We start from the raw sequence: 70556 nt of genomic DNA on the forward strand, positions 1-70556 counted from the left end.
GGTGAAGTGTGTGGCCCACCAGCATACCCAGCCCTGTAAAGATTTTCTGGGAATCTTTCTGGGATTGTAAATGAATTTCTGGGATTAAAAACATAGAGTAAGTGCAAGCGACCGCTCTTAGGAGCAAAGATATGCGTGTCCTGAAAAATGGACTGGAAAAGTGTTGTGGAGGGGAGCAAGACTCAGGGCTTGAGGGCAGACCCATCCCATTTCCCTTCTTGCTGCTACGAGAGTGATTTTCTGTTATCTCTACACACCTTCATTGGTCAAGAGGAGCCTTTTTTTGGGAGCTGACTCAAAGATACATGAACTTAGATGCCTGGACGGCATCTGTTTCTGCTTGCCAGGGAGGAGAGAGCTGAAGGTTTCCCTCCTCCTCCCTCTCTCTAGTTCCCCAGCTTTCTACCCCCTTCTTGCACTGCGGTGGCTCCAGCCTGCGCCCCTGCAAAGGAAGGCAAACGCTGAAGTGACGGAGCCGTGTTGGAGGGCAGGAAGGCGCCTTGCGACGAATGACTTGATGAACAGCGGCAGAGATTTTACTGGGGCGGCTCCTGGTCTCTCTCCTCCTCGCCGGCCCCTTGTTGGGCCTTTTCAGAGCTGAGCATTGGCAGCGCGGGAAGGTCTGAGTGCGCTGCGGGCTGCGGCTCGGCTGGCAGTGATTTCCTCTCAGGCAGTCCGTTATCTGCCGACTGTCAGGACAGGCTTTCCCTCTTCCTCCCCCTCGTACCCCAACTCCTCTCCCCGCCCTCCCGCAGCCTCTCTGTACGCGTGCACACACACACACACACACATGCAGGCACGTTACTGCCAAAAACTGTCCTCCGCCCCCCTTCTCAACTAACTTCCCTTCAGCATTTTTTTGAGCTGGATAATCCTAGGATTTGTAAAACGGGGGAATGGAGCGAGCGAGCGAGCGGGAGTCAGGACAGGAAGCTGGTTTCTCATTCCTCTAACTGTCCGAAGGCAGGAGGAGGGGAAGGGGGGGAGCCAACGAGGAGCCTTGTGCAGAGTCTTCCCCAGTCCCTTTTCATTAGTCCGTTTGAACTTCCAGTCTCCTCCAAAAGCTGAGAGAAGGACGACCAGGCTGGGACGCTTGCTGCTGGAAGTGGTGACAGCGTGGCTGACGAAACCCAGAAGGTGGCTGTGGAGGGTCCCGGGACCACGCTGAGGGAAAGACGTGTGTGTGTCCCCCCCCCACTGCCTGCCCCCAACTTGCCAGCTCCGATGCGGGCACCCGTTCACCACCCACTTCCCTCTGATGAGAACCCTTCCGGGCTCGGGCTATGATCGCTGCTGCTGCTGGCTGGGAAGCCTCCTCTCGCCCTGACCTTCCTCCGCCACAGGAGCAGCCCAGCATCTGGTGGGGATTAATGTTTACTTCTCCGGCTGGACGGTGTACGGGACCCCTGATGTTGCTCCCTGGGAACGGGACACGGGCAGTGGTCTGAGGAGAAGAGCAAGATTTTTGCTGCCCAGCGTGAGGCCGGGGGGAGGGGGGCAAGCAGGAGGGGGGTGAACCTCTTTTGGGACTAACCTCATGAAGAACAAGGGAGCCAAACAGAAACTCAAGAGGAAGGGAGCCGCGAGCGCATTCGGCTGCGACCTGACGGAGTATCTGGAGAGCTCTGGGCAGGATGGTAAATGCCTCTTTATTCTCATTCGGGTTGCGGAGAAGCAGAGCGTGCCCCCCCGGTTTTAAGCCATAGGACTGCCATTGAGACCTTTCACAAGGCTGAGGGAGCTGGGTTACCCCTGGGAAGCGGAGTCACTGCCCGCTTACTCAAGATGAATGAACGATCGGAAGATTGCTTTGGTGATGCATCTGCATGTCCCTTGCATGAGTAGCACTGTGTGTGCACAAAGGGCTGGGCTGTGGCTCTCGGGCTGCCTAAGGTGTGGGCAGAGGCAGTGAGCCGTATGGTGGGATGCCTTCTCCCATCTGCCTGGCCGTGGAAGGGAGCAGCAGGCTTACAGAGAGCTAGGCTGGGAAATCGGAATGGCGCTTAGCGTTGCCTGCTCCCGGACTTCAAAATTGTCCCAAGACTAGAGTGTTGCAGGGCTGTAGGGAGGAACTGGGAACGTCCTGTCTGCCCCTCCTGGACTCCAGTACAGTTCCCGTAATGTCCTTTCCCTGCTGGACGCAGACAGGATTGAGACCAGGGGGTGAGGTGGAGTAGGGATGGGTGTGAGGTGTAGGGGGCAACTGAGCTTATGTTTTCACTCCCCTGCCTGTTACCTTTCTCTCGTTTCCTCCTCCTCCTGACCTCCATGCCCCCAGGTATCAGATGAGAACGTGGTAGCTCAGACAAGAGGTAACTCCAATAAATCAGAGGTGAAATGGTCAGTCCTTGATGAGGGAAGGAGCAGAATGGTTTTTCTTACAGAGGGTTGGCTGATGAGAGAAGCAGTTGTGAGTTTGGCATAAAGACCTGCTGTTTAGCAAGAGGAAAAATAAATATATGCCTGTTACCATCCCTGACGTTAGCATTATCTTCCAGGTTTAGCATTATGTTCCAGCTTGAATTAACTGACTTTTAGCAAGGTCAGGCTACCCTGTGCAAAAAAAAAAAAAAAAAAAAAAAAGCTTCTAGCAGCAATGTCAGCTTTGTACGGGGAGGGCTGTACAATCAGGTCTTTCATTTGCCGATGAGCATGGCTGATGAAGTGCAGGGTGGAACTGCACTGGCAGAGGGATGGACTACATCACAGCACTCCTTTCCGTTGCACAGCGAAGACGGCAGTACATGTATCACCAAGATAAATTGTTATATACGTGCATTTACTTAGGTACGGGGGAAAGCCAGTCATTCAATTTCACTGTGAGTCATCCATAACAATTACTGTATCTTTTAACTTATATAGCCCTTAATGGCAGTTGAGTTGAAATAGCAAAAATAACAGACTTAATGAACTGATAGCACTTTGCCAGCGTGAGGTACAGATAGATAAATTCCATCCAGTGCTAACATGAGCTGCTGTGGTGGAGGAACAATTTACAGCTGTTTACAGGAACACTGAAAAACAACGCAGGGAAGGCAGGCACAGGCAGTATATTCAGCTGAAGCAGCAAGGGGGATTTTAAAGGGAGAAACACAGTTACTGCAGTTGAAATTATGCCAGAAGAGCAAAATTTATTACCTAAAATCTCATCGTTTTTTAAAATAGTTTTTGGGCACAAGAAAGAAGGACATTGCCTCAAGACTCATTTGTGGGATGGTTCACAGTTCCAACCTACTTGTCTCTCCGTGCTGAGGAGCAGTGGGGGAGAATATGAAGTTCCTTTCCCTTTATGCAGTATTGTTGAATAGCACATCCCGTTGCCCAGTGCCGTGGGATCCAGAAATGAAAGACTCAATTGTTATAGGTTTATTGAGAAGGGTGTAAGTCAGACTGGTACAATTCCATTCGTCAGGACAGGGGGAGAAGAAGGGAGAGTGTTACAGATATTCACTTGGTTGCTAGTAGGGCTCTCAGGATTAATAGGAATGTGACCAAGTATGCCAAAGTGACATCTTGGGAAGAAATGAAGGTTCAGATGTCACCAGGACTTCATAAATTTGCTACCTGTAACTATAAAACAAAATTAGAAGAACATTTAGGGTATGAGAGGTGGTTGATTTGGGGATAATTGAATTGTCCTGCTAAGAATTATTTCCAGTGACAAGCCAGTGCTCCTGCAAGGGAGGGCTTTGGTAGAGAATTAAAGTAGTAACTTTGTCTCTGCTTTAGATAGATGCGTTTCACTGGCAGGATGCAGGCTGTGGTTGTTCCCTACTTGGAAGCAATGAAGACTTAAGACTGTGCGCCGTGTGTGGGAGTGATGAGGACCGGGAGAGCACTTTGGCTGCTGTCCAGAAAATGTTTTGTTATGGACCTTTGTGAAAGCAGGTTTTGAAATGCACCCAGAAGGGTTAACTGGGAAAGAAGAAGAGGCTGTGGGACAGGCAGGACACAAGTCAGGTTGGTTGGTCTTTCATGCTGGGGTCTGCTTTATGCCATCCTGCAGTGTTGCTTTGTGTGACTGGTCCTGCACATCTCGCACAGGCGAAGAGAAGCGGAGACCAGCTTTGCTGGGGATGGGGATGGCAAAGGGAGCACGGGGAGGGGGGTGGGTGTGGATGGCCGAGGCTAGTGTAGACAATTCAGTTTAGCTTTTTTCCCTCCGGATTAGTACATGGCCGTTACAGTTAGGGGGTGCTGCACCACTTGTGTGATGCTTTGTGGAGGAGATGCACAATTTGAGTCCCTACATACTTGCGGTTATTGAAGAGCAGCTTGTGATTTCTGCAAGGACCTTAGTCTCCGTGTAGTTGCCAAATTCCAGTGGAGAGAATTTTATTCTGCTTAAGGTATCAGCATTTCCTCCCTGTCATTTAACTGTTTAGTAGCTTGCTATAGCCTGCTTCAGAGATGGCTGCATTTCAGCGAAGGGTGAAAAGATCCCACTGTCTCCCTAATCAGACAGATGTATCTAAGGCTCTGTTACCAAGAGCTTTATGATGATACAATAAAAGCTGCAGCAGAACTACAAAGTATTTAAAAGCAGTGTAGACAGAAAGACTTTGGCAGGTATAGTGAGGCAGCTTGGGAAACTAAAAATGTGATACAAAGCCTTTAGCCTTAAGCTGATTTTTTGGATCTGACCCAGGTCAGTGGCGATGGACAGATGCTGCTGTCTGGTAGCTGGTTGGAAGCTCAGATGTGTTAAATTTACTGTATTTCAGGTCAGTTCCTGTCACTAACGCATTTGACCCTACTTGGCCTTTTCCTGCTGACAGTCTCTACACAGAGGCTGGTCATGCTCCTTATGCGGGCAGACTGCTATCAGTGCTCCCAAGCATTTAAAGTCATGACTCAGGCCACAAAGAACATGAGATAAAATAAAAATCAGTGCTGGGTTTTTTTCTGCTTTCTGTTTTCTGAAACTTCATTGTGCATCTGAGTTACGTTTTCCAGTCCTTCCCCTGGCAAGAAGGTTAGAAACTTGGGAAAAAATTAAGTTTTTCTTCCTTCCCACTAACATTCTCAAACAATGACTCTAATAGCAGTGGATTTGAGGGAAAGCTCACATAAGACATAAAAGAATGGTGGCTGGCGATACCAATGAGTAAAAGTTGTCTGATTTCACACGGTCCCTCTTCTGTTGCTGCCAGCACTGAATCCACACACGGAGCCAAGAGATCTTTGGGAGTGTCAGGGTTTCACTGGAAAGCAGTGCCAGGCTTTTGGGGATGGATAGACAGACATGCAGGAGGCAGTTAGTGCTAATGCTCTCTACTAAACCGTTTTCCTGTGCCAGATTTTACCAAAGTGGTGTGCAGGTGCAATGGAGCTATTAGCTCTGAAGGATTAACATTAGAGCCATGTTTTGGCCTCTTGCTAACCAGCCTGGTTTCCAGAACAAAAAAGCACATGGTGCCTCTGCTGAGGTCAGTGGGGGCTGCACGTCAGCCCCCCAGTTCCTCTAATAACAACAGTATAATTCTCTAGTGACGGATGGGCCAGCAGAGAAGACAAGATGCAGGGCTGGGCACAGACCTTAGCTGGGGCAGGACAGCCTGAACTGCTTAAGAAAAGTCACAAAGAGTGATCTTGCTTCTGGTTATATCACAGAACTGTTGTAAGAGGGGGCTGGAAAAGTGAAAGCTCTTAAAGTGAGGGGGGCTAAGTCAAAATGGAGTTTGATACTCCTGGTACTTCTAACCAAGGGAGATTCAGACTGGAATTTCAGGTACACAGCCAGGTACAACTGCCACTTTTTACAATGAAAATACACATAGCATGTACAAAAATTGGGTCGTGCTGGTAAAAGATAATCCAATTTTTTGCATAGGAGCTGCTACTAGTTCAGATCTACCTTTGCTTACTTGCTTAGAGCCAGGAAGGACTTGGAGAAAGGCTGAATCATTTCCTTTATTTTTAGTATGATGGTCTCTAGATGTGATAGGAGGTGCTACCAGGACTGCAAAAAGCCAAATCTCAGATTAGACGCCTTGTTCTCAGGGTGCAGGTCAGCTCTATGTGTCTGAGCTGCTCCTATCTTCTGGAGAGTTAATTCTGCTGTTGCTGTACCCCTCTGTGGTTTCTTGCACATCTGTTTCCTGCCTTATGTGTCTGGTTGGGATGCAATGAGCTCAGCTTTTCCCCTTAACCCCCTCCCACACTCCCCACAGCTCCCTCAATGGCTCTCATCCTGAGCATGTAGCACCCAAAGCCCTTTCTGTCTCTTTGTCTAGTGCTGCTTATTGGCGGTGTTATTCGCTGTAGAAATAGGGCTGCTTCATCTGAGGAGCTCTGAAGCCACCAAATCCCTCGTGCCCTGCACTTGAGGCTCCTTCTTGCCATGGCAGAGCGCAGGGCTGGCCAGCAGCAGTCTGGAACAGCAGCCAGGCAGGGAAAGGGAGCTGTTGCCTGCAAATGTAAGGGTGAGGAAAACCTTACAAGCCCCTGGATTGTAATATGGGGAAGGAGACAACAAGATGGGTAGGCCATATGATATTCTTCTGAGCCGTGTGGCTGTGCAATGATTGCTTCTGCCTTGTCACAACTGCGTTTGGATGAAAGAGTGAGGAAAAGTCCTCATGTAGTGTTAGTGGTCTCATAAAAACATGGTAGCTCTGGCTTGCACTGGTTCTCCAAGCAGGATCTTAACCGCTTCTGGGAGCTGCAGTGGGTCAAGACTTTGCTGTAGAATAGGCAAGTATTTCTGAGGGAAAATAGTAACAGTAATTTGGCGATCATATGCTTTGTAGAGAGGACAGGTGGCCTTGGATACCCTGGCTGTTTTGGTACAGCCCCTTGGCATGCCATCTTCTGCCTGACTTTGACGCAGTGGGTTTCATTGAGAAGCTGCCTTGTCCACCCCCAGATGGATGAGGAGACCTGTCACTCAGGAAGAAAGCAGTTCGCTTCGAGAACAGGCTCCCTTCGGAGCCAACTGCTAAACCTGCTACCCAGATGTGAAGCAGCTTTTCTGGGTCGTGTGGCTTTCCTTCCTCACACTCGCATGTGCAGCTGCATACGTTTTGGGATAAGAGCATGCAGGGATGTGCGTGAGGGTGTATGCGAGCCCGTAGCACATGTAAGTGTGTACTACACCAAGATGCATTTGTGTCCACTTAGTATATTTATTTTAAGATGCTTTTCCTGTGTTGGTGTTTTGAAGTGAATGCATGCCCAGACTGTTGGGTAGGTGCTTTTGGTTAGCAATGCATGCAGAAAAGCCTAGGAAAATTGCTGAAGGATTGTTAATGGCAATGTGGAGGAAAAGATGAGGCCCTTTTTTTTTTTTTTTTGAAGTCCCCTTGGAAAAATGAAAATGGCAAACACTCATTTAATCTGCTGCAGAAGAATGAAGAGCTGCATTCATCCCACTCTCAAAATTAGAAACTGTGGCACTGGGGATTTCTGTCTTAAGAACTGATGGAGCTGAAAAGAAACCTTTTTCTCTTTCTGTAGCCAAACTGATTTCAATCCAGATCTCTTCCCTGACCTACCTCACTCAGGCTAGGCAAACACTTGTCTCCCTGCAAGGAAGGAAGCAGCAGGGTCTGGGAGGAGAACGGGACAAGAACAGCCTCTTGATCTGGCTTGAAATGCATTGATCCTCTTTTTTTTTTTTTTTTTTTTGTCTGGCATGTTGCTGCAGCCTGCTCTGCATTTTCACACTGCTGATATCCTAAGAAGCTCCCTGACCTGCGCTTTGTGGGGTCTACCCCTGGCTGTAGCTGTGCAGCCTGCGTGGATACCTAAGGCTGCATCCTCTCATCTTTGTGATGGGAGCAAAATGGTCAGCTGAGCTCTGAAGTCTGGGGACAAGAGAAGGGGAACTGTATTATTGTACAGTGGAGGAGAGTGGTGGCAGAGGGGCCCTGAGGGCTGAGTACATGAATTGGCAGGTGGAGGAGCTGGGCTGGGGCTGGGGGGGGAAACCAGCTCCTTGGCCTTTCAGAGTCTGCCAAGGCATGTCCAGCAGACAGGGGAGTGAGAAACATTGCTGCCAAAATGGAGAATGTGGGGGAAATTATTAATAACATAAAGGTTGCTTTTTCTCCACCCACTCTCACAAGTGGAGCATCACATTATGAGTCCCAGATATCAGCCTCTATGGCAACAAAGTGAGAGCAAGAAGACACTGGGAACAACGGGAGCAGGAGCCATCTGTCTGCTTCTGTTGCTCCACTGTTCCTCCTTGTTTTGGATGATGTTCGTGTTACTTCCTCAATCTGTTTCTGGTTCTTGGGAGCTGGATTTTTGTGCCTCTGTGGCACAGTGTTACTGCAGTTAAACACGCATGTTGCGAGCTCAGCTCCTTGTTCTGTGTTAACTTTCCATTGCTGGCGCTGTGTGATTAGCAGAGAGCTCTTCCATGCTGCCTCCTGCTTTACATTTCCCTTACCAAGCGCTGCAGGAGGCACACGTGTCGTTTGCATGCACTAAGCCCCACTTTGATCCTGCATTCTCCCCCACTCCCTGCGAACAGCGTGAATCACATGTCTTGCCTGCAGATTCTAGATTAGAAAACATATTTTGATTTAGCAAATGTTTTCCCTTTGTTGGTAACAGCTGATTTCATCTGAACTTGGGAAACCAAGGAGTAGGGGCTTCTCTGCGTGGTGGTATTTCAGCTCAAGAAGGCTCAAGGGAATCACTGCCATGGATGAAATGCTGGCGCTGCGCAGGGTGGTTGTGCAACATAGGTTGATGTAGGCACGGTGAACCACCAGTCCAGCGTGTTTGGATCCAAAGTTTTGGTGTAGGCCTGGTTCTAAGTTTGGAGAGCTTATGACCCAAACAAAATACTAGAAAGCTTGTGTCTGTAACTCAGGCTTTGCGTATATGGTGCAGTTCTACAGCAGCAACATTTGCTGGCAGTCAGGGCTGTGCCAAAGATTTATGTTCCAGTGTTTCATTTCTCCTTTAACAGTAATAGGGGAAATGAAAACAGCCCGTCAGTAACAGGATACCTGGTCCTTCTCTGAAAGACCTGGGGTGGGGTGGCTTCGACTGAATCTCCGATCTGCATTGGATGCCGTTTTCCTAAGCGTGAAATATAAATGGAGGATGATTAAAGGATGGAGAGCTACTGGCGTCTGCCTCCAGTCCTGAACCACTGACAGGGTGCCAGATGCACTTAGAGCTTTGACATGGAAACCTACAGATACCTTATTACAATACAAAAGCTGCTAATTGGCTCGCACCGCTGGTTGCTTTAAAGGCAACTGGTCTTGCTAGTTGCCTACTAGTGTCTACTTTCCATACGTCCCCAGAGCCTCAAGCCCCAGATGTCCTTTGTTCCTATGCCAAAGCTTTCAGCTTCTCTGCTGATAACTTCAGTGAATGTGTTTTGCATTGTCAACAAAAATAAATAAATAAATCTGCAGCATGTTTACAATGGACACAGACAGAGAACAGTGTAACAGAAATTGAATTTAGTGTCGAATTAAATAATGTGGGGCAACTGCGCTGACTGTATTATTAACTTTCATACTTAATTCAATAATGTAACGCTCTGTTTTCTATATTAATCTGAAACTACAAGCAGACTTTCTGGTCTTCTGCACCAGTGTGATTGCAGATATGAAAGTACTTGCCATGGGCTTAAGACCTAGCTTGTTGTCAAATGTTTATGCCCTTGCAGACAGTGAAATTATAGACACCAATACTAAACTTCACCCTCACTCAAGTGCCAGATCAATGCTACCGTTGTGTGTGAAAGCAACAAGTTCAGTCCCTAATGCTACAAGTCTTTTGCGCACATCACTTAAGTGGACAGGGAGGTCCTAGTCCTCTTCTGTCTCACCCTCCTGCCTTGAACACGACCCTGCAGCTGGATCAGGCTCCCATTTTCAGCCCAGTGGAGACATTTTTGGTCTTAACAGCGCACCGAAAGGGCTAGAGCAAAACCCATGCTTTTTGCACTTGCCTTTGGTTCCTCTGCCTCGGTTGCTATCCTCAAACCAGCCTGTCTCCATCCTCATGCCAGCAGCTGGTGCTGTGTGACAGCCCCAGTTCCAGCCATGCTGGGTTGGCTGGATGGCTTCTTCAGCTTTGGTGATTTAATGTCCATATAGGAAGAGTCACCTTAACAGCAGTAGAAAATGTTACAGAATCCAAAATTACTGAGATGAGCAGGGACTTCTTGAGTTTATCTAGACCAAAACCCTCTGCTCAATCGAGGTCAGCTTGAACCAGTTGTCCGGGGCCGTTTCCAACTGACTTTGGAATACCTCCATGGATGGAGACCCCACAACCTCTGTGAGTAACCTGACCCAGCCTTTGACTACCATCACAATAAAAAAGTATTGTGTTCAGATGGAATCTCATGGGTTTCAATTTGTGCCTCTTGTCCTGTCAGCTGGCACCACTGGGAAGACCCTGCCTGACTCCCTGTTCTTCCCGTCCCCGTCCCCGTCCCCCCCCCCCCGTCAGATATTTGTTCACAACAATAAGATCCCTCCTGATCCTTCTCTTATCTAGGCTTAACAATCCCAGCCTCTCCTCATATGAGAGATGTCCCAGTCCCTTAATCATCTGTGTGGCCCTGAGCTGGGCTTGCTCCAGTAAGTCTTTCTTGTGCTGGGGAGCCCAGAGCTGGACACAGGACTCCAGGTGTGGGTTCACTGGTGCTGAGGACAGGGGAGGGATCACATCCCTTGACCTGCTGGCAATGCTTTTCCTGACTCTTCTGATGTTCCTAGTAACTTACACAGTTTCCATCTGAAACTGGCCTTGGTCTCCCAGCCTAGGCTGGCAATTTCAGTCAATAACTAACATGCGGTTGGGACAGTGAAAAGGATTCTTTCTGCCCTGGTTAATGGTGCAAATGAATTGTTTTTTCATAAAGGGCCCCTGTTCTTTAATGGTTTCTGCAGTCTTGCTGCTGGCTGGCTTGAATTAATGTATGCTTTATATAATATGCTGATACGCTGCATTTTATGAAAGCTGTGTGGAGCCTTGGTTTAAGAGAAAGCCTACAAATAACGCTGTGAAGCAGCACACCTTTCTCAGGTGGTGGTTGTACACCTCCCCAGAGGCACTGTGCACCAAACTGGGGACTTGTGGCCAGATTTGCTTCTTTTGTGGTGGCTATTACATGCCCTTCTCCAGCACGGGGACCAGGCAAGGGGAGGCGAAACGTGCATCCTTGCATCCTTGTGCAGGATTCTCAGCTGTGGCTGCTGCCCTCAGAAATATGCCCTCAGCAGCTGAGCTGGGTTCACAGCCATTTATCTCCAGCTCCTCTCTCTGCCGTCTTCTACACTCAAGGCTCAGCTAACTAAATGCCTTTGGAAATGCTATTATCTCCCGTGCTCTCTGGGACCAGGAGCAGCTTGAAGATTTATCATCTGGAACAGGAGGCTTTGTTTAGTTCTGTAAAGCACAGAACAGTTAAAGAAAGAACAAAAACTAAACCCCAAACCAAATGCAAAGCTCTCTTTACATCTCATGTCCTTTCTTTGCTCTCTCCCATCTGGAAACGTGTGCATTTGGTTTTGTAACGTCATTAGATACCGTCACGTGGTGAAATGGTTACAGGAGCTATACCTGCAGCTCTGAAATAGGGATTGAACATCCAAAGGGCCAGGAGACGTTCCTGCTGTACCTAAGTTGTGTAACTTGTTTCCTAAAGAGTATTAGACAGGAGACCAGGTCAGATTCTCCAGTACAAACTTCATTTAAAGGATACCAGGCTGGTTTTCACCAGACATGGCAGCATTAGTCCTGCCCTTTTTTCTGAAGGGTGCTGACGTGCTCACAAACTTTCTCTACATGTGAGATGCAGGGCTGAGAATCCAGGCTAGATCTGTGCCTGATCTCACCCTCTATATTCACTGCCTCATCAAAAAATGCTGATTTAGCAAACCCAGAACACTGGGAGAAAAGGGCTGGGGATAGGGTGGTGTTTACCTGGATTTGAATATTTCAGCTGGGATATTTTTGATACTGTTAGCGTTCTGTATTTGCCATCTCAGCAGTGAACGTGGCTGTCAGTCCTGTTGCAGACAGGAGGTTTGACAGCGAAACAGGACCAACCAGCATGGGGAAACCCCTTTGCTCCATGTGCAGCTAGTGCTTGTTTTCCTGTTCATCTCACATTATGGTGCTGCTGGTAGGGATGGCAGTCACACCTCGGGAGGTTCAGAGGTGTGATCGGGCAGGGTGACCCTCCTTCTGGATCTCTTGCATCTGTGCTGCAATTGTGTGAAATAAATAAGCTGTCAGCAGGACTGAATTGCTTACTTGCCTTATGCAAAATCCGAGAGGGGAACAGCTTCCCCATTTTGCTCTTTCATCTTCCTAGGGTGCTCCACTTGGTATTGCATTTTCCTTACCCTTGCTCTGGTCAGGTAGTTTCAGATACATGAGAGGCTAAATGAGAACAAACTCTCTTGTGAGATTTATTGCATCTTCTGCTTCTAATCAAGCCAGAAAAATAGAGCAACAGACTTCCTTCTATAATCCTGTTCTTTCCACTCCAGTCCCGGTTGGAAACCCAAAGTACAACAAGGTAGAGGAATGCAGCAAAAAGAAGTTAAAACAAATGCCCTGGAATCTCTAAAAGGAGCTTGGTTTTTTGCCTGAGGCGACAGCTCATAGTTACAGAAGGGTTGTGGGGGATTCTCCTTTTTCTCAAAAGTTTTCAGTTCCTCTTAGGGTGGGGTTTTTTTTTCCTTTTTTTTTTTTTTTTGTTTGTTTGTTTTATTTTGTCGTCGTCCCCCCCCTCCATTTCAATAACTTTATTGCCAGGATGGCAGTACGCACATGTTGCCAAAGTCAATACATCAAGCGCCTGTGCCTAAGGCGGGCTTAGGAGCGGTAAATGGGAAGAGCTGGTTTTGATCTATTGAGCCCATTATTCTACCTTCCTGGCTCGACAGCGAGCACCAGTCACACGCTGCTGCCCAAGGTTTGCTGTGTAAAGCCACAAACGGGGTCTGAGTCAGGAAATCCAGTTCCAAATCCCAATAGCTCCAGTTTGGGGTGCTGGGGTTGGCAGGCAGAGCATGGCGGTGGAGGCAGCCCCCCGGCATTGCTCGCAAACGTGCTTCAGAGGCGCAGATGGAACCAATGTAGTAAATACAAAGAAGGGCTAGGAGTCCTAATTAGTCCTCATTTCTAGCCTGCTAAAACACCCGTCACTCTGCTGCAATAATGAGATTTGAGAAGATTAACTGGATACTGCTTAGGCTCCTCAACATGGCAGCTCAGTAAATGTGCTGCTGTTCAGCCTTAAGCCGCGGTTGCAGCAATTACACCCTAAGCAGGTTTATGTCTGGTTAGCGCTTGCATGGGAGTTGCCCCAAAAAATCTGTGGCAGGAATGGGTAATCTGGATGATTCAGAAGATGGCAAGCGTAGGATCACTTCAGTCAAGTTGCTGCCATGGCATCATTTAGGGAAACATTGCCATTTGGGCACAGGGAAAAGCAAGGGCCCCAACCCTTTAAAAAAGCTCTGGTTTATTTTTTGTTTCTAAGGGATAGGGACTTTTGTACACATGTCCATACTTTTCCTTTCCAGGAGCAATTTCAGCTGGAACCATGATTTGTGTTTTTTTACCCGATGTCCTAAAGTGTCACGTAGCCTTGCTCTGCTCAGCTCAACAGCTGCCACCTCCCAGCCTAGAGGTGGGTGGAGTGAATCTTGTTTTTGCAGTTTGTGAAATATTTCAGGATGTAAGGCACTCATTAAATTATTGATGTTAGCTCTTGGGCATTACAGACAGACATGAACTGCAGCTCTGGATCCTAAGGGCTTTGGAGGCTTATGCCTGCCCTAATAATGGTTCCCTACTTGGGATTTTTCATGCATCTCTTACTACAGATTTGAACTCACTGTGAGATGGTGGGAGGATTTAGCAGGTGGACGAAGGGTGACAGCAAGGCTTTTCTTTGCAACGTTATATACCTATAAAGCCAATTTAAGTGAGGATTGGTAGAAAAATGGGGGAGAGACATGTGTTTTCTTTGGGAGAATGGGGAAAATCAGAATAATGTGTTCCTGCCTCTTGACAGAGACTGTTTGCAGGATATAAAAAGATTTTGCATAGTTGTGATTCAGGGGACAGCGCGGGTGCACCCAACATCAGTTCTTGTGCTTAAGGGAAGATATTTTAGCCTGTAAAGTGCCTTAATTTCCATCCCTTTCCCCACTTCTGCCTCCTTGAAAAGAGGCTGATAGCAATAGCACCACTTGCTTTACCTCTTGGCAATGCCGGTGTAGAGTTTGGGACGTTCAGTGCAGCCTTGTCTCTGCAGTGCTTTCAGCCCTTCGGCTGGGCTGTGGTGGTGAGGAGCAGGACCTCAGTCAATGGGGGACAAGGGACAGAAGGCAGCAAGAGCGGCACTGAGTGCTGCTGAGATCTCTGGGTGGCTTTGGGGGCTGCTCGCAAGTTCACAGGGAGCCGAATGCAAGTGAAAACCGGGATATGGCAGGAAAATCCTCTCCCGTGTCTGATGAGGGGTCTTGTATTTGGGTTTGAATGGGAAGTGTTCAAGAAGCTTCTCCCTTTGCCTCCCCTTCCCCATCCTTCTACCTTCAGGACGTTGTGGTTGTGCACAAACCTCCTGCTTACTATGGGGGTGAGGAAGGGGTGAGGGCCACCTCTGACCCTCTCCTTCCCTTGGCAGTTTTCATGTTAATTAGCTCGTCCCTAGGAGACAAGCCCACAGCCCGACAGTGCGGTGATTCAGTGGCCAAACAATGTCCAATTATCCCGGCCCAGGGAGCAAGAGGCCAGCCCCTGGCACGTGGGCTCCATGCCCCTGGCTTGGTAGCTCCTCGAATGCACTTGGCCAGGCCAGTAACGCTGCTTGGGGCGATTTGACACGTGTCAGCAGTTTTGGTTGAGTGCTTTTCCGAGCTACCAGCAGCACAGTTGTCTGAAATGTTGGGAAGAGCTCCATGCATGCCCTGGGCAGTGCCATCCACTCCGTGCCCTGTGCCAAGGCAGTACCGGTGGCTCGAACAGAGCGTGGATGTTCACATGTGAAATGAGATTTTGTACCTTCAGCATGGTTTCCTTTATCCTGCATCTGGTTTGGTGACCTGGCGGACATGGAAGCAGTTTAAAAGCACACCTTTTGCTTTTCCCTTTACATTCTGGTGTTTGGAAGTGACTCAAGGCTGAGCTTCTCAGACTGGAGTTGGAACTACACAGAGCAAAGGTGGTAGGAGCTACACTGGTGGCATGCTGCAGGCTACGGCAAGCTCTGCTCCTTCCACTGCTTGACTCAGAGATCTTAGGCTACTCCTTCTTCTTCCACATTCTACTTCCCTCAGTGGTTAGATGATGCTGGTATTGTCTTCTTTTCCATACAAAGTTCTCAGTATTATTATTGTTTTTATTATTATTATTAAATGTGGAGGGTCTCAGCTGTTTTCGTCACCCAGTACTGAAAAGTGGGCTCCTGCAGCTGTGGGGAATGCCGCACTGGATGACAGTGGGGGCAGAGAAGGGTGGCACTTGCCCAGCTTGCCTGTCTCAGGCAGCCCCCATACCAAGAGCCTCAGAGGGAGGTGTGAGGAACACCAGGGTGGCATCACAGACCCGGAGAGGAAGGTTGCTAGTGCTTCCTCCTGAGTCAGTGAGGCCTCTGCCCCGATACATGATGATTTAGCTTTGAAGAGAACGTGACAGCCATTTACCCCCTAACCTCTGGGTCTAGGAAGTGGAAAAACAATGCAGCATCTATCTGAAATAGCAGAAGAGATTACCCTAAAGTGGAATTTGGCCAGGATGCTGTCCTTAGTTCTGCTAATCTTTACAAAAAACCACACACGCACACACACACAAAAAAAAAAGACAAAGAAAAAGAAAGAGAAAAAAACACCCCTGCTACAAAGACTTTCTGCAAGAGTGCAAACTTCACTTTATAGTCTCTGATTTGGAAGGGAGAATATGCAATAACACAGCTTTCTCTTTGCACACCATGGGATGTGGTGCGTTACTGGATCGGGGAAAGGACTGTCCCTTACAAGTCACTGGCAGCAATTTCAATTTATTCTGATTTTGGCACCAGACTCAGTCTTAGGTTCATGATAGAAGCTAGTGATAATATCCAAATAAACAGCTGGGAGGGAAGAAGTGTGGCAGAGAAAAGGAAAAGGAGACTACAGGGGCTGAATGGGGAAAGGGAATAAGGGCAAAGGTGGAGTGGAGAAAGCATGTGAGGAAATTCCAGTATGTTTGAAATGGAGGAGAGGAAGGTTGGAAAAACTAGCTTGAGAGCAAAACTGACCTTATTGGAACAACTGGAGCCTGCCAATGGATGGTGGGAGAGAGAGGGCTATAAGTGGGAGCAAGATTCAAAATCCTGGCATCTTTGGTAGTAAGGATAGGATGAAGAGTTGCTTTTCTGGGTGCAGCCAGCCAGAGGATAGATGGGAACAGCCTTCATCAGAAACAGCAGAGAGTAAAGGAAAGGTGCTTACAGTGCCAACAACTCTTGTTATCCAAAACTCTTCCAGATTCTTACCCAAAACTGAGCCAGTGTGAGAGGTGAGGGAATTATTTCTGGCTCCTTTCAGCCCTTAAACAAGCTTGGTTTTGGAAAGTGCAAGGACATGCCATTGAGTTACTGCATTGAGAGTGATGCAGTTTTTCATCAGCTAACTACATTTTTTCATTCCCCCTTTGCTGCCTAACTCATGTTAAAATGAACTTCAGTCTCTGATCAGCTCCAGAGTATATGGGTATGAGCAAGAGCAGCTTTGTCTCGCTTGGATAAGCTTTCAAGACTTAACATTTAACTGTGCTCAGCTTCATTGCCTGCTGAGGGCACGCAGTGCCTCAGCTTCCTTTGCTTTGGAAGCCTGTGCTATGAATCAAAACTTCTCTGGTTTTGTAGTCTCCAGTATGTTTCTGCTTTTAGATCATGCTGTTTGTCGCCCTTTGAGAGATGAGAAGGGGATGAACTCAGCTGGGTGGTTTTTTTCCTCTGAAACCCATCAGCCATGTGCTAACATCAGGATACAGGTCCTGGCCTGAAGTGTGTGGCTCAGCTGTGCTGGCTGCGGAGACCTGCAAAGGCAAAGAGATGATTGACTTATACAGCAGTACTGTAGCTATCAAAATGTAAGGAAGTTTGATTAAGCATGATCTCAACGCCCTTTTCCTGCAACACCCCTTCTTGTGTTTGCAACGTGTTTGTTAGTGTCTGAAAGCCCTTAGTACAGCAAGATCCAGGAGTCAGAAAGACAAAAGAAACACAACCCAGAAACCCAACTTCTTGGCATTTGCCTTTGAAGAAATGTACTGCATTAAAAGACTTTTTGTTGTTGTTGTTGCTTCCTCTCTCCTTGCTTCCTCCAATCTTTGTTATTCCCCGCAACGACTGTATTTACTTATTTGCCTCTTCCCAAACCACTGGACAGGCAGGGTCTTCATCAGGGAGCAGTTTACAGGGCTGCTGGAGTGGGCAAAACAATGGGGCTTTAATCAGGGCGCCTCCAGCAGCCGCGGCTGGCCAGAGGCTTCTCTGAATTCCCAACACGGAACAGTTGCCTCTTTCATGAAGTGCCTGTGGGATGAGCACAGGATTGCTACACCCAAAGTATTTTCATGCAGCAGCAGCTCTCTGAAAGGAAACGCTGCCGAGGACACCGCCTGGCCTGCAACGCCCCAAGCTACTGGGGTGTCCAGTATGAGAGCCTCTTTCTTCCAGGCCTGTGCTGTGTTTGCCTTCCACATGCAATTTGTGAATAGCTCAAGTCTGGAAAGTGTTTAGGAAAGCATCTAACTTTTCTCTTAAAGGAGAAAAAAAAAAAAAAAAGGAGAGGGAAAAAACCCCCATCAGGGGTAATGAAATAGTTTCCAATGACTTGATGCAGTGTGGCCAAACCATTTGTAATAATTTCCTTTAAATTCCTTTTATATAGAAAGAATTAAATATGAAATCATGAATCAGGAAGCAGTCATCCTGCCAGCCAGTGACATGTACAGAGAGATCAGAGCAAAGTGAGAAAGACATAGAACAGCAGGAGACTTGCAAAAACCTTTTTTAGCCCTCTCTTTTTCTTCCTCTTTTTGTTTAGTGTACACATCCATGTAGTGCTAACATTTCTTACCCAAAAGAAGCTGCGGGAATCTCCTGCTGTTCCTCGTCTCTCCGATGGCAGCCCTGAACCTTCCTGTCTTGATGTGTCTCATCTGTCTGTGTTTCCTGATGGATTTTGCAGTCCCCAGATGTTTGGATACCTGATTCATCTCAAAGGAGACTGTGAAACATTAAGTATTTTTAAATACCCAGCTTTATAATTGCTTTGTTTAACTTTGCAACATTCTGAACTCATATAAGGCAATAATAAAAATCACTGCTGTTTTCTTTCAAAGGATTTTGCTGTTGCTGCTTCTAAATTTGTGTGCGAGCAACAGATTTTGCCTCTGTGCTAGCAAGGTTGTAACATTCCTGTTTTCCGAATTCATATTTTTCCAATACTTTTTTTCCAAACCCTCTATAAAGATCCCTGTCAGGAGTGCCCAGGCTGTTGTGTAAAAGAGGACTAAGGTTACCCAAATGCTACCAATTCAAAGTTAGGAAATTCCCCAACAAAACCTGGAATCAGAAGAAAAAAAGACCTTCTCTCTGTTGTCTACAGAGATCTACAGGTCTACGAAGCTGTGAGTTACACTGGAGTTTTGCGTATCTCAAAAGCCTGCCTGGATTACACTCCAGAGTTCTGGCACTGGCCTCTGCTGCCTCCTGCCCAAAGTGGGAGATGAAGATGCCTGTCTGGACCCTAGCTCATTTTGAACTGGTTCTTCTCAGATTGCTCTGATCAGGGCTGAATTTGAAGTACAGACGCCTGAGTTCCAGTTCCCTGAAATCCAGGGTGTTTAGCTGCAGGGGTTTTATCTGAGTCTGTCTCTAGCTTGGCTCCAAAGGAAGGGAGAGTAAATACTACAGGCCAGGAGACTACAGATGCAAAAAATTATAGGCTTTAAAATGTCACTAGCTGAGCACATAATGGATATTCTTCAGATTTTATGATTAGCTGTTGTGTTCTGTTGGCCAATGCTGTCTTACTGATGAGATTTATAAAGGAGTCTCAGGTCGCAGCCGGGCAAGCTAGGTTCAAAAGTGGATTCCCAGGGAACATTACTATCTTTTTTGTGATGCTTCCTTTGTTTCTTCTGAGTGGGACAAACTTGCTGATGTACACCTGCCTGTGACTCCCCCCTGCTTTACCATCTCCTCTTCCAAGTCCAACAAGACATCGTTCACCCAAATGTCTGCTTGCACACTACACAGCCGAGGGGGTTATGAACCAGGCTATGCTGCTAAATCGTGTCATTATGCCCAGCATTTCAGGATCTAGGGTAGTGGATTCATCCAACTGACTCCCATCTCTACCCAGAGCCATCCTAAAACCTGGGATGGCCTGCATGCTGCATGTGAAGCCAGGCTCTAACTCTACATGGGACCAGCTGTGCCCAGGGGACCAGGGCACTGGTCTGTACTCCATAACAGCTGTGTCTGCGCTTCGTGCATTCGTTTTGATGTGTCTCCCTGCAGCGGCTTTGCTACTCTGCTCAGGTGGCACAGCTGGCCTGACTCAATGTCCCCTGCCCGGCTACCCTCTGGTGCATGAAGCTATGGAGTAGAAAGGAATGTCAGGGCTGTGTGGCAGAGTTGGATGGAGCAGGGCTCCGCAAGCCAAGGGATCCGGTTAGGAACACATTCCTTGGCTGCACATTGCACAGCAGGTCTTCCCTAGCATGTGGCTCTCAACACCTTGTGTCCCTTCAAGCGCTCCAACACACAGGGTCTCTCACAGTGGGACACAAGAAATGTAAGGGATTCACGTGCTGGTAGAGAAAGGGTGTCTTCATTTTGTTACTGGGGCTCTGAAAAGTTTTCCAGCACCTTGCAGCACTCTGACACCTTGCCACCATTTCAGCATACTGCTTTTTGCCATCGAGCTCCTCCAGAAGCACAGGCTGTGGTGGCATCGGACCAGCTTCTGACCTCAGGGACACCAGTATAAAGCTGGGATGCTGCAGCCAACTGGTGTGGAAGTACTTCAGATCTGCATATACGGCAAGTGTTCCCAGACGTAAAGGGGCTTATGATTTAGGCTGGTGAAACAGCAGAACAAAAGCAACGTCTACATGACGTGGGTACTTGCAAATCTCCCCTGTGACTAAGTGCTTCCACAACATCCATGCTTTCCCTGTTAACACCAGAGTGAGCTACAAATAGGCTCCAGGGAACTCCAAGGAATGCACCGGAACACAACTGGTGTCAAGAGTGTAAAAAAGAACCAATTTTTAGGTGGATTTGTCAACAGCGGCTAGCGCTACTGTAATATACTGCAGCTGGCATTGAAGATGGTGGTAGCACCAACTCCTATAGAAGTAGATTGTGTTGGCCTAAATCTCTTGAAGGACAGACTAATGAGAAAGTATTGGTGAGACTGGATGGGTATCAGAGGAGCACCCAAGTTGAAAGCTTTGATGACAGTGCCTGGATGGGAGGTTCTGGAGACCTGGAGACAAGGCATTGTCTGTTTTAAGAGTGCTTGACCGCAGTATGACCTTCCTTAAATGAAGCCAAGCTGCAGACAAATATGATCTTTTTTGAGACATGCTGCAAAATTCCTCCTTGGCCAGGGCCCTTTTCTGCTGTAATTGGAGAAAATGAATTAATAATAAACAGAGAGAGAAAAGCATCGTGGTAGGAAAAGATCAACTGAACCTGAGACGTGCAGAGCAGAGAGCAGGAAGACTCTCTGCTCATTCCGAAATACGATCACATCCTTAAGGTGATGGCTAGCAGGGAAGCGCAGCAGAGCAGTGCTACTTGGGCTCGTCAGGCTGAAGCCAAACACCTTACTAATTTCAGATGCAGATGAGAGGCAACGGCTGCTATTTTGCAGCATGTTGGCGGGCAAAGTGGAGAGGGAAGGACAAATGTCCTAGAAGCCCTGAGATCCCCCTTGTACAAACCCTTCGGGTGGGCAGAGGGATGATGCTAAGGCAACCCCTCCTGGGTGGTGCAGGCTGAAAGTGGTTCCTGTGATGGGGCAGAGAAATATGGCCGGTGACTGGCAGTTTCTCCCATCCCTCCTTGAACTGCCCTGTGATGCTGTGACAGGAGGGAGACACATTTTGTGGGTGTTTGCCACAGGTGACAGGAGATGCCTAGGGTAGGACATGCCTGTCCCCCCCCTCCCTGGACTTCAGAAAAACCATTTCCACTTGAAGTGGAACAGCTGTGAGGGCTGTGAGCTCCGACAGCCCTGCAGTCTGTTGGCTCAGGAGGCAGCAGCAACACATATATTTTGAGCCTTCCTCCAGACAAAGTGGGGAATGTCAGAAGGGGTGGATATCCATCCCAATATCCGAGGAGAGCCCTGAGTTCCCAGCATGGTTTCCTGTCCTCCTGGCAGCATCGGCAGCTGCTGGTTTGGAACAAACAGTCTGCGTGTCCCTGTGTGAGCCAGGGCAGCTGGAGGTGGATTTGTTTTCTGTTGATTTCATGGCAGTGTTGCTGCTTCAGGCCACTGCCTTGGTGTGAGGAACAGCAACATCCTAGAGGAGACACCCAGTGAATTGCTGACTGCTCCACGGCTACCCAATCTGCATGCCCAGCGTGGGAAGCGGTCAGACCACCCTGACGGCATCAACAAAGCCATGTTTGCTGACATTTCAAGGGAACAGAGACGGGAACAAAAAGCTGGGAACAAAACCTAGGAACAAAAGTCTTTGAACCAGTTGAGATCTGCAGTTGGAAGATACGGGCTTGAATCATAAATGCCAGATCCAAGCACCTTTTGGCTGGGGAGGGATTTTAAACCTCAGGCCAGCTCCCAAAGGTGGGGCTTGACTTTAGTCTCCATGGCAAGAAAGTGATGCTGAAAACGGAGTGCCCTGTGAAATGAAAACAAAAGGTAAAGTAAGGAAACCAGTGGAGAGTTGAGGAGATGGAAGAAGTCAGAAGGCAGGGAATGCAAGAAGTATAACTGATGTGCACAGACAGGACATCTTACCCAGTGAATTCAGGCCTCCCCTCCCACCCCCCACCAACCTCACTTCCCTGAAACTATCAGAAATAATGCAGTTTCTCCCCAGATGGCCTCTGGGTAGCTTCTTGCCATTATTGTGGTATTTAGTTATGAGAGAATCATTCAAGAGAGAAAAAAAGAGAAGAATGAGAAGTGAGACCAAGCCACAAAGTGTGGATCCAATTCCAGACATTCCCAGGCACAGGCATACTGAAGTCTGGTCTTTTGGTACAAGACTAACTTTTAGGACAGCCAGCCCAAAAGGTTGCTCCAAGAATCTGATCGGCAATATCTGACTCAGATCTCTGACTTTCTGCCGTTTTAGTCCACATGTCCAGATTTTGGCTAGAAGTTTGGGTAGGGAGGGTCTTTCTGGTTTGGTAGAAGCTTGGGAAGAACTGAGCCTCTCCCGGAAAAACACATCTGTGTGAGACTTTCAACTCGACTTTCTGGGTCAGGAATACTGATAAATCAGTTGCAATTTCTGCGTGCCTTACCAACTTCGGAGCTTTTGAAGGTAAGTTTCTCTTCACCAGGTGTTCAGCTACAAGAAAACTGGCTGTGTGTTTTAGCTGCAGAGCAGGAATCAAAGCTGTGGGCTCTAACCCTAGCTGATCCACTAGCTCGTTGCAAGACCTCAGGCTGCCAACTCATTTCTGTTTCTCATTTTTTGCACCTATGGGATGAGAACGATATTTCTCCTCTGTTAGTTCATGAGTCCTTGCCAAGGGGTTAGAATTTTGCTGATGGAAGCAAAGCACGTTCTGTGAGACTGTGCTGGGGTTTTATCCTCGCAATGAGGGACATCAGATACAAGCAAGATTCCAAATGAGGTTTTTTTGTATCCTGAGGGTTGAAAAGCAAACCCTAGGATGCTCACTTCCTTATTCTCTCGCTCACTGACAAGAAACACACACAATATTCTGGGCTTCAGCTTGCAAGGAACGGTGCTGCCATCCTCAGAAGTGTACAGAGAGGAGCAAACACTAACCAGTCACTGATGATATCACTCGATATCCATTAGAGCCAGGTCCCGCTTTGCACTGTGCTCCGGCTGCCTCTGCCACAAGGATTCCTTTCAAACCGCAATGAGAATAAAAACCCCAGAAACTTCCCCAAAATAAAAAATCTCTAAAAGGTTCTATTGCATTGAAAATAATAATATGGAAGTGAACATCACCTTCTAGAAACAATATATTGGAGTATTTCTTTGGTTGAAAAATCGAACTGAATCCGATGAAACAGTTTGGTTCTGTGAAATGCACTCTTTCCCACTGGAAAATCGTTCTGCTGGAAGATTTTCAAGCAGCCTTTCTTCCCGCATGCTTTAGTATCCAATTTAAACTCCAGCTGCTGGTTGCGGCTGTCCCTTGTAGTAGCGAGTGCTGGCACTATATGCTTTCCTTTATAATTAACACAGCAAGGTCTTCTAGGCGATCTCACCGTGGCTTAAAAGGCATCATCTGATAATGGCATGGGAAGGCCTGGAAGATTGTTTTGTCATTGTCACAGCGTCCAGTGCAGGACCGTTCCCTTCAGGGTAATCTCCTGCCACATTTTAAATTTCCAGGCAGCACAGTTCCCACCCCCTCCCTTGAGAAGGCGATTCTACATGATGCTATGTCTCACTCTTAGGAGGTTTTTCCTACCATTCAACCTAAATTTCCATTCAGCCACTCCTAGTTACAACCCCTTGATCATCCAGAACGAGCCGTTTCCCTCGGTGGTATTTATACCCCGTGCAGACCACTGTTGTGCGCGTTCGTTTCTCTCCTGGTAATTCGGGCCAGCTGTGCCTCTTCACCACCACCACTTTGTTCTTCCTCGCCAGTCAGTCCCTGTAGATCGTTAGTTTCTGCTCCTTTTCTTTTCCTCCTCCCCACGTGCAGCAGGGTATCCTGTTTTCCTTGTAACTGTAGCCACGCTACAGGGCTAAGAGATTGAAGGATTTTTCTGTTAATAATCCCCACACCCTTTTCCTGGTCAGTACATTGCTTAAGAGGGATTGAGGTAATTCATTCATGAATAGCGAGCCGTACGAAGAGACAGGGGGAGTGTGATGGGAAAATGTGAGCACGGTGGAGCCTGTTTCTCTGGAGTGTTCCTTCGTCAAAGTGCGGGTTTGCTCCCAGAGCAGCTTTGGGAATGGGGTCCCATCCTGCAAAGCACTCACGGGTTTTAGCTGGCACCGCCGGCTGCTAGGCACCTTCTAGAAAAGCCACCGACACTGTGTAGGCTGGAGCTCCCTAAAATAATCCGGGAGACCTCCTCTCCCTGTCCCCCATCCCGCTCTTGCGTGCGAGCAGCGGCACAGCTCCAGCGCGGTCCAGCCGTGCGGGGCGCATCTTCTGCGGCCACAAGGGCTCGCCTAAATGTCAGCCCTGCGAATTTCAGCAGCCCTGGCCAACTTCTGCTGTGAGAACGTAGGTGGGCTTTTTTCCTTCGCATCTTACACCCACACCGGCTGTCAAGATTTTGCAATTGCACCTCGAGTAAGAATTTCTTCTTGTGTGGAAAACTAAGCCCCAGTTCACTCTCTTGCAAGTCTGCTGGCTCTGCCAGACTTGGGGCCACATCTGCTGCTGGCTACAGTTGCATAAAGCTGGAGTGATTTTGTCAGCCTCTGTGGCAATTTATGGCCAGAAATTGGAAGTGTAACCCTTTGCTTAGCTCCTACAGTGACACAGGAGGGTGAAAGGATAGGAAAAGAAGGAGAAAATCACGTTATAACAATATATTTTATTGAAATCCCAGAGGAGCATTAAAAGCAGTAGTTGAGAGTCTAAGGGGCAGGTCCTGTTCTGGCTCTTGCTAAGGACCCCTTAGTAAACCCCCTCCCCTCCCCACCCCACCTATTTGGCCATAGTTTTAGATGTGGTATAGAAAATGCTGGGGAAACCTCTGGTTGCAGGGGAAGGTGTCCCAACACGGGCCAGCTTCTCGCCTGGTGCAGGAGGCTGAGGGAGCCGCGTGGCTGAAATGCTGTGGAGCGCAGGGAACGCCGCTGCCACGGCTGGCTGTGCTCCTCGTGCCTCGTGCCCTGCCCCTCCATGTACCCACCACGACGGAGCCTGTAATCACAGGGTCCTGGGCTGTGTCTTATACTGTGAAGCAAACTGATAACCTCCCGGTGGGAGCTGGGACAAGCCCATCAGCTCCCCTACCAGGACAAATGCAAACCTTGAATGCCATGGACCAGGGGAGGTCCGGAATGATGTCTGGTTAGCTTTTCCCTTCTCTGCTGTGGCAGTGGCTCATGCAAGGGCAGTCTGCGGAGCTGAAGGGCTTCAGCTTGGCATAAGCCGTGTTCTGCAATCGTCATCCAGTTTCTCCACTGTTGATGAAACAGTGCTGGCAGCGGTAAAGATTCCTCCATTTGAAAGAATAAAACTGAAGGCAATGGTCTGGTGTAAAGGTCTTGGCATCTCCCACAGCTTATGACAGCGCCGCTGGAGCACGGAGGCCATGGCTGTAGCTTTTCTTTTGTGAGCTTACATTCCTTAGCAGTGGGAAATCAGCAGCTGTAATTAGTCTCTGATGTTCTCTGCTAATAAGTGATTTCTCTGGTACTTGCAAATACCGGCATCCCCGAGACACAGCTCTATTGTTTTGACCTTTTATCTCTTCTCTCTCCTCCTCATTGAGAGGGACCCCAGATGTTCTTCAAAACTGCTAGGAAAAAAAATACCAACATCCACCCCTGCTCCTCCCCATTATATCCCTGTCTCCACTACCATAGCGGTTTTTGTTTTTTTTTTTCCTCGGGCGCTGTGTAGGAAAATGGCTCCTGCTAGTCCTCATGGAAAAGGACACAGATGCCATCAGGAAGCCCATTTGCTTTGGGAGGAAGAGGGACCTGACATCAACAGGAAGAGCTGTGCGGCAGGGCTGCTCCTGCCTGCGAGCGAGGGGGGCCCTGAAAACAATGTCAGCTGGCGGCTGAGGACTGGCGGGCAGGAAACGCGTGCACGCTGGTGTGTGCTGTGCAGAGGAAATGATAAGCGCTACCTGGCCTGAGTTGGAGCAGAGATAGCATGGTAAAAAAAAAAAAAAAAAAAAAAAAAAAGAAGGGGGGGAAGGTTGTTTTTCTTCACACGGGTTCGGAGCCTGTCCTTTGCCAAATGGAAAAGAAAATAAAAGCAAAATATGGAATATATCAGGGATCCGTCGGGGGGCTTGGAAACTGAGGAGTGCAGTTGTGAAGTGACTAGATTTACTACTTCAGTAACAGCTGGATATTGCCTTTTTTCCCATTGTTAGCACTGAGAATGACCCTCAGCTTGATAACCCCTGGCATGCGTATTTGTTGAGAGATGGAGGGAGGGAGAGGCTTATATCCTATGTGGAACTGGGGGGATTTTCTGTGGGGGAGGAGAGTCATGGGGACAGCTGCTCCTGCTGGGGGCAGAAGGGCCTTGGGAATACAAAGAAGAGTAGTGTATAGATAGATATCTCTCCTGACTTGTCCCTGCCAGGTGAGGGGACAGAAGACTGTTTGGGGAATAAAAAGATACCGTCATACTGGAATATTTTATTTGGCTTTGTTACTTGCCTGTAAAAGCCCTATTGTGCCTCATTTCATCACTGGCTTTGTGTAACGGAACTAGTTTTTTTTTTCTGATACCCTCGCCCCTCTGGCAGGCGGTTGCAGAGGTACAACCCGGGCAGGTTAGCTCTGAGAAACCACGGCGTGTGCTCTGGGTGCATCCCGGTAGTTACATACCGACATCCTGGGGTGGAGGTAGACACAAACAGCAGGGCAGGAAATATTTTCTTCTAAACAATCCCAGTCCAGCATCGGCCTCTAGAAGGCTGGGAGGCCGCGCGACACCATCTGCAAATGCTGTTCTGCCTCCTCTGCTGTCCTTGATGACTCTCAGAGGCTTGGAGAACAAGCAAGCTGCCCTCTTGCAACATATGCGAAGTGCTGATGTGCCACAAGGTTGATGGATGGAGCAGAGCTCTCTTCCCTGCTGTTTCTGAAAGAAGCCCTGAAGGTGCAGTGCCACATCCAGATGTTGGAGCCAGGCTGCTCAGCAGCTTGTTTTAGAGCTTTTTACCCTCCCTGGTATATGTTAAGCAAAATACGATCCTGGTGATCAAGGCTGTAAGGTATGCTTTAGAGGACTGCAGCCTCTGGAGAGGGAAAGGTGTAGCCAAAATGACCCGTATCGCATGGGCTACCTTTCTTCATTAAGCTCCCGAGTGAAACCGATCCCTTGAGACTGGTTTTGGACTTGCTGATGTAGAAATCCATGCGCGCCTGAGGAATCCACCCCCAAACCAACAGCTTTCCTTGGCTGAGGGTAAGGACTTCACCCAGAAAGACCTTCAGCACAGCAGCAGCGTGCAGGGCCATGCGCTAGCTACGTGCATTTGGCTGGGACAGGGGAGCAGGGCAAATGGCTGTGGCCATGGCTTGTTCTCTGGCTGGCTAAGCAAGCTTCAACAAGCAAGAGCATCAGCATATGGCGATGTGTCCCCTGTACCTACGACACCAGCCTAGCAAGGCTTTTGCAGCTTTTGGCTCTGTAAATGTCACCTTCAGGTATTACGTTTTGATTGACGCCTTATTTGACAAAATTAAAAAAACCCTATTTCTTTAAGAGGAATTTCCTGGTAATGCACATAAACCCCCTCTCTCACACACACATATATGCATCCATAAATGAATATGGTTGCATATGTAAAAATACATGCATATATCTATATATATACACACACATACATGCTGATATATACATAGATATACCTTTATTTATGTATAGAGGTATGTGTGTCTGACCAGGTGCTGCTTCTGGCTGAATTTTCTCCATGCTGCTGGGACACAGAAGCTGAGCCCACAGGCTGCGGCAATCATACGCCCTGGGCATTACTTAGGATGAGTAGAACAGCACCTTGTTTCACCAGACAAACATCAGCGATCCAAGTCACCCACAGCTTAATCCTCTCCAAATAAAGACTGACCTGTTTTCAGGCTCCTCTGAGCAGGGCTGGGAGGAGCGTTCCTAGGTGACCTTCCACTGCCAGCAGCAGCCTTAATTCTCCACTCTGTGTTCAACCTCACAACATCATTTTATGTGCCTATAAAGCTGGTGAAAATGCTTCTGTCATTCCTACACCTCGTTTGCTAGTATTTGCATGCCACAGTAAGAAGTAAGAGTGGAACAAGCAGTTTTTTTATTTTTTTTTTAAACATTGCTGAATTCAATGGGATTTTTTGTATGAGCGTGGTTCTTTGGGTCAGACCCAGACAGCCTTGCAGTGAAAACACTCAGTCTAAATATATGCTCAGCAACTGAGCAAAGATGGAATGGATTTTGTGCAGCTTGGCTTCAAACTATAATGACTGATTATTGCTAGTGCCTTCGCATGTTTGTTTTCAATCAGATTGACATCATAAAGCCTTATTTACTTTTTCTCTAAAGTCTGTTTTCATTTGCTTTTCACTTCTCATTTGCAGTTTTTACGGGTTTGTATTTAGGCTCCTCATCTGTCCATCTGTGATATATAATGATCCTCAGCAATTTTCCCTGCTCTTTGCCCTAAGTTGTTGACTGTCCATAAAACAGCCCATTTGGAATAACCTCTGGAAATTGCTGTACCACTCTTCACTAGGAGAGCCCTAGAGGCAAGATCAGTGAGAGGCCTGAGTGAAAGAACATTGCTGCATAAACTACTGTCAGCCTGCATCCATCCATCAATGTGACAGAGGGCAAAATAATAAGAGAAAAGATATAATATGTGCCATGAGATTCAGCCATGCAATTTTTCATCCATAGGAGGGCTTGGTCCAGGACCATCTTCTCAGTTACTTCGTACCTTGCTACCAAATATTAACCTGGGCTCTCAGAGGGATGATTGGCCCCTGCTCCCCCTTTCACACACCTGAGCTCGTTGGCACTGCCGTTCTGCATTAGCTGGCACAGCTGGATGTGTGCTTTAAAGCTGTCATACATACTTGTAAATGACTTGCTGTGCAGCAAGCATGGCAGGAGAAGGAGCGCTGATGGACCTCTAGCCTATCCTTGCACGTTCGAAGGGACAACAGAAGATCCCTGGGAAAGAGTAGCAGGGAATGCTGTAGAGCAGCCCACTGTGCTGCAGCACCAGTCTTCATGAGACAACTGCCCAGCTCCTCGCTCCACCCTGTCTCTTCACCAGCAGGGTACCAGCAGCATCATTTACCCTGAGGCCTCCCAAGAGCATTTATTTGGGAGTTAGTTGCTTTGTCCCAGCATGCCATCGCTGTGAAAGTGGACTAAGGATCTTTCTAACAGCAAGACAGCGTGACAGAACAGAACAGAAAGTACAGACAAATTCTATATCTTACTGACATTGCTATAGATTTCAGTGGTGGTGTTTGTGAAAGGCATGGTAAACAGGACTTCAAAATTGTTTAACTAGTAGCTGATATTTTTCAAATGTCCATCAAGATCTAAGCACAATTTCTTTCTAACTTCAAAAGGCTTCCTTATAAAGAGAAACCTGGAATCCCTATTGCCTGGCATGCTAAAGTCTGAGGCAAAAAAGAATAAGGGACAAACTAGCACTGACAGCCAGGTAGGGAGTATGTCTTGATCCCCCTGAGTTGCCTTTCTCCAGATTCTGGCATCCTAAGAATCCCGTGTAAGAGTTCCCATGTGCCAAAGGAGCTGTTGGTTTCTATGCTCTTTTTATAATCAATAAATGGGTGTAATAGCTTACAATTCACCCTTAGAGTATTTTCAGGACTGTAAGAAACTGAGCAAGTCTCCATCAGCTAGCAGGGTCAGGTAAAAGATGGAGACCGTGCACTGTTTGTTTTCTAACTAGCTCCCAAAGCCCTTGTAAATGAAAACATGTAGGTCAAAATCTGTTGAGAGGAGGAGAAAACTTACGAAATCCACATATTTTCCTTGCTTTTTTGCCAGCAGTTAAGTAGGTTAGCATGGCTTACATTGGTGTCCATGCTTAAGGAGAGCAGAGAAAGGAAGGAAAACATGATAGTGTGACACCTGCAGCCCATAAGCTTGTTTATTGATCTGGATGAAAGACAGTGGGCACTCCAGAGACTTCAGATGGAGCCCCCATCACGGGCTGTCCATCCCGGTGCTCAGCACTTACCTGGACTCTCCCCTTGCAGGCTGCTTCTCCCAGCTCCCTTGAGCTGCAGCATTGCCCTGCTCACTCCTATGCTCCATCAGCGCTGACACAGCCTTTGGATTTGGTAACATTTTTAGTGTGTGTCATCAGTAATGAGGTTAATGGCAGAATTCCTGTCTCACAGTCTGCTTATCCTCATAGGAGCTAGGCGTTTACTGAGGCGAAGGTCAACTCATTATATGCAGCTTCAAAATGACGCTGATCTTTGCTATACTTAGACGCAAGTCCCTTCTCTGAGACAGCATATATTGTCCCCTTACTCCCACCTCTGGAATTAACTGCCCCAATTGCTTGTGCTGTGGTGAACAAAACACCAGACAATATCCACCCTGATCTGCTGTGGATCAGAGTTAGGATTCAAATGGCAGGCTGAGGACGGGCACAGCTCATTGACCTGCCCTGCAGAACCTAAGCCACTGCTTTCCAAGGTGGCTGTACCACAGTCACAAAAGTTAGGAGTGGAGATATCCTGTTCAGTTATCTGGTCTTTTTTTTTTTTTTTTTTTTTTTTTTCTTTTTTTTTTTCAGGAAGCCCACAGCAGGATGTTTTCCTAACAAAACTATTCTAGTATTTAGTGCAACCTCTTTTCAAAAGTGCTTGCATGACAGAATTTGCCAGCTAAGTCAAGGTATTTAGTCATGTTTTGGAGGGGCATGGTGACTGCTGGGGCTGAGAGTCAGAATTCAGTGTCTGCTTGTGCAGTGCTTTCTCTTAGTTTTGCTTTTGCGTTGTTTTTTTTTGGTTTGTTTTTTTTTTTTTTTTTTTGATGTGTGGTGTTGATGAGCCAGCCAGGTCTGCTGCCTGCTCTTTAATTTCTGCCTGGAACATCACAGTTGTCAGATCTGCTCTGGAAAATCGGGTGTTCCTACATATCTTCTTTAGATATGCCAGGTGTAAGCTGGGTATAATATCAATGGGAAAAAACGCTCTTGGTAGCGGTGCCATCGACTTTATTCAGACTCACCCTGGGCCTGCAGGCTGTGTTGAAATGCATTTGCTCGGAATCAGCATGCTGCATCCCCAACAGCTCGGCATCTCCACTTCCCGCCAGGCCACGGAGGGTGATGCCTCGCAGCAACTGACAGATCTGAGATCCCTTTTTCCTACGCCTTTGCTCACCAGAATCACAACAGTGTTCAGGGTGGTGCTTTCATCGCAGGGAACGGCACTGTTGTCCTAACCTTTGTGACACTGCAGAGACATTTCCCACAGAAATAGGGGAGAAAAAAAAAAAACTTAAGTGTGTGACTTCCGTGGTGATTCAGTTGTGCTGTCCATGCAGAGAGGATCACCTCAGCGCCAGCTATCTGCCTTTTTTAAACTGTCTTTATGGCAGCTAAGGGGGAAGAGGCGAGGAGGAGGAGAAGCTGATTTGTTTTTTAGCCTGTTTGGTGGTGTTTGGCTGCCTCACACTATTCAAACACAGGTGTGTGTGCGCGGGGGGGTTGTGGTAGCTCAGTGCTAGCAGCCAACTAAGCGCTGAAATTTGATGGTGAGACAGTTTATTTTTTCTTCTTCTGTAAAATGAATTTAGTGCTGGTGAAAAGTATGCATAGACATCCTGGAGCCTGAAGCCCTCTGTTTGTCCTTGTAGCAATTACGTCCAGGCAGGGCAAACCCTCCCCTTCCCCAGCTCTGCCAACTTCATCTCTGAGCAGGACTGATCCTCTGCAGTGATTTCGGATGCTGTGGTCCCTTCCAGCTCTGGCCACCACTGAAAAGGAGACAGTGGAAGGCAAAGGAGATGATATGTGGGGGCACGGCAGGATTTATCCTTAGCTGCCACGGATTAGGGCTATGCATTGGGAGGCAAACTGGAATCGTGACTTCTGTGCTGGACCAGGGCTCTGGCGAGCTGCAGGGAGGAGAGCACAGCTTGCTCTCCTCTGGAATCTGTTTCCCAGCCAACCTTATGCCTAGTAAAAATCAGACAAGATCAGCAAAAAAAAAAAAAAAAAAAAAAAAAAGAAAGAAATCTAGTGAATCAGCATTAAAGCTCGTGATTTACAGTAGGAAGCATCAGGAAATGCAGAAAAATGTCACATCAGAGATACTGACTCTCAAGTACGTTCCCATTTATACAATATTGTTCCTTTCCTGTGATTGGGAGGCCAAGTTAATATATTAGTATGTTCTAAAATGCGTACTGGTTTGTTATTTTTGTTTGTGCAAAATAACAACTTGATTGGGAAGCCAAGTTAATAGTATATTCTAAAATGTGTACTGTTTTGTTATTTTTGTTTTGTACAAAATAACAACTCTTGCTTAGTACAGACTGGAACGCTTATTTTTTAGGAGGAAATATTTCTTAATTTAGCCATGTAAATTGAAACAAGAGACTCTTTTGACCTTTATTGTCACGCTATTGACATGTTATGATAGGAAGCATGCACTGCTATTGAGGGGAATGGGCAACAATGCAAAAAAATACTAATATGTAACAAAAACAAAATGGTGGAATAAAAATGCCCACAACTTTTTTTATGGCTCAGAATTCATTTTTAGGAGAAATAAAAAAAACCCTAAAGCTTTTTCCTGCAAGACAAACATCAAAAATTTGGTGTTTCAGGTGAAATGAAAGGTCTGCATTTACCCTCCCATTACTTGAACTAAAGTTAAAATAAAATTAGAGAGGATGTGAAACCTCCTCCACGTGGCATAAACCAACCACCAAGGAGGACCTGAGTAGCTCTGTCACTAATTTTTATCCTTGCAAGGAGCCCTCTGAGAGAACAGCAGAAGGTTAAAGACAAAAATGAAGCCTGCTGCTGTCCTGCCCAGCTCAGTGCAGTGCAATCTGAACTCATGGCCCAGTCCAGGTTAATTAACCTTTCACAGTCTTGCTGGACAGTATTCACAGGGACTGGTTAGGGTAGCTGGGTCAGCAGCCTCCTCCCTAGGGTCTTTCTGTAGCCCAGGGAGACTAAGGGTTTCTCCTAGAAGTGGTGGCCACAGGGCATTGATGGCATCTGCTGCTGGACCAGGGCCTTTCTCACTCTTTGCTGGTTTTGGTGGGAGGCCAGGAGGCCATCCTTCCACCGGTCATTAGATGTGGTGACTGCCTCTCTTCCTAGTGCCCCCTCCTACTTGGGCTGTTTGGTGATTTAGGTACGTGCTTAAAGGTCTCCCCGGCTTTGATCCAAAATGCTCAACTTTGTGCCAGGTGGAGCCTTTATCAGGCAGGCAAAGAGTGAGCCCCTTGGAGGGGAGGTTTGGTGGGTGGTGGCATCATGGCTGGGAAGGGACAGAATAAGGAGAGCTCCCCCCATGCCAGCAATGCTGGGAGGTGAGAGGCTCAGTGCCCGTTGCTGGCACTGGAAGCCAGAAGGGTCGGAACGGGAGGGAGGTGCAAGGCTTGACCTAGCAGGAGCAGCACACGGTGGTGGGGTCACGGAGGTGGCACGAGCTGCGGTCATGGAAAAGACCCTGGTGAAGGTGAATGTCTGTGTACGCTGAGCTCAGGGGTGATATCCAGTGAGAGTGGAACGAGTTACTGCGACTGCCCTTCTGGTTTATTTTTGTCTAGGGGAAGAGAAGTATTGTCTTTTGTGTGCAGTATGTTTATAACTCAATTTCCCTTCTGACTGATGCCTTGCTCCACGCTCTCTTCTCCTCCTCCATCTGGTTTCTATTGTAGTTTTAAATGAGGATAGTTTGGCTGTCTGGCAGAACAAGCGGGGTCTGTGTGACACCAGCTGCCTCTTCCAATTTCTCAGCCTCCAGCACAGTTTTAATTATAGAAGTGTCAAGACTGGGGACACCCCCCCCCCCTCCCCTTTCCATGCCTGCATGTACATGCACAGCCCCAGCTACAAAACCCATCCACGTCTGATCTTCCTTCGGGAGAGACCCAGCCCTGTGATTTATGTGTGCCCTATAATGCCAAATTCCCTGTTGCAAAGCACGTGCTAGAGGCTGTACCTCCCCGCATTCAGGGTTGATCAGGAGCCACATCTGATATAATCAAACCACCTCAAAACCATGCGAGGGAGATGCTCGCTGGTGCTCTAACCTCACCTCCCCCAAGTGCCCGAAAGACTCAGCTTTGTAGGAGCTCAGAGCTGCTCAGGAATTTCAGAGCTGCAGGTTCTGCTCAAAGAAAGCATTTGTTGTGCTCCAGTTTCATACAAGCGCTGCATTTAGGGGCTTGCTTCGCAGAAAGCTGATGCAGTCCCTTTACCTCCAGGGATCTGAGGTCAAAGTCCGTAATTTTCGGTTGCAAGTGAAATGTGTCCTGTGTTGTTGGCACACATTTTGGTGTAACTGGCAGTTTCTCTTCATAAGAACCAAAGAACCTCGTATGGCAGGAAATCATGTACATGGTGAGTGAAAGGCACTGGCAGAGACAGGTGAGGAGCCCAGGGCTGGAAAAGCAGGGAAGACTGCAGGTCTGCAGTACGAGACACCCGCAGAGCTCAGTGCATATTGTCTATCTGCAGTCTGCAGGTTGTCTGCACCGTGGAGTCTTCACCTGCTTTTAAAAATAAGTTGAATTTTATACGTATGCTATAGATCGCTCCCCTCAGGCCCCTTTTTTTGCTTACTGGTTCTCGGCAGATGGATCTAGCCTTCTCTGGTTTGTGTATAAGAGGTTTGCTTACCTGCCTGAGGCCTCTTGACCTAGTTTATCCCAAGGAAACTTAAAACTCAGCATAAAAAGAGTATGATTTAATAGGTCTTACTTTCAAGAGGTCAAATTAGTCACAACAAACATCAGTATATGCATTTTTAGTTGGTGTGTTTATTCTTAACACTGAAATTTTAAGAAGTATCTAACAGGGCACCATGGGCATGGACCCCATTTTTGTGGCAGCTAGGTACCATCATATGAAGTTTGTCTGTACGAAACACCCTTTAATTTTTAAACAAACTTTGTCAAATGGCTGTTCTGATCAAATAGGTTTTCTGTTCAATCAGTTCTCCTTTTTCCAGGTAGCATGGAATGGTTCACCCATTCTCCACCCAAATAGAACTGAAGTGAACATGGTTCTGCGTAGCTTTAATTTTTGCTGTTTACATTAGATGCATTCCCGTAGACCCCTACCAAAAAGGAAATGTTAATATGCCATGTATGCATAGCTCCTGCCACAAAGGTGGCACAGCCTGACCACCCAGGAATGAAGAAGAGGCTTGAAGTAATTTCCCTTGCCTTTTTTTTTTTTTTCTAATTCTGGCATGCTCATCGTCATATGATCCGAATTCCCTATTGCAGCCACACATAATCAGGTCTTACTCAGAGATAGGAAGTTCCTCTTTACTGATGCGTCACTTGGGCTTTTCTTGGTAGGATTTTAAGGAAATTTCATGCTTCCCTTTTGCTCCATCTCCTTCCACATCATCTAGTCATCTTAAGAAGTAGGTGCTGTACTCAGTGAAAGGAATGCTTCCCATATACCTTCTGGAAGGCACTGATGTGTCTTCTCAAAAAATCCTTGAAAGAGTATCCTATAGCTCTGCAACTGCTGTGGACAAAGCTTTGACTCTGTAGACTTCACCTGTCCACTTGGTGATTTCATGGTTTCACATGAACGTTGTTGTAGTAGGCTAGAGCCCAGGCCAGAAGCCCGGCCATCAGTCTTAGCCCAACAACCTGAGGGTCCTAAACATCAGCCCAAGGGCTTTGAGTGTAACACAACATGACTAATGTGCCTGCATGATGAGTCCCTGCTCAAAACCCCCTAAAGTCAACTGTTCCCTGTTGTTTTGGAGGCGCTCCTTTAACTGAGGAGAATTAGTCTGTTTGGATCTTTCAGGCTTCCAAGTAATCCCTGGTACTTTGTGTACTCCTGCAGTTGGGCTGGCCAGCTGAGAAAGGACACACAAGAAGGACCTCTGCCTCCCTTGGTAGGAGCTGGGAGGCAGAAGGGTAGCACTTTCCAGACCGACTGTGCTCAGGAATAGCGTGCCACTGAGGTAGGGACTAGCTTGGGAGCCCTTCTCACCAAAGCCTGTGCCCTGGGCTGCTTCACAGGGGCAAGTTCACCCATGAGCTGGCTCTGGTCTCAGTGGCACCCATGAGAAATACAATACCGTACCAGCTGGTTTTTGTTCAGGCTGGCCTTGGAGTGCTGTCCTTACCTGCCAACTGCTGAAGCCCACTTTCATATGTCATTATGGTCCTGAACTTCGAGCAGAAGACCTCAGGGAAGGTCCAGCCAGAGGCAATATCTCTGTGGTGTTGCAAAGACGCAGTAATTGCTAAGCCTGGATTTCCAGCCAAACGTGTGGCTTAGTCTGTTTTCTTCCACACAGCTTCCCGAATGCGCAGTGCAGCAGAGTCAGCACTACAGCGAGGAACTTCAACTTCTGCATTTACTGACTTTTGCGCTTATGGCTGTGTGAAGCATTGCATTAAATATACACTAGTTTCTAGTACCTAATAAGGAAGGGCTCCCTTACTGTTATTGTTATAGTTAGGGTTGTTATAGTACTGGGGACAGGGAGGCTTGGTTTGACCAAGAGGATGAAGGTTTCCTATACCTATATAATGGGGGCAAGAATAAACATACACTTTGGGTCCAGGTCTGGATATAAATGTTGTGCCTCAGGCTCCTCTCAGCTTTAAGGCTGGTTAAGTCGTTGGCTCATTATGTCGATGGAGTTCTTTTGCAGCCAATGTCAAATTTTGTCAGTGTGCAGATCTAGTCAATATTTGAACTTTATACCCCCTCTGTGGGAGTTTATGAGCGCTAAACTGTGGGTATATAGGCTTATATGGAAGTGTGAATGCTTCTCTGATTTTTATCCAAGCCAGTCAGACCTTTTGGCACAATGCAGCGAGGCTGGAGCTCTGTCTTGGGGAGGGGGGACGTTCCCAGGACCTCAAGCTTTACTTCATGCTTTCAATTAGAATGAAAATGCTTCTTTTTTCTGGAAAGAAAAGAAAAAGAGAGATAAAGAAAGCTTACCTTTCTTCCCACAATGTTTCTGTGACTTTAGGGATAGTCACTGTCATGTTAATGAGCGTGGCATGGCACAACCATAACATGTCCTCACTTTGCAAACTGGCTACGGCCACTTTGTGGGCTTTATTCTTGGTTTGCCCTGTATTTCTCCCATTGCTGTACCCTTCCCTTCATCTGCAGAGAGCTTCTGCTGTTGTTTCACGAAACTGTCTCCACTGTGGTGACTTGTGGAAGTTCTCGGTGTGTATTCATTGGGCACCTTGCCTTGCTTTCCTCTCCTAGTCCCCTACGTACTGAAGAGCTGTGCGGAGTTCATCGAAACTCATGGCATTGTGGATGGCATCTACCGCCTCTCAGGAGTGACATCCAACATCCAAAAGCTGAGGTAAGGGCAACCTCTCAGTGCCAGAGGGATGTGGTGGCACTGATCAGCACCTTTTCGCTGTTAGTCCCTCAGGTGTAGACCGGGGCTGGCAGAGCTCACGATCATGCAGAAAATAAACTGTCTCTGAAGCTGGTAACAGGGAAATACAACATTTCAGGGATTAGTCCATGAACAACAAAAAAAACCCGACCAAAACCCCCCCAACCACAAAACAATCTCCCTGTGCAGCTGTTAATGGGAAAGGCACGGAGGGTCTCTGCAGAAATGCTAAGTTTTTCTCTCTCCAAGACAAAGCGATCTCTTTATATCAGGTTGAGGTTCACTCATAGGGCTCTCGGGGAAAACAGAGACTAGTTGAAACCTCGGGGCTCGACCCCTGGAGACAACCTGGGCCAGGCTGCAGAGACATCTCTGCTTGCCCGTTTGTTTTTTTCTTCTAGCTGTAAGAGCACTCAGGGTGGAGTACTGGGATGCTAAAGCTTTTATTGGCCTACGCTGTTGTGTTTCCATGTTGTTTCAGACAAGAGTTTGTTTCTGACCAATGCCCGGATCTGACAAGGGAAGTTTACCTCCAGGACATCCACTGCGTGGGGTCACTCTGCAAACTGTACTTCAGGGAGCTGCCCAACCCTCTCCTCACTTATGAGCTCTACAAAAAATTCACGGTGAGAGCCTCTGCTGTTCTCGTTCCTCTCCAGCGGTGCGGATGCATGTTCCTCCATGATAGCTGTTTGGGATTCACTCCAGTGCCCTGGCTTCTTGTGCATCTATCTGTGTAAACACTTCTCAGTGCTCTTCCCTTCTCATCTTGTGCTGGCTTTCTTTCCCTGTCCTTGTTTTTTTTCCACCATTTCATGTTTATTTCTCAGTTTCTCTGCTGTTTCCTCCCCTTCATCTTGCTCATTTTTTCACCACATTGCTTCCCTGCTGTTACTTTTCTCCCCACTGTGCACCTCCTCCGAGAACTAATTCTCTTTCTTTTCCTCATGACTGTCCATCACTGAGTGTCTTCTGGGTCACCTGTGGCTTGTGATCACAATCACAAAGTTTCCTCCTGCCTGTCCCTCCAACAGTCACTGACACCTGCACAAACTGATGGCTCAGCCCATGTGTAAAGCACCATCTTTTCTGCTTCTGTAGCATTTTTCACACAGTTTGTCCGAGTGCAAATGATGACACAGGTTACTCCAGCTATGGCATATCAGGTCCATCGTGATCATGTCATAAATACAAATGGCAGAGGAAAGTGGCAGCTGGCCAAGCAGAAATCTCTAACCATGTTTAAAAAGATTGTAATTCAAAGAGTAGTTATGCGACTCTGCAAAACAACCATAGATTATACATGGATATAGCTGGAGCCTAGGAGCAGACTGCGGGGGAGCAGAAAAATAAGACCACAAAGCCTGAATTTTTAAGAGAGTTAGCTAATTTTGATGACAGATAATATTTTATTAAAAGGTGGCACAGCAAGCTATGCTTCTTATAGTTACCTGCTTCTTACCGCTCTAAATCCACTTTCGGTTGTTTATGACAACAACAAATTTAAATCCAGCTATCCAGGCAGAAACCTTATGTGCCAGAGGTGTGACTTTTCAGCTGAAAGAATTCACCAACTTCTTAAAACAACTGGGGGTGGGGGGTGGCAAAGATTGTTTTCTCAGTGTTAGAAACATCCGTCCTTTGTTAAGAATTTCTGTCATCCCACTCTTTCCCATTTGCTGGGACAGACATCGCCAAAAATGTCAGCAGTTGCAGAGATTTTTTGCAAAATCCTGTCCAAATGAAACGGGAAGAGGCAAGTAACCTTCGCTTCAGGTGTCGCCCTCTGCATCGCCTCTGTCCTGAATCAAGCGCTTCCAAGTGGCACTGCTATGGCACAGACGGCGCGGAGAGAGATCCATGGGGTCCACAAAGACTCTCCCCAAAGACACCCTGTTGCCTGCTGTGGGAAAAGGCAGGCACATCTCTGCGAGGGGGCTTGCTGTGGGGCGAAGCCAGGTGGGAGTAGCCAAGCAGCAACCTGCTATAAGGTGGCAGGTAGCTGTTGGGGACGACAGCGGGGCTGGGAACACGGCGTGGGAGCTGGCTCGCTGTGCTGCCCGGCAGATACACGACAGCGTTAGGGGTCTTGCTGTTTTGATGCTGAAATTTAAGCAAGGTTGGTTGGTGTTTCAAGGTGATGTGTAGTCAAAATTTTGAGCAGATTTGAAAAGTTGACCTATACCCTCAGGATAGAGAGATCCCGAGGATATAGGATAGGATCCCTAAGCTAGAGACAGCCAGGATGAATAGGATCTCAAAAATACAGGGTATCACTCAACCATTCACAGTAACTGATGAGTCTCATTCTTGTTGAAGCTATTTGGCTGGTGTCTTTCTGGCTATCACTACTGATTTATGAAAGAAAAATGCTCTAAAGGAAACATGAAGATTTAGATGGAAACTTTTTTAGGAAAGAATGTTTGCTGAAAAGTGCAGTTTTGGGATGATGACTTGCAGATTTTCGGTAGATACATTTGGTAAATAGTTTTATTCAAAAACAAAAGGGAAAACATTTCTGTAACTGTCTAAATGTTTCTTTTACAAATACTTTCTAAAGGAAATGTTTGAACATTAAATCAACACATCTAACTCTTAAATAAAATGCCTTTCAGAAAAGGGTTAAACAGCCCCAAATTTAAATGATAACTTCTTTCAGTTATGGTTGAGTGTGATGCTTTAGTCAACCTTGAACAAATGTTTTTTAAAATCCCAGCTCCCCAAATTGTTATCACTTTGGATTCACCTACAATGGATTTTATTTTTTTTTTTTAATCTCTGGCTTTTTCGTTTGTCTGCTCAGCCACAAAATCTGTTATTCACGTAAGTGTACTCAGTGAGGATGTATAATGGGTAACCCAGCTGACAGGAAGCACAGTCAGATACCAGGAGGAAAGAAAGAAAAAAAAGACCAGTTCCCCAAGGAGCAGAAAAACTGCGAGGAGCATGTGTATGCGTGGGGTGTCTGAACAGGGGACGGTGGCAGCTGCGCCGCAGCAGAAGAGCGCTGGTAGGAGTAAAGGATGTATGCTAATCCCAGCCTGAGTCAGTCGGAGCTGTCTCTGAGATGGGATAGGCTCTGCTTTGAGTCACCAGAGTGATTCAGACATTTGTGGCTAAAGAAAGTCAAATTCTTAATGAATAGAGAGGGGTTGGGATTTTGGTCATCACTATGTCAAGTTCACAGATGTAACATCCCAGTCACGACCTCACTGGCTATCAGCTTTTGCAAAATGATCTCCCCTCATGCTCTCCGTCTTGCCATCTTGTATTCTAGTGGTGGATGCTGGTTTCACAGGATAGATAAGTTGACCCTGCTTGGCTTGTTCTAGCCTGGGCATAGAGGGACCGATACTCCCTCAGAGCAAACCAGCTGCAGGAGACCAAGCCTAGCTCATCTCTCCAGACTCTGTTCCACTTGTTAACCCGGGCTTATGAATTGTGCACCGCCAGAATCACCAGTGGAGGAAAAAAAAATCCTAAATTACATAAATTCATACCATGATTAACAGACATGTAATAAATGTAGTTATTGGTTTTTCCTTAAAATCTGTATTCCGCTGCTGTAATCCTGAGTTTTGGAGGGGGCCTCAGATTTCAAAGGCACAAGACATAGAGGTCAGAAATGTGGCTTGGAGGTTTGAACGGGTCATGACCTCAGAGAACCTGGTATTTACTGTCTAAGCATTGGGTCTTTGAGACATGGAAGTTGAATATGGGAATGAAAAGCACTGGGAGAGAAAATACCATGTACAATCTAGTTGTATCTAATGTTTTAGATGCTCCAGTTAAAGTTTATATTTCTCTCCATCTCTGTCTTTGGACAACACCATTCAACTGGAAACCTTGTATGAAGATCACAGGATTTCTTAGAATTTCTGGGCTAATGGTAATAGGCTTTTTTTTGTAAAAAAAAAAAAAGAAAAGAAAAGAAAGAAAAAAGAAGGAAAAAAAAAAGGTGGGGCGAGCTGTAGTTATGCATAAAAAGCATAAAAAGTAATAGAAAGAATTCACCTACCTTTAATTTGGGCAAAACAAGTGCATCTGTATCTCAGGTACACCCAGCCTGTAAGCTCACTTGTTTTTCTTTGCCATCACACTGGTGAGAGGTTTGGACTAGAGGGCATAGACCTCATATCCCAGTGTTAAGGAATAAAATGTGATTCATATTCACCTCTGACCTTGAAGCTGGCAATGTTTGGTTTGCTGGTGGTTGTACATGAGCAGTGGTCTGCTGGGAAAAGCACAGTGACCAGAACAGAGATGGCTGCAGCATCAGTGTGGATGTTGTAATGACTGCTACAAGAAGATGTTTCTCTAGTTGTGGCTGCTAATTTCAGGTTCATAACGTTTAAGCGGCGGGTGGTTTGGGATGGGTTGTTTCCTTCCTTTCCTTTCCTAGCAGAGCTGACGTCTGTCTGTAGGCAAAGCTTCTGCTGGCAGCGTGGGTCCCGGCATCTTTCTTTGAACTCGCTCCAAACTCCAGTGGCAGTAGGGTAGGCAGGAGGTTCCCAGACAGTCATGCATTGTTTGAACTCACTGGTGGTTTGTCCTCCCCCAGCACAAATATTGAGAGAGAAAAGCTGAACAGATGAATACCAATGCAGTAAACTCCTAGGAATGCAGACGCAAGCTTATCGTGGCTCTCTAAGCTCTTGGTCTGTAAAGACTTGCTCAAGACCAAAACGTATAACCTTGATTTTGTCTAACCTAGTCTAACCTTGAGTACAAGTATTTATTAATCTACCTGGGCAGTGAGTTGGCTAAGGCTCCTCCCGTCATAAAAGATGCAAAGTCACGCAAACAATCCCTATAGGTATCTTCATAAAACAGCCAGAATGTTGCTTATTTTGAAGAATATGGAACATGTGTATCCAAGCTGTTTTCATAACACAGAACGTGGAAGACCTGCTTTATTTTTAACACAGTTTCAGGGAGGGGTTGGGCCACAATTTTTTATTTTTTCCATTATTTTCACTTCTCTCTTTCTATTCCACTCATCCCTGTCCAAGTTAAAAGAGAAAAAGAACAAAAAAAAAAAAAAAAAGAAAAAGGAAACATAACTCCTGATTGAAGGTCTCAGTCCTTAAAGCCCCTCTCCCCAAAACACTGACCACCATGTCCCAGAGTGTGGGAAGGATGCACTGAGACATGAAATAACAGCACAGCAAAACTCTGATGTGCCGGGGACACAAAGCAACTTCTACCATCAGCTCTGTAATGTAACAAGAGAGCATTCCCTCTGGGACAGGCTGTCTCTTGTGACCCTCCTTATCCCTCTTCCTTTTCCCCTGAGTCAATTGCCAGGGCAGAATGTTTCCCTGTATCTCCGCAGGAAGCAGTATCACGCTTCCCCGAGGACGAGCAGTTGGCAAGAATCCAAAATGTCATCCAGGAGCTCCCACCATCGCATTACAGGTGAGAACGTGTCCACCGAGGTACTGAGGAACAGTGTGGTGACCCTCACCATCAGGGAACGTTGCCTGAAACAGTGCTGGGGTTAATTTCCAGAAGTCATTTCCTAAAAGCTGACTCACAATTTCCAAATCTGACAACAATTTAGCTGGCACTTAAATATCATTGAACAAACCGTTAGAGATTGAATAAGCTCTCGCTGCTGTGGTTTATCATCCTCCTTTCCTCGGCATGACCCCTGTGGCACCCTTGGCCAGTGTCCTGGGTGGGGTGAGGAGAAGATGATCTGCTGGAGGTGCTTGCAAGAGCTAAGCTCTCAGCCTTCGCAGCATCCTGCTCCCTCTCCCATCCACCTGGCATCTTCTTCTCACCATCAGGCTAAGGGTTGTTTGATTCATGCCCTATCTCTGGCCACCCCAGAGCACAGCTGTTCAGGTGTTCCCTGCCATCCCATGTAAATGCTGGTGCTGTCAATCCTCTGTCCTATGTTGTGCCATTACAAACACTGCCTTCCTCGAGGAGGGGATGACTCTGAGGCCAGGTCTGGGTCTGAGCCTTGCTGTCCCAGTGGGCAGGCACCGGTCACTTGACACATTTTTCTTTCTTCATGTGACACCACTGCAGAACACTGGAATACCTGATCAAGCACCTCACTCACCTGGCCTCCTTCAGCAACATGACCAACATGCACACCAGAAACCTGGCCTTGGTGTGGGCTCCCAACCTCCTCAGGTACAGTAGAGAGTCCTCTCACCCACAGCACCATGCTGAGCTCCAAGGGGACCACCAGCACCCGAGCCTGGAGACCCAACCCCTGAGGGGAACGCGAAGTCAGGGAAAAGCAGAATGACTAAAGGAAACAGTAGAACACAGAAAACAGCTTTTAAAAGGAGAAAAAAAGTCTTCCAGGTTGAATAATCTGAGGTTTTACTGCCAGCTTTCAAGGAAGCCTGTGGGTTTGTGTATTTCTTATTAAAAGAAAAAAAAAAAAAAAAAGCTGTTATTTGCAAGCTGAGCACATCAATTTAAAAATGAGGGGTTAGCTCATCACCACGGAAAGGAAATGGCATTTCTGACAGTGCCAGGGCTTCTGCAGTGCAAGGCTTGGAGGGGAGAGAAACAGGGCAATAACACTACAGACCTCTGCCCACATCTGCTTGAGCAAAAGTGAGATGAGCTTGGTGGGCTTCAGATGGCCACTGGTGTCACATCTGAAGACCACCAGGTAGTCCGTCGTGTTTGTTATGCCTGGCACTCCGCTGGGAAGCAGCACGGGTAAGATTCAGAGGTTTGGCTGATATGTTGTACAGCTAAGCAGAACAAAAAAAATAGTAGCTGCAGGAAAAAAAATTGAAATATTTTGTATATTTTTGCAATTCCCTTCCCTGCCTGCCCCATACCCATGTACTGAGAGGCATGAAGTATGCAGGGAGAGTCCAGGGCTGCAGCTGGGTGGGAGAGGGGCAATGGCAGAGCTGGTGGGGGGACCCCTGGGCTGACAGAGGACAGGGGCAAAGGACATTGCCTAGAGAGGTAGGGACCTGAAAAGCAGTTTCTAAAAAAGTTGTCTCACCCTTCTAAATGACAAAACAGGCAGAGCAGGTTCTGAAAATGAACCAAATGTTGACACCATTGAATATCAGAAAGCCAGCTTTTACTGCTGAGATGCTTTCAGTCTAGCATCTGTCCTCATCAAAAAACCTGAAGTCTGTTTCCTTTTGCAATCTTTTGTGAGTGCAAGTCTGAGGGAGGAAAAGAAAGGAGCAAGCAATGCAACTGCAGTCTCCTTACAGGGTTATCCTCTTGGCAGTGCCCCAGGTTATTATCTAACACACCAGTCATTAACTTTACAAAGGATCCATTGCCCAGAGATAATTTCTTCAGCAACACTTAGGCATGTCAAGATAAGGAATGTTTCTTTGCTGAGAGCGAGAGTGAGGATATGGGAGTGCAGAGGGCAGAGAGGAGGCTACTGGGGCACATGGCAAAGCACTGAAGAAATTGGCATGGGGAAGACCTGAGCAGGGTTCTAAGGGATTTCACTGAGAGCTGATTGAAGCGTTGAGCAGGGATCTGGAAACGGGAGTTTGAAGGCTCCTGTGCTGTCTTTCAGGCCCAACTCTGAAATAGCTAGCTAAAAAAGGAGCAAAGAAGGAGAAGAAGGGAGTTTGAGAGTCACAGTTTTATCTGCTGCTGAAGAACTTAAAGCTAAGTAGGGAAAATAACACAGGCAGGAAAGAAAATAACAGACATGGCAGAAAAAACAGGGAAAATAATTTCTAAAAGAGTGAGAAGGCAGAGAGACAATGAGGGCCTGTGAGCAAAGGAGAGCGAGAAGTGCAGTAAGAGTGGGGAAAACATCCCTGTGAAAGCTGGTCTTCCCTTCCCAGGGGCTGTGTGTGGCAATGCTGGCTACTAGTACACCTCTTTCCTCCGGCAGGTCAAAGGAGATTGAGGCAGTTGGCTGCAATGGGGATGCAGCTTTCCTGGAGGTGCGAGTGCAGCAGCTGGTGATCGAGTTCATCCTGAATCATGTGGATCAGATCTTCAGCCACAACAGAAAAGCCAGCTCTGCAGAGAACATTGGTAACAATATCCTCAACCTGGTCCATGTGTCACTTGCCATGAACTTCAGCTCTAACGGTATCCCCTGCAACTAATATTTCAAGCACATCCACCCTTACCATCCTCACAGACTCCCCCAAATTCACCTTGGCCTCAATCCTTCATTACTCTTGCCCTCTTCATCCCTACCTCTAACATTTCCCTTTTGAACACTAGCCTCCTTCAGTGTGCTCCCAGATCGCCCTATAGCTCATCTTTTGGATGATCTCACCTGGCTTAACCCTTTCCACAAAAGGAAGACCACCTCACTGCTTCTCAGTTCTGGTCCAGGCTTTCTTTCTAAGCCCATAAGCCACAGTCTCAGTTCTTCTCTCAGGCTCCCCCGGTTATAATTCCTCATACCGATGATACCTGCCCTGCAGCCACCATATCCACCCAAGTCAGAGGCCACACTCCTGGGACAAAACTTAAGCTGGTGTTCTAATAACTTTTGTCTTGTACCTGGCACATTTTACGAAAGAGATTTGCTTTTTTTCCTGGGACACCAACAGCTTTCAAAGATGATGATTTTGTTATTTAGCGATGGATTTGTTGTCAAAATGCATGTAAGTCTGGGAAGTGAGAGGGCTTGGATCTACTGTGACCACACATCATTTCAGAAATACGCATCTATCTGTTTTACACACTGGGAAGACTCACAATACCTTCAGAAGTGAGGGAGTAACCACCCTCCTACTTTCCAGCCCTGTGTCAGCTCGTCCCATCACATTTCCCTTAACATGTGGCATTCTCTGCTAGTCTGTCCCTGGAGCCCATGTTCCCAGAGCGGTGCCCTGCTCCACCTGTAGCACCCCTGCTCTGCCATCCCTATGCATTTATTTGTGCCCTGGCAGAAGGCACGGAGGGAGGAATTGCTCTCATACTGACTTAAGCATTGTAGCAAATCACTGGCTAGTAAATTAAATTTCAAGGCTTCTGGTTGTACTGCAGGTCACTGGGCCAAAACTGGCCCAAGTTTGCTAAGTGCTGAACATCGGCGGCCTTTGACAGCCCTGTGGAGTCAAAAGAAGGACATGCTGATGGTCCCAGTTGATTTCTAAGAGGGAAAGCGTCCCTTCACCCAGTCCCTCTGCACAGGCAGTAGCTTGCACCCTACTTCAGCAGTAGGGCTAAGTACTGAGTGGACTTCAGAACCTGCACTTCATTCATTGCACCTTGAGCTGGTCTGTTTGGGACAGGGCTGTTACTGGGGTGGCACATGGGAGGTTGGCTTTGCCACTGTCCATGTCAACAGAGACCTTCAGTACCCAGGGCTGTTGGTCACGTCGCTTGCCATAGCCCTGAAATGCGTTAGGAAGGTAACGTGAAGCTGTTTCTTAGCATAATCCCCCTTCCTGGAACAAGGCAAGGAGAAAGATGTGGAAGTGAGAGAAAGGATTAGCCACTAGGTTTGGATCGGTGGCTGAACTGCTCCAAAATCTGGGGATGGAAGGAAGGAGAGAGGAGAAAGGGGAATGGGTGAATCCTGGTGGCTTTGAGAGATGCCTCTTTCACACTGAATTATCTACAGCAGAGGCAGCAAGTCTGCACAACGCAGCCTTTGGCTGGCAATTGTGGCCCTGCTGGGAATGCACTCAGATGGATAAGGTTGCTGGGGAGCTGGAAGACTTATCTGACAAAAAGCCTCTCTCCCTGCACGTGCCACTCCTTTCCCCCCTCCACAGGAGATGTTCCAGGCAAATAAAGACATGAAGCCCTTGCGCTCGTCTCTCCTCACCCCAGGCTGGAATGCACTTTCTTGTTTTTTCAGAGAGTGTATCGGTTGTGAAAAGCCTGACCCTCCCCTCGGCCTCCCTGCCGATGAAGCTGGTGAGCCTGGAAGAAGCGCAGGCACGGAGCCTGTCTGCCTCCCACCCTGCTAGGAAGGAAAGGAGAGAGAACAGCTTGCCTGAAATTGTCCCCGTGACTGGGTCCCTCTTCCACACAGTTGTTGACCTCCCCGACAGCAAGTGAGTGCCAAGAGGAGGGTAAAGTGCAAATGAAAGGGTGCAGGTTCTCCAGCATGATTGGGAAATGAGACTTTTGTTGGCGTGACACCCCCAACACCTACAGCCACCATCGAGAGAAAAGTCTGTGCCCTTCTCAAAGGAGGCACAGCTGCTCTCGAGAAGCATTGCAGTTGCTGGGTTCAATGCCCTGCTAGTCTCTGTCCCTCCAACGGGGCAGAACCTTGCAGACCTCCTGCAGGAGGAATTGTCTTTGCACCCTTGTGGCAGCCTAGGATTTGGCTAAACACGGGCTGAACGTGGAGCAGGTCTAGACATAGCTCTCCTATGAGTTCCACCTGCTGGTGGCTGGTCCATGGCACTCCTGGTGGCATTGACCTGCTCAGCTTCATCCTTCTCCAGGTTCCTCTGCACTCGTAGCCAAGCACAAAGGTGAATTTTCACTCCTAGAGTGGAGAAATATGTACACAGTGGCACCTATGCCACCTATGCCTATGCAGGGAGAATAGTCCCATTCCAGCTGAGGTTGTTCCAGCTGTTGGCACTGCTGCCCAGCGTAAGTATTTATCTATTGGTCTATCTATCTGCTAATATATGGTCACTCTACTGCCTGGTTCTGAGAGATTATAGCCTCTGCAGCAGGAAGCGCATTAATCTACTGAGCCATAAAGCACTGAAGCAAAGATATTTATTTGCACTTGATATATTAAAGCAAAAAGAAGCCATCTAACAGAACACTGGCAAAAAGATAACCAGCTTGAGACAAAAGGCTGTATTGCCCCTCTAGAGTGCCTTTTCCTTTCTCATTTGAAAAGAACAGTCCTATCCCCAAGATATTAATCCTCTTTGTAGGACTGATTTGTGCACTTCAGAGCACTGATCTGAAAGAAAGGCAGAACTATGGGGGTAAAAGCCCATTATGGAGAACAAGACAGGGAGATATGTTCTGGCTCTGGAAGAGGGGAGATTGAAGGAGGAGTCAGAATGGGAATGTGAAGGAACTGAAACAGCTTCATGCATTAATATGCATAAAAGAAACCTGGCTGCAGGAGCAGCATCTTCTTTCTGTTTAAAGTGATTTCCAAAGAGGCACAGGGAACTGGTGTCGAACTTCCTCTGAGAGTTACGAGAAATTAATTTAATCCCCTTATGACTCCTCTTTTTTGCTTAGTACATTATATTTGCATATGATCATATAACACCTATGATTAGATTAATGTTGGCCTGAGAAGCATTAATAGCTAGTTTGTATTAAGAGATCCTTTTATTTTCGCAAATTCATAAAAACTGTAAGACGTGGGCTTTAAAAGATAGCTTTGTGCACTGAGTGATAGTACCAGTTCCATCAGTTCTCTGGAATTTATCTTGCATTCTGTCATTAAAACCTGTTAAAAAGGCAATTTTTCTTTACTGTATTGCAAGATAGCTGTAGCCTCGAAACCCCTCCTTTGTGGAGACAGGCATGGTTGATTGCTCAGTCAATCACAGTTGCTGTAGCGTGATGCCAGATTCAACTCTCTGAAGAGTCAGCTTAGGTGTCTTTCCATCCATGACATGGTTAAATAGCAGTACAGATAATTGAGTTACAGAAAAGCAAGAGTTGGTTGTGTAGCTATGCCTTGCATGCCTTAGAATTAAAAGAGCTGTGAGAAGAAAAGAGAGACAGTGTTGAGGGGAGAGAGCTCAGAGGCTTTCGTGGGATATTAAGACAAAAGTCTCCAGGGTTTGGTAACCTCCTGAGCCCTTTTTCCTTCCAGGAGAAAATTATCTACCAAGTCCAAGAAATGGAAGTCGATATTTAACTTGGGCCGTTCTGGCTCAGAATCAAAGTCTAAACTGAGTCGAAATGGGAGCGTCTTCGTAAGGGCGCAGAAGCTCTCTGGTAAGAAAACACTTTTCAGTTAAGTATTTCTCTCTGAAGCTTCCTTCTGCAATACTGATAGCATGGGGCAACCTGTATCCCCAGGACACCAATACCATTAGACTTGACATAGTCAAACGGTGTCATGTTTGTTGCCTGGCTTCATGCACATCTCCTTGTCATGTGATGGAGAGAAACACTCTTGCAGGAGAATATGCCAGACAGCTACAGTAAATACACCATTTTGGTGAGTGAGAAACAGGCTCCCATTGCCCAGCTGTCAAGCTTGGGGACTAGGAAATGTTACGTAGGTTTGGATTAGTCCACCTTTCCAGGCCAGCCAGTCTCTGGCTCCTGATGTTCCTCACATGGCACTGGGTGAATGGCTGTCCTTCCAGGCTATCCTTCTGCTAAAGGGCATTAAAGGACCAACAGTGTTCAGTGTCTGTGAAAAACAAGGTGCCAGGAGTTCCTGTGGCTCCTGGCTCTCAGCACTTTGAAGGAAGCTATTACTTTTGCAGAATTTACAAGAGAGAAGTTGTCTTTTCTCCTGGCTGTAATCCCAAATTCTAGTTCCTCCTGAGCTGCAATCTCTTAAACACTCAGCTTCCTAGAAAATCACATGGCAGTGCCAATTCCCAGTGTTCAGAAATGATGACTCAAGTTCCAAAAATCATGAAGCTGCCTGAAAAGTAATCATAATTCTTAAAAGAAAGCATACCCTTTGTTACCCGAGTTCATAAAGAAGTGTTTCAGGTTTATATCTCCTAAATTTTTGGAGTATCTCCAAGTCAAGAAATTTGCTTTTGAAAAGGAAGATGAAGGTGGAATTCTTTTTGGATAATCTCATGACTCCAGGAGCTGCTGTTTGGGGGAGCACTACCAAACACTGCAAGACTTAAAATAATACAGTCAATGTTGACCACATTACCTGTCATCACATAAAAGAGAGGCTGTGTTTGGATCAGAAGTGAGTGTTAAGCCAAATGCTAGATCCAGCTCTTCTTGGACCCCTGCCTTCCCCCGTGTTTTGCATGTACAAATGGCCTCGCATAGGGTGCCCCTGGCAGACCTCAAAATAGCTCTCCATCCTATTTTGATCATGGGATCACCTTCTCACTTTGATAAGGAATACTCTGTCCCAAAATAGCACTAGCCCAAGGATGCCCAGGAATGTCTGGAGCCCAGTGATCGCAGTGTTCCAAGCACGGTGCGGAGTGGCAGGAGGCTGTACATTTTCACCATCAGGACACACAAGAGCACAGGCGCGTGCAGAGATTTAGGCACTGGAGTAGTGCTTTTGAGAAGCCGTGCTTTAGCACTGCCCTGTTGTATTCTTGTGTCTTCTCTGCTTACAGCCTAGTGTGAGGAAACAGAAGAACTTGCTGTTGAAATTCAGCACATGCTTTAACACAGTTTGTGTCCATGAGCACAAGCCGGCGAGTTACATGAAATGTGAGCTACACAGCTTGAATTCTGTTCCTCCGGGAAAGCGGAGCCAGTGCTCAAGACATCATGCCATATGAACGTAGAAGGTAGCCAGGACTCCATATAAATGCAAAAAGTAGCTGGTGTTTCTCCTATGCTCATGTGAAAGTCAGTCCCAGAAGCCTTAATCGTATAAACAAACGAAGTCCAAGCCTGCTCACGTTCTACCTTACCTATTTTGTGCAACGTTGTAAACAGCAAACTTTTCTCCCAGACATTTTCCAGAGCTCCAAAGACCCTTTTTGGGCTGCCAGAGACTAACTTGTCTTCCTTGCCAGCTACATTCCCCCCACCTCCCCTTTTCAGGGCAGTAACAGCAACACGCTTCCAAAACCTCTCAGGAGCAGACCCGTAGAGTGCCTGGTGACAAATGGCAGCTTGTTTCTGGATGATCAAGTCCAGCGAGGATGACCAGGAAAATAGGTTGCTTACTGCCCTCATAAATTTCCCGGAGAGCTTGCTGGAGGCAGGTTATGAACATGCCAGCAAAAGAGCCTGGGAGTGCAACATAAAAATAACCTAACATTTGCTATCAGGAATGAGAGGCATCGGTTTTTTGTCATTTATGTCAGTTTAGTTAAAAAGTCCCCACAACCAATAGCCTGGCTTGATTGGGGAGGGCAGTGGCGCATAACAGCTTTGGGGATGTGTAACTGCTTCACAGTGGAGATGGTGATGACTGGCTGGGTTAAGTATAGCTCTCCACATGTCCGGCAGGTGCAAAGCTGTTGTTAGCGCTAGCAGATCCACAGCTGTGTGGACAAGTGTTGTGGGTAATAAGCCGCGTGGTGTGGGTACAGAGGGGGAATGTTTTGAAACGGAAAATAACTTTGATGTCTGCTTGGCATGCCCGTCTATATGTAGCCTTTGGTCTTTATGGGCTGAAACCTGCAAAGCTGCAGGATCTGAAGCCTGCTTCTAAAACTCGTTTTCCACAGAAAAAGCAACAATTCGGCCTGCGAAGAGCATGGACTCGCTGTGTTCCCTGCCGGTGGAAGGTGAGACGTCAATAACCTACAGCACAGGGGTGAAGGATTGCACCTCTGCATCCTCAAGCTTCCCCCTGTGCTTGCACGGATGCAGCCGTCTGTTTCTCTGCCTATCTCACATGTCTGTACCTTTGTATGCTTATGCCATGGCTGCTGACATGTGCCCCCACCTTTGTGTGTGTGTGTATTTTTAACCCTTTTCTGTGTCTTTTATATTGGCACACACGCCTGAGAGTTGCCACTGTGCCTAGGTGCATCTTTCTTAGCAGTGGCATTGCTTTGATTTTGCTCTTGTTTATTCTGGGCACAAATTTCCCATCCATAAATGAAAAAGTTCTTGCAATAAGCTAACGATTGAGTTGGTTATGATTAAAAGAGTTATGATCTTTGCAGGCAATGGACACTAGCACTAGACTTGGCTGTGCCTGACTGAGAGGTACCTCTAATAAAAGTCCTAGGTGACTTCCACTGGAGGGCATCCTATCCAGCCCTGCCTGCCCAGCTGGGAGGAGGCTGGAGCCTCGAAGGTCTTTGGTACCTGCTATCCCCATCTTTCGGGGGAAATGCGGGTATTCACCACGGCAAGACTCATCCCTGGAGGGACTGAGGAGGGTTGTTTGCTAGTGCTTTTCTTCCCACTGACTTCCTTCTATCTTCCTTACTCCAGGGGAGGATGAAAAGAGCAGATTCAAACGGACAGTGACTACTGGAGGGTTTTTTGTTCCGGTGATGAAGATACGGACAGGAGGCACAGGCAGCTCATATGACCTCAGCAAGGAGAATGAGTGGGAGAGGGAAGGATCTGCCATGGGGGCCAAAGGAAGCTCAGAGCTGAGTGGGGAGAAAGGTTCCCCCCGGACACCACAGGCAAAGCCACCCCCTGAGCAGCTGAAGGTCTTCCGGGCAGCAGAGGATGCTGAAAACGAGCAGACTTCCCCCAAAGGCGGCCGAATGTTCTACACCTCAGAAACAGCAGCCAAGTCAGGCTTCCCAAGCAGCCTCTTTCCCTTGGAGGCCTCCCCTCGTCACCAGAGAAAAGCTCTGAACATCTCAGAGCCTTTCGCCGTCTCTGTTCCCCTGCGGGTATCTGCAGTCATCAGCACCAACAGCACACCCTGCCGTGTGCCCGCCAAGGAGAAACTTTCCCTCTCCAGCCTAGAGGAGCTGTCTTCTCTGGTGGCTGAGAGCCCGAGCCCCTCTGCCCTGGAAGCAGGGACCCACATGAGGACAGAGCAGGTGCCAGAGAGGAAGGAGAAACAGCTGGTGCCCACCCTGCCAGCGGCATCATCCAGAGGTAAAAGTGTGTTAAGGAGGGGGATGTGGAGCCTCTGTCGGGCTACTGGAGGTGCCCTGTTGCTTGGTGGTGTGGAGGTTGCTCCAGCCTGCTCTTGGAAAGAGACCAAGCTGCAGCAGGGTGGGTGTTGATCGTAGCAGGTCAGGTTGGTGCTTGTTGCAGTAATGAGACTGGGGAGGTGGGTGGCCTCCCAGCAACGTCCTGCTGCACCCGGAGGGAGCTCTTTAGCTTTGTTAGTTGGCATTAGGTTGAAACAGCACTGCTTTGTCTCGGGGCACATTTTTTCAGTCACAAGTAGTTACACTGTTCATTTGTGGGTTTGATCCAGGCTCTCACCCTGAGGAGCTGGTGGCAGCCAGGAAACCTGAGTCCTCAGACAGTCCACAGCCAGCGGCAGAAAACCAGGAGATGTTGTGTGGGCAAAGCAGCTGCACAAGCAGCACCAGCAGCCCCCAGCAGTCCTCAGAGCCGAGTCCCACCTTGGAACAAACACCGGCCTGTGAGGTTCATACAGGGCAGCTCCCTGCGGACAAGGCAGAGCAAGGACAGCTCAAGATGAAGGATGTCTCCTCAGAAGGCAGCTGTGGCCAGCAGGAGGTCGAGACAGCCAAGACAGAGGAAGAGTTGCGCTTAAGAGATGTGGTAAGGAAGAAAGCATGAGAAAAAAGATGGGGGACAACGTTATGGTGGCACCTGGGAGGTTGTTTAAAGTCTCGTTGTGTGTCCATAGTCACAAAACCTCAGTCTATGACCTAGGCTGAGCAGGGTCAAGAACTATGTACTGATTTCACTTCTGTCCACATTGCCATGTGGTGATTTACCTTCACACAACTACCTGCTGTCTCCTTTTGGTCTTCTTTTCTTGTCTCTGTACAATTGCAGTCAGTACTATCTGTCTGCTCTGACACTCTCCAGATGTGAGACCATCCGAATGTCTGAGCATCTTGACCCATGGTCTCTGCATTCCTCTTCTATTTTTGCTGTCCCATTTGTCCTGGACAGCCTGAACAGTCCTTTTTTCTTCCATTCTCAACACACTATGTTTTTTTTATTATTATTTTTGCCTCCCCTGTATCTCTAGCAGAACTTTTTCTCCAAGTTTCTTACAGAGATACTCATCTCTGGACAGTTATTTAAAGATCTGTTGGCATAGCTCCTCGAATAGATTATTCATTCCAGTTTGTGTGCGATTTGGGAATGCAGATCCCTTGGCAAGGCCAAGCAAGCCCAAACGGGAGGAACTGAGAAATGGGCTGAGACATTCCAGCTACTCATTCACCTCCCTCTTTCAGTACGACCGTCCAGGCCTCATTTTGGCTGCACCTTGGATCTTCTCCTCCACAAACCCACTTGTTTATAGACACGTGTCCCTCCTTGAGCCAGCAGCAGTATGTGTGACTGTGTTTCTGTACCCACGAGTGTGCTCATCCAGGAGCCTGTCTATTCTAAGAGGGCTGTTTGAGGAAAATGGAGGGGTATTTACTGGTGAGTTGTGTGAGCTGCCACGTTGAAGGCATTTCTTCTCTTTTTCAGACTGAGGAAGACCCTGCAAATGCCCTTCTAGAACCGCTGTGGCCAGAGATACAGCAGGAACTGAAAATCATCGAGCCTGAAGAGGAGCTCTTGCTCTTGCCAGCAGCTGTCCCCAAGACCGGCCTAAATCCTGAATCCTCTTCTTCAGTACAAATGGATAGTTCTTCCTCTGGCCCAGGGCAGAGTCCAACACTGCCTGAGCAGAAATCTGCGAGCAGAACACCACAGAGAACAACTGGGGTGCCTTTATTGGGTGCCACCAGCACAGAACGACAAGACAGCCTCCACAAGTGCCAGCCTGATGTGGCTGCACAGCAGGGCTGTGCTTCAGCCCTGCCCAAACTGGGTAACCTTCTGACTGGTACAGGTGCTCCAAAGAACCACCACCCAGTAGTGGGCAGCGGGAGTGAATGTCTCACTCCTCCCCTGGACTGGAAGCTCCATAGTCAATCAGAATTTAGTGAGGTTGCCCCAAGTGATGAATTATCTTGTTCTAAAAGAGCATGCCCAGAGTCAGGGGGAGAAAAAGATAGCACTTGCCAGCTGCAGAGGGAAAAGGATGATCTTACCAGAGTTCAGACTCAGAAGGAGAAGCCTGAGACAATGACTGCTGATGAAAGGGATGCATTCTCCTCCAAGGTGCTGAGTGGAGCTGGAATCCAGGAGCTGAAGGAGGGCAATGCTGCTAGCAGAACCCATGATGCTGCTGACCAGGATGATGAGGATACCTGGACAGATAATGTGCAGAGCTTAGAACTTGTGGAGCCATGGGAGGATCACCAGTGGGTTACAAGCCCGCTCCATTCCCCCACCTTTAAGGACATTCAGGAGAAGACGATACAGGAGTTTCAGCCACAGAGCCAGAAAGCAGGGACAGGCTTTTCTCTTAGACCACGATTCAGTCGCAGCCTCTCCTTGGACAGTAAAGACACAGTGATGAGTCTGTGGACGATCCCATTCTCTTTCATAGATGCCACTGACCAGCAGCAACCATGCAGTGACATTCTGCCAGTGACTCGTGAGCTGCCCAAAACACAGCCCATCTCCCCCTCTAGTTTGGGCAAAGCTAAGCAAGATGAGAATAGCACAAGTCCTCCAGAAGAAACTTTGAAACCTGAGGAGCTGAGGTACCCCCTCAGCAGGGAGAAAGCACCAGCTGAAAAAGAAGGACCCTCCAGAATCTCTCTTTTAGAGGCAGAGGAAAAGAAAGCAGATATGAGCAAAGAAAACCCTTGGAGCTCAAAACTTGAGGTGTCTTTACCATACCAAAATAGCCCAGGCAGTTCTTCACAGGTGAACGCAAAGGAGGAGTTATCCATGTCTCAGGACTCTGCCCTGGGAGGAGAGACTGTTACCAAAGCACTGCGCCCTGCCACTGAGTCGCAGCCGAGTAATAAAAGTGAAGAAACCCCTCGCAAAGTGAAGACAAGGCCATCATCCCTCAACTTGGATTCACTCCTTCCAGTCCCAGATTTCTTCACATTTGAGAGCCTGTCCATGCCCTCTGCCACTGGGAACCTCCTGTGTGGGCAGAAGGAAGTCAAAAGCAGTGATTCTGTCCCATCCCTGCCAACTGCTTGCCCTGCTGCCAGTAAAGGCATTCCCTGGGGGTCTCATTTCAATGCCCACATGGATCTAGACTTAGATTACCTGGCAGTGGCCCATGCCACCACTGGCCGTCGTAACTCTGCCCCTGTCAGCGTGTCAGCGGTTAGAACATCCTTCATGATTAAGATGTGCCAGGCTAGAGCGGTGCCCGTGATACCACCCAAGATTCAGTACACCCAGATCCCCCAGCCCCTGCAGGCTCAGAATGCTGCTCCACCAGCTGAGAAGAAGGAAGCAGAAGGCAGGCAGGCCATCAGACAGACTCAACGGGTGGCATGGAGCCACCTGGAAGCACCCAAGAGCCCGCTGACAGAAAAGAAAACCAAAGCAGAGAAAGAAAACAGTGACCCAGCTCAAAAGGACTCAGCCTGTCCTTGGCACAGCAGCTTTGGCTCTCCGCTGGAGCCACCTCAGACCAGCCATTACCCCGCTCTAGATGCCCCTGTTCTGCGCCGAAAGCGCACCTCTGAGGGGGAGACAGCTGGAGATAATCCACAGTCCTCAAAGATGGAGAGGCCATCAGGGTTATCCAAGCCTTCCTACAGATCTAGACCAGGGAGGCCCCAGAGTCTGATTCTCTTCAGTCCCCCTTTCCCCATTATGGACCACCCCTCCTCTTCAGCAGACTCCAGGGTGTTGTTATCGCCCATCAGGAGCCCCACTCAGACCACCTCTTCGAGCCCCATTTGTGGCGATCTGTCTGAGACTGCACGGACAACGCCTGAGGGGGTGACGCTGCGGAACAAAATGACCATCCCCAAGAATGGCCAGAGGCTGGAGACCTCTACCAGCTGCTTTTATCAGCCCCAGAGGCGCTCTGTGATTCTGGATGGACGAAGTGGGAGGCAAATCGAATAGCAACTGCTTCTCTAATCCCTTTGCCATGGTCGATGGGATGGGAGTGTCCAAGACCAACTCTGTTGCCATTTTGCTGTTGTTATAACAGTTCTGTGCAAGATGGACCTGAATCCTTTATGGTTTCCTGCAAAGCATTTTGCTACAGAGGGTCTTAATCTTTTCATCTTGCTTTTCCTTCCCTTTCTCACCCCTGCCTAGTCCCTCGCTGTCTAGTTTTTGTGTGTAAGCCAGTCCCAGGGAACTTGCATTTCCTCATACTTATTGTCTAACAAGCCCTGTGAATGTCTCATCCTCCCTTTGGAAAAAAAAAGAAAAAAGAAAAATAAATCTCGGTATAAGTAGAAAATAGGGCTGAGAGGAAACACTGTTCCAAAGCACTGCAGCACAGGGTGCAGGGGCACAATATCTACCAAGGAGGTAAGTCCAGATGTGCGGGACCCCCTTCCATGGTTTCCAAGACACCAGTGAAGGACCGTGCCTACCCTTCTCTGTTGTCTGATTTAAACAGTGTAAATAAAGAGCGCAGGAGGCTGGGCATAGCTGAAGAGGAAGGTGGAGCTGGCACCAGCAAGTCACACAGGGTGTGACAGCCAGGGATGTTCCAGTGACAAACATACAACCTGAAGGCACTGCCTCCAGCTGTGTCCTTACATCAAAGATGTGGTCTTTCCAGCATGTGCAGAGGCTGGAATGAAAGTAGCTGAACAGGAAACACCCAGTTGCTCTTTACATCTTCCCAGTCCTGTTTGTGAGTGCTGTGGTGCTCAGCCACACCTGCCCTGGGCAGAGAAGCTCCCCATGGCTGCAGAAAGCATGCAGCTGGCTGTCCAGTGGTAGAGGCTCCTCAGGCTGGTATTAATGAAATCAAAGACATGGTCGTAACGAAGGCCAGTATCAACTCTTTCCATCATTCCTTAAAGCCAGGTGACTCCTCTGCAACTATCTGCAGCCCTGCTCCACACTGCCAACAGCAGAGAAAAGCAACAGGATCTTCTGATCTGCGTGTCCTTGGGCTATCGCCCCCCTGCCCCCTGACTGACATATCTTTGACCCTTGTCTTTCATTGCCACTGTGTGGCAAGTCCCCAGGTGCTTCTCCTTCCCTTAAACTTCCTCTCCTTGAGATTTGACGCTGTGTCTTTGAGAGCACGGCTAGCTGTCACCTCCCTGGCCCTCAGTGCTCTCAGATTGATGGAGAGTATGGTAAAGAGGATGATTTGTGAGGCTGCGGCACAGACCACAGACAAATATCCTGGGAGGGGGACTGGAAGTGAATTAAACTCTCTCCTGAAGGGCCGTTATTGTTACCAGCAAACACCTTCATATAAGCAACAGCTGCCATGGGAATAGAAGGAAAACTTCCTTTATAAAGCTTCTAACTCCACGTTCACCGCAGGCTTATCTATCGCCTGGTATGTGACCGCGGGCGATGGCACAGTCAGGCACAGCCTGTGCTCTCTCTGCAATTTAAGTGTCACTAGTGACTACAGAGGAGATGGGAACACAGGTGTTGCTGCCAGCACTGAGATTGCCCCTGTAATGGTGCTTGCAGGGGCCATCATTCATGGAGATGTTTGAGTCTGTAGGCCCTCGGATGGGTATTATGGGCTATAGTTAAGCAGTAACAGAACATCTGGTAGGAAGTGCTATAGCCAGCAGAAGGAGCATCAGGCAGAATTTCCCAGTGGATGTATGCTTGGGGCTTTTTTTTCTGATGTACTGGCATTTTCAAATTGTTAGCAAGCTCAGTCCATGAGCTCCTTGGTCTGGACTGAACGTGTCACAGAATTCGTGTCATTGTGGCTGGAGGGCCCACAGGACACTGCTTTCTCTGCACTCTTGATTACTAAAGGGAAGAGATGCTAGAGTCCTTTTTAGAAATGCTGGGCCCACAAATGCAAGGAATATATCTTGAGCAGAATTTTCTCCTGCTGTATCCAAAGGGAGTGTGAAAAAACAAGAGGGCTTTTCCCTGTCACAAGTTGCAGTCTTCAGTGCTCCCCACTGTCCTCCTCATCTGTGCGTAACGCCATGTAAGAGGGAACAGAGCAGAGAGCCAAGTCCCTGCTTTCAGTTTTGTTGAGGGAGAATATTAAACCAGACGAGAGCCTGGAGTTCTTGTTTGGGTCCATGTTCTCTCAGAGATGTCAGCCCATGCTTCACCTGGGCAAGCTGTGGATGGCAAGTCCAGAATGTGCAGCTTCACGAGAACTGTGTTATCCTCCTCCCAGACCATAAGATGCCTGTGCAGCCTCTCATTAAACCCAGGGGACTGTCAGTCCTTCCTGCTCCTCGTAGCACAGTTCTGCGCTGCATTTACACGACACCCAAATGCCTTTTTTACTGCCTCATGGGAACGCATTTAACCATCGTGGCTGGGCTAATGGCAAATGGCTTGGGAAGGTGTGATACGAGGTATTGTGGTAAAGCTTTAGACAAAGTAAAAGCTGTGGAAAAGATGCCCAGGTTTTTTTGGCATCAACAAAATAGTTTATTTTGGACAGGGATTTATATTCTCTCGGTTCCTAGAAGTTTTGACTGCCAAGGCATCTGGAATGGAGCCAGCAAAGCTCATGAAGTCATGTATCAAAAGAAAATGTGATGAAACATTGGCACCTGAAAAACGTTCCTTTTTTATATTTTTATTTCCCCCCCCCCCCCCTCCTTATTCTCATATAAGTTGATCTATGAACAAGAAATGAGGTCTGGCAATTTTGTATATAATACAATGTCTCAAATCTTAGCAGCGTTCCAGTAAGTAATAGTGCTTTTGGCATAAGTGGTGAAACTCCTGCAAGAGAAAATTATTAAAAATCTTTACTTAATATTAAAGATCAGCCTCAACTTAAATCTGTATCTATACTATACTTCTTAAGGATGTTTCAGAATCTGAGCTCAGACCCAGGTCCTGGATTTTAATTAAGCAGAGATTCTGTAATGACATCTCTGTTTTGTAGCTCGATCCCATCTCTATCTACCATTCAATCCCCAGCCGTCAGCTATGTATCAGGCTTCCTAGAGCCAAGTGGGCTTAATGCAGGCACATCACTATCGCTCTGTGGTCACAATGGGCTTGCATCGAGACTGCTGAGGTAAAGCCCCAGACCCCGCAGAGCTGAGAGTACTTGCTTAGTTGCAAGGTGCACCATTGCACAGGTGTCACCATGCCCAGGTCCAGACTCAGACTTCTGCAGAACATGTAATGCTTGATGCTGGATCCACGTTGATACTGAGAGCTGCAGTCAGTTTCAAGGACCAGCGCTTGGTGGTTGGACAGAGCAGAAGACAGAAGCCATCTCCCATCGAATGGTGCCGACTGTGTGGCTGGAGCTGCCTGAGATCCAACTTTACTAAGCTTTTCCTGAGGTCAGCTACAGGGTCAGCCCTGATGTCATCTTTGCTTCAGAGCCCTTAGGTTGTCCTCTGCCACCCTGCAGCAGCAGACAGAACCTGAGACTGGAAGCTCTCCTGAAGGTCAGGGTTTTGCACGGTACATTACGTGTACCAGATCCTGCCCTCCAGCACAACCCTCAATACTAGAGACTTTAAGAAAGGATTTGGGGTGTTTTGCTTGGGTTTGGCTTTGTTTGGTGGTAGGGTTTTCTTGGTGAAGCATTATGGAGAGGGATAGATCAGATTTATAGGAGATGGGTCTGGCACAGAATTTGAAGTTTTACGTACAGGAAAACTAAAGTTGATTGCTCCTGGCATTATGGAAAGGACCTTCCTAAATAGACTGGCACGTCATTTGCAGCTCTGCAAGGGTCATTTCAGGGAGCCTGTAGTACATTTTGATTCTGCTGAGACTGTGGAAAGTGTAAAGGCTATTCCCGAGTTTGCAGATGGCCCCAGCTTCAGTCATGGTATGATACCACCAGCATGTGTTGCTTGTGGACTTTTACCAATGGGAGACAAGTGACTAAATTGCACTTATTCTTTCCATGTAGTCAGGGGGGTTGTGCAGCTGCTGTTCAGTGTAGCTCAGAGCAGAATGGTTGGGCTGACAAAGATGAGAATACCCTGATGGGAAGGAGGGACGTAATGTTATCTCATGTGGGAGCTGCCTTACTGACAGGAGAGTGATCAGAAATGAGGATTGTATTTTACTTTATAAACCACATTCCTCTGGGCTGTCCATCCCATGCTATCACTTCAGAAAGGCTGAAGCACTTCTTTTTCCCACCTTCAGAGCTTCAGAGGAACTTAGGCCTGTATTAGAGAGCATCCATAAAGCCCTGCAACATTTTCCCTCATCCAGAGTCCAAATGGTGCAATCAAAGTCCTTTTTCTTTCTTTATAAATTCTGAGATGCCTGTAGTGGTGAATGTTGTGTTAAATTTTTTATATATATATATATATGAAAGAACATTCTATATAAATATATTAAAAAGGAAATGTAATTAAAATGAAGGAATTGCCTAAATAGAATCCTGCACATCTGTGAAAGTTGGGCTTATGCATGGAACTGTTTTCTGCTGCAACTGTTGTAACACTGATGTTGTGAGATCAACTGGCTTTTTCCCACTGAGGAGAAGCTAATTACTTCTGGCTAAGCTGTGGTGGGCAGAAGGCCTGAATCTGCCTTCCTGAGCAGGATCTTGTCCTGGGAGAGGAGGGACGAGATCAGGGGAGAACAGAGTGCCAGCAGTAGTTTAGCTTTCCACCACAAGTTTCTCCCCAGCCCTTGAAAATGCAAAGAATCTACTGGAGCATTACTACCTTTCAGGCAAGCCCAGGTTTTGCAGTTGTCCCTTTTGCTTCTCTCCAGCTCTAGCAAAAAAAAAAAAAAAAAATATCTCTAGGTGTGGAGGAGAAGCTATAGCTGATCCCTGTTTGGTTTAGCTTTTGCTTGCTCCTAGTTGGTGTAAAGGCTTGGTGCTAACTAATTCTGCTCCAAGCAAGGGAAGGAAAGCCTGCCACTAAGGTCAAGTGGAGGTGGAGCAGGACTTTTAACAGTCCTGGAAAGGAAGGATGGCAGGAGGAAAGAGCCTCCTGAGGGCTCCACATGGCAGCCCAGACCTTAGATCTTGTTCTCACAGGCACTGGTCCCCTTGGAAATATTACTTTAGGTGAAGGGAAAGGCTTGCAGTCAGATACTGTGGAAAGGACTGTCCCCATCTCACTGGCCCTGGTTTGTAATTATTTATCCTGCTAGCTCTGATGGATTGTAATATTTTTTTTAAGCTTTGTTCTCTGTGTGGATTTGCCAGCCTTTGTGCCTTATTGCTTAAAAAAAAAAACACACACACACAAAAAAACCCCACAAAAAAACAAAAAAAACAGACAAAAAAACCCCAAAACCAAAGAAAAACAACAGCCACAAAAGAAAGATGTTTTTCCAGGTCTCAGCCACGAGATTAAACTGGAGTTTTTATAAAAACAGACCTGTGCCCTAGTGATGTTTTGGAACACTTTCTTTTTCCTGGATTTGGTTTACGAATGCAGTGCAAATGCATTTGTCTTCCTCCGACAAAGAGTTTGAGCCCTTCTTTTGTTGTGTGAGTGGCCAGGGCACTAAGCTGTGTTTGTCTGAGTTTTTTGGCTGTGGGGATGAATGTTGGGGCTCAATCACACTCTCTTCTGATCGGAGGTCATGAGGGCTGCAGCCACTCTGCAGCTCTGCAAATGAAGTGAGGGCTTGGAGACTTCTGTAAAATTACCATTATCTGAAATGCTTTAAAATTTCCAAAGGTAAAAATCCATCTTTTGTCTTGCCATTTCTAGTTCTACCAGGCTAAAGTTTTGGTGATGCACAACCATGTCCTCCCATTTAGCACACTTCCTGCAGAACCCTGCCTTGCCTGTCAGAATGTAGAGCAACACAGAGTACAGAAATACTTTGGGATTCCAGTGCTTGTATCAGGGAAGCCAAGCTGGAATTAGAGAAGTTACTATGAAGCCTCTGGTGCATCATGTATGCACTTATGTTGATCTGTAAAGGGCAAGCAAGAACTTTTACAAATAATTAAGTTCCCTGGTTCTTTGGATTCTTGCAATGCCCTCATTGATCCAATCTCTGAGCTGTAGCATGGAAGTGAGTACTATTAGTATCTGTTCATTATTCTACCCTGGGAACAAAACCAAAAAAAGCAAAAAAAAGGAAAAAAAAAAGAGGGGTTCTTGTGGTCATAGCCTCAGTGGACATACCTGCAGTTCAGCATGCTTTTTGCTCTCCCTAAAACCCAGAAGAATCATTAGGTTAAATGAAATACTTTTTTTCCCTACTCAGCTCAGGGCTTGACTCCCTTTCCTACCTCCTTCATGACTTCAATTTCCCTTTAGGAAAATGCCTGGGTTGTGCTTCCTGCGTACCATGGCAACTGGCACACAAAGGGAGAGACAAAACCGTGTCTGTTGAACCTGGAATTGTTGTTAGCCATAGTCACTTGCTAGTGCTGGACACGAAACAGTGTTTATGTATTCTTTGTGCCACAGAGTTTAGCAATGACTTGGCCATAAGACAAGAGGAGAATCTCAAACTGCTCCCCCCCCCCCCCCAGCATTCCCATGGTTATGAAAATCAAGCAAAAGGCACGCTGCAGACCTGCTCACGCTCCGGGCAGCACCACGCCCTAAATCAGGGTGCTTAAGCACATCGAAGGGCTTGAACACAGTTTCAGCCAGTTCCTTTTGCCTGCTTTCCCATCACCGTGAGTTTGAAAGTCGGACTCAGGACAATCGTCTGTGTGGGTTGTATTGGAAGCAATAGCTATAACATCTTGGACACTTTCAGCTAAACCAAAACGAGGATTAAGCAAATTCCTAAACTGGCTGTTAACCAGGAAACAATCTCACCCACCACCAAAGAGAGTCTGATATCAGTATCTCATGCATCCTCCTTGCAACACGGGAGCCCAGCAGCTATGGGAACAGGACATCTAGCTGGTATCCCACTGGATGGAGCTAAAGGTCAACTGGTAGCAGAGGGAAGGCAGGCAGTGCAAGGAAGGAAATTTAGCCCAGTGGAGGAGGCTCAGGCCAAGCTGGCACAAGGCATCAACAAGAGCAAAAAGAAAAAAGTCATGATGACTAAGACAGAGAAGGACAGTGAGATCTCTGCCTTCATTTTCCATCTGAGCAGGATAAACTTTCCTAAGAACATGTCTCACTGCGAGGGTGAAGGATGAACAGTTTCAACATTAAAGATTAGAAACGAATGCGAGCTGCAAAGCTCAGACCTGGCCAAGTCCTGATGCTCCCAAAAGTTAGATACAGTATAAGTATTAATCCAAGAATGTTTGGTTCACTCCGTAATGATAAAGGGACCTATTTTCTCATGTCTTATTTGCAAACTGCAGTGTGCGATGAACTACATTTTGCAAACCTAGAAAATTCATAGGAATTGTGTTGTGCACTTTGGGTCCAGATCCATCTTAAAACTGGACTTGTTTTCTTCCATAGCACATCTGCTATAGGGAACGCATATCTCTCTATCACTTAAATCCGTTATCTGAAAAGACCAGGAAATACTTGAATTCAGTGAGAGGAAATGACTTCAAAGAAAACTTAGTAGCTGCTTTAGAATGAACCACAAGGAACAGGAACATGGGAACCACCAGAGCTGGAGAAGGAATAACACACATCATGATTATTAAATAAGGAAAGTTGCCAGGTAAGTAAAACCAGAAAAGTAAAAAAAACCCAACCAAAACCCAAAAGCAAACCAACAAAACCCAATCATAAGATAGAGTTGAACCAGTCTGAAAAATATCAGGCCACTTCTTTCCTTTCTCCTTCATGAGATTCAGGAGAGAATTTAGATCAGAAAAAAAAATAGAAGCTCACAAACTGCTTTACCTTTTTTTTTTTTTTTTCTTTTTATTATGATTTCCTTTAAACACCAAGGGTCATGAAGCGAAGGCAGAAGAGAGAAGTGAAAAGACGAGGCTGGTTATTTCTAGGGATTATTTCAAGTGGCTTGGCTTTACCTTCTCCAGCCTCTGCGCCAGTTACAGTACCCTGCTAAAGGTGAGCGTTGCTTTGGAAAAAACAGAGAGAGGGAAGGTTTCCAGCCCTGCATTTACTCGGTCAGTAACCACCCTGGGTGGCCAGAGTAGCTCACTGCTCTTCACTTAGCTCTTTTGCAGAGTTTATCTCAACCGGCAGGCGTGCAAGAGCTGCAGATGACCTTGCCTATGCTGGAATTCCACCTCGCGTGCAAGCCAACAGGGTCAGTAACACCCTCACCTATTTTTCCTGTGGAAGATAAACCATCAGCAGCCATCCTCAGCTCCTCACACAGCAGGATCTCCTAAAGATAAATGCCTGAGATTACAGGCGGAGTTCTTGCAGGAGGTTCCCAGCATACCACACGTTGCAGAGGCTTTCCCCAGTTGCCAAAGAGGCCAAGGCTGCCAAAGGGTGGGAGAAGGAGGCTTTGGTTTATGAGCTAGTTTTAGGTCATACTTGGTTGCAACAAACATGTGCTTGGCATGAGTCCCTGTTGTAAGGAATGTGAAAAACTAAGACGCCAGGGCAGCGAGCAGGATGGGGAATAAATCATCTGAGTCCAAGGGTAACCCAACGCTACCGCCAGCCTGGTTGTTGGTTTTCACAGTGAGCTGGATACCCAGATGCAGACATGGTCCATAGGAGGCATTGCATGTCCTATATGGACCAGCAAGGTAAGGAGAAATAGGGTCTGAGAGTCTGCACAAAGAGATCCCGTGCAGAAGTAGTGAGGGGAAAGGAGGAAAGGGTAGGAAAGCCTGCTGGAAAACGTGGCAAGGCACAAAACACACCAAGGCAGCCCTGTAGAGGAATGAAGCTGGGTTAATTAACATTATACAGCTGTGGGCTGGCTTCAGGGGCGGTGGGTTGGCTGACGTGGTTAAGGTGCAGCTGTGGCTGGTTCCTGCTAAGTAGTTAAATAGCTCTAAGAGGTATGGAAGAGGAGCACTGGATGGAGAGGAGCATCAGATGAAGAGGGACCTAGAAGAAGCTGAGTGCCCTGGATGTGGAGAGCATGGCTGGAAAAGGAGTCTGGAGAAGGAAGAATCTGGATGCAGCAGAGGCAAGCAGCATGGACTGGCCTGAAGAGGATGAAGAAACAGCATGAACAGTAGATGAACCTTTGAAACCTTGTGGGGGATTGGGGGCTGTGCCCAAGCAAGGTGTGGGAGCTACTTATCAAAGTTAACCTGGTCTGGGATGGTAAAAGCCTTGTTGCAGCTGGCTGGCTTTCATAGTGCCTTGACACAGCCCCACTTTGCCCCATCGCCTGAAGGAACAGAGACCTTCAGTGCTGCCAACTACAAACATTCAGTGATGTGGAAGACATCAGGTTACACTTTTGTGTGTGTGAGAGGGGAGCAGCTGAGGATGTGGGATTCTTGATGGCTTGGAGGCCATGCTGCTCTGTCAAGTATGAACAGAGGATGTTTGTCAGTGAGACTGATTTCTCAGAGCTGGGAATATTACAATAAATTAATAAGCTAAAAATACAGTTGGTAACTCCATGGGAGAATTGAAACATGCTTTTTTTGCCAGGAGAGAACTGTGAATATTAACGCATGCAGAGAAGAAATACACAGAGCAAATCTGCAAACAGACCACACAGCTTCCACCTGGAGAATCGTTTTCTTCATCCTGTCCTAGCTCAGCGGTTTTCACACACATGCATATTGCCTGCTCTGGAGACAACATACATCCATAGCCCCAGGCAGCAATCCCAACAGCTGAGAATGACCAAGACTTATTTACAAGCCTCATCCAACACAAACCAGTTCACCACCATTCCTGTCACAGAGTCCATCCCTTCCTCACCCTTCCCCTGGCATCCCAGGTAGGGAACTTGCAGAGATTGGAATCAACCTTCAGAAGCAGAAAAACCAGAAAAAGCTGTGCAGGATTTTTTTATGAGCCTGCTCAGCATCATTCTGCCATCAGTTCAGTTGTCTTCTTCCTCCTTGGTTCGGATGGATAAAGCTGGACTGTTCTGGTTGTATTGTGGCATGCTTGGCACTTCTGCATGGATTTGCCATTGCCTGGATCACTTGCTCATCACAGCTTTTTTTTTTTTTTTTTTTTCCCAAGATAAATCATAAAGTGCAATGCAAGGAAAAGGCTTAAGAAGCAGAAAGCAAATTTGAAGAACCCAACCTTAATAGAGTTAATCAGGCCTTTATGCAATACATCAATGCTATCATTTGCAACTGGTTGAAGTTGTTACTACTGCAATAGTCTATTCAGCGTAGTCTCAGTTCTTCTTCTCCTGCAAAATCCTGCAGCATTTTCTCTATATTGAGTGCAGAGCTATACTCATGCCACATTTAGATGTAGCAGGAAGAAAGACACCTCTGAGTCTGAAGCAGAAGACCAGAGGAGGAAAATAATGTTTGAAGTTACTTGTTTCTGTGGTCCTAAAGCTTTCTCTAGGCCTTATCTCCAACCACATCCATCTGTAGGAGGCCTTGCTAGTCTCTCAAAAGCCTCATAGCCAGTTGTTTGACCCATTTGCAGAGCTATTTGAGTTTCCAAAATAACTTGAGCAAGAGACCTTCATGCAGGAGTGCAGCTCCCGCGCAGGCTGCTGGGCCAGGGGAGGTACCCAAGGGGTCTGGCCGAGCACGGAGAGGGGCTGTGTGCCTGCACTGTCCTTCCTCCCCCATTCCCTCCTCTCTGCTGTGGTACTTGGCAGGGATTTGCAGTTCAGGCAAGTAGCAGAGAATCCAGGCTTTGCTATTGCTGCCTGACTTGGGCAGACACTGATTCTCTATGGATTTCTTTAGATTTAGGTATTACTGTAGCTTTCAGGAACATACACCCAAATAAACCCCTACCGCTAAACTCTTCCCCCATTTCAGAAACAAACCCAGACCACTGACATATACAGTGCACGTGGTCTGTCCGTGTCTCGAGCCCCACAGAAAAGTGCTGAAGACTAACGTCCTTAACGGAAATTGCTGGGAGCCCAGGGTCTCACAGACAGTCACCACCCCACCGAACCAGTGAAGTGGTTGATCCATTGGGATTTTCCTTTCTGAAGGCACACTCATATAGAAAAACCCTTCTGTGGGGCAGGGACCTGTTTCTTCCTCAAGCTATTTGCCCTCATAGCTACCTTTTTCTCTCCCGCAGCATCCTAGCAAGGGACTACTCGGCTACAGAGTTTCTGTAGCACCAGGTATCACGGTGGTTTGCGCTGTGATCTTAGGGATGGAGTTACAGGACTTTAAAGCCTGCCCGTGCACTGCCCCAGACGTCCCACACGCAGACCTTTATCATTTCCCCTTCCCAAACTCACAATCTCAAACAAGAAAAAAGTTTCACTTCCATTTCTTTTTAATTAGTATCTTGATGAATATACAAAAACAAAGAATCAAGGCAGCTGGCAAGTTGTCGGGACCTGAACCAGTACGCCTTAGGATGGGGCTTCACTTTAAAACACTCTGTACAGGAGCATATTTCACATGACACATGTAACTACTGAAGCGTTCACTGGGAAAGACACCAGATCAGACTGGGCCAAAGTAAACAACCTCTATTGAACTGAGTGAGAGCTGTAACTGCTGATGCAAGGACTGGATTTGGTTCAGTTAGCTCCTTGCTTGCATTTTTCACAAGTTACTCGTTGCCATTATTTGCCTTTTGCCCTGCCTGATCCGGGGATGTGGAAGGGCAAGCGCATGGGGGATGTGATCACATACATGCAGGTAGCTGGAGCAGGCAGCACGGTAATTTTGGGGGGTGGGACAGCCACTTTCACAAAGCCAGCTACAGCACAGGACCCCACATACTCTGCACAAGTTCTAACCCGTAGATGTGTGAAATCTTGTGTGAAGCACATAACAGGTGTTTGAAGGAGTCGCTTGTTAGCAAGTGGAGCTTTTCCTGGACTGGCACTTCTGAAGGTAGGAGCACATGCAGTAGTTTCATCAGCGACAGGAGGTAGGCTTGAATATAGGCAGCATATTTCTGAGGAGTGAGCTAGCCTTTTACTGGGCTCGACTAGCGACAGACTTTTTATCTGTGACATGTCTTTACTGCTGACACACTTAAACTCTTAGAGAATCTGCCTTATTCTAAGGCAAGGGGTGACAGAGATCAGGAACAGAAGTTGAACGATAAAACACATTAGAGAGGTCTGCAGTCCTCTCCCTTGCGGCATCCGCCTTTATTGGTCGCAGGGGGTTACAGATTTGCTCACATAGCCCTTGCTGGAGCCTTTAGTATTATGATTTACATTCAACCTAGTTTTAGAGATTTTGCTGGAGCAAGTGTATATGGACATTTTCCTTTCTGATGTCATCACAGAGCAAATCAGATCACTTCTTATCTTATGCTCCAAGGATTTCTTGCACAGCCAAAGCAAGATTGTGCCTCAGCCAGGAGGCGTTGAGGCTGCAGAACAAGGGACAAAGAAGGGACAAGAAGATTCTTTCCTGGAGTCTTCAGCTCTGTGTGTCAAGTTTTTGGAGGGGCAAATGTATATGTGTGGAGAGGTAGCGGAAAAACTTCAAATCTTCCATGGCACAAGGAGAATGGAGCAGGAGATGAACGAATGCAGCCCCACATGATGCTTCAGGACAGCGCTGAGGACACCGGGCAGTCAGTATTCAATTCTGCTCCAGTAGAACATGGTACCAAGGAGGATGCAGAACTGAAACAACAAGACTTCTAAGTTTCTCTGCTCCTCGTTTCCTTCTCCCCACCTCTCCCCCAGCCGTATTTAGTTCTACTCATAGGAGAGAGCAACATAAATTCTTGATAAGCCAAGTCTGTTGAGGCAGAGGAAGCTTAAAGCTTTTTATCTGCACAGAAGCTCCACAGTGAAGAAAGAAGCTGCGTGCAGCCATAACTATTTGACTGGATCACTCAGCTTGCTGGGGATTAGCTGTCACGAAGCTGCTGAACCCTGAGTACTTAAAATATTCATACAAAGTCTTTGAATTACAAACTGAATTATCTGTCACAATTACTGTTTAGATGATCCAGTCCCCTTCACAAACAAGCATCTGCAAGTTGTGTTTGCGGCATCGTATTGCTGCGATGGCAGCGGGCCGCAGCAGGGTGGAAGGACTTCTAGCTCCTCACCTGTGGAAGCCAGAATGGAGCACAACTTGTAAATGTAGCTGTTAGTGGAACAGGCTACAGGCAGGTTGGTGTCGAATGAATAACTATAATCTACAGAAATTTTAAATACACCGGTCCTGTCATCCACCCCCACCCAACTGGGTGTGGAACAGCGAGAAAAGAGAAGAACAAATAAAAGCAAACATGAAGTACTCACAGTCCAGCAGAGGATGGCAAAACCAAACCAGGCAACACCCCAGGCATGTGTGTTCATTGGCCCAGAAATTGTGTCGTAACAACCCTGTAAGACAACCGTGAACGAGTTGACACCATTCTGCAAGGCGACAAGCTTATCCAGCTCTGAGAGAGACTGAGGCAGTGTGCTCCTCTCCTCGTAAAGCTTGGGTAGCTCACAGGGTCTCAAGAAGGCAAGGCAGAGCT

The 70556-nt window shown here is 47.3% G+C and overlaps 2 protein-coding genes across 2 annotated transcripts in view; one reads left to right on the forward strand and one right to left on the reverse strand.

Moving 5' to 3' along the window:
- The first annotated feature begins 351 nt into the window (after nt 1-351).
- ARHGAP31 (Rho GTPase activating protein 31) lies at nt 352-57429 on the forward strand. The gene is made up of 12 exons (XM_005433334.3): nt 352-1637; nt 37344-37446; nt 37967-38111; nt 42821-42903; nt 43525-43632; nt 45341-45486; nt 47276-47474; nt 49229-49353; nt 51759-51818; nt 52477-53103; nt 53432-53745; nt 54637-57429. Exons 1-12 carry the CDS (start codon nt 1538-1540, stop codon nt 57100-57102), a joined length of 4476 nt encoding a protein of 1491 aa, XP_005433391.2. The 5' UTR covers nt 352-1537; the 3' UTR covers nt 57103-57429.
- An 11569-nt stretch (nt 57430-68998) lies between these two features.
- UPK1B (uroplakin 1B) overlaps nt 68999-70556 on the reverse strand; it is an 11486-nt gene continuing 9928 nt past the window's right edge. Inside the window, exons 8-9 of the mRNA XM_005433335.4 lie at nt 70333-70416; nt 68999-69702 (exon numbers count right to left, since the gene is read on the reverse strand). Coding sequence (XP_005433392.2) covers nt 69652-69702; nt 70333-70416 — 135 coding nt within the window. The 3' untranslated portion in view covers nt 68999-69651. The remainder of the gene's footprint in view (nt 69703-70332; nt 70417-70556) is intronic.

This window comes from Falco cherrug, chromosome 5, assembly GCF_023634085.1.
Source record: "Falco cherrug isolate bFalChe1 chromosome 5, bFalChe1.pri, whole genome shotgun sequence".
NCBI classification, from domain to species: domain Eukaryota; kingdom Metazoa; phylum Chordata; class Aves; order Falconiformes; family Falconidae; genus Falco; species Falco cherrug.

Coding starts and splice junctions, on each gene's coding strand:
- ARHGAP31 (XM_005433334.3), top strand. CDS start 1,538: ATGAAGAACAAGGGAGCCAAACAGAAACTCAAGAGGAAGGGAGCCGCG. Junction 1,638..37,343: donor GGAGAGCTCTGGGCAGGATG/GTAAATGCCTCT, acceptor TTCCTCTCCTAG/TCCCCTACGTACTGAAGAGC. Junction 43,633..45,340: donor TGGGCTCCCAACCTCCTCAG/GTACAGTAGAGA, acceptor TTCCTCCGGCAG/GTCAAAGGAGATTGAGGCAG.